Source organism: Lactuca virosa, chromosome 5 (assembly GCF_052849685.1).
Source record: "Lactuca virosa cultivar CGN04683 chromosome 5, Lactuca_virosa_CGN04683_v6, whole genome shotgun sequence".
NCBI classification, from domain to species: Eukaryota; Viridiplantae; Streptophyta; class Magnoliopsida; order Asterales; family Asteraceae; genus Lactuca; species Lactuca virosa.
In genome coordinates this window covers 439,816,210-439,888,298 of record NC_136430.1, presented here as the reverse complement: position 1 = coordinate 439,888,298, position 72,089 = coordinate 439,816,210, and the positions used below count along the sequence as shown (strand labels likewise).

The following is a 72,089-nucleotide window of genomic DNA, read 5'->3' as shown; positions in this document are numbered from 1 at the left end:
AAACTGCGCTCTGATACCAATCTGTCACACCCCCAAACCAAGGATGGCGGAAACGTCCGGGGGTGGAGGACTTCATGTATAGTATCATAACAGCAATTGTAATAGTAATTCAAGCAAACACAACCAACATATATATAATTGAGAAAAATTACATCATTGTATGAATTACATGTTTACGAATCAATTACAATATGTTGATAAAATATGAAATAGTAGACGCCTTAGCGTCCCATCCTCAAAAGCACTTGATTACCTGTTTAATGATTTCCTGAGAATACAAGTTGTTTGAAAAAGTGTCAACACAAAGGTTGGTGAGTTCATAAGCTTTTCGTTTGTAAAAGTAGTATTTGTGTTAGAAAAATCCAATATTTTCCTTAATGTGTAAATGTAGTCTTAAAACCCAAAGACCGAAATGTACAAGTAATTTATCATATTTATAGTAAAACAATGCAAGTTTAAATCGACATAAACTCGTTAAATTTTAATGAAGTCCCCGTAAATTCCAATGTTTGTTAATACTTTATGTGAGTTTATTATAACCATACTATGACCAAGGTTGCCTAAAACGACGTTCTTCAGGCGTCGGAAATGTTATGACATTTGTCACCCCAGACCTATCGGTCTAACTGTTGCATGCAGTTTAGGTGTGGGTTTGTCAAACCCAATATAGATCTATACACAAGTATCACGCTCTCCCTCAAGGAGACTCTGGTTACAATACAGGACTTAATGGTAATTTGAAGTAAATGTCTCACAAAGTCATTAACGGAATTACGTGTTATGAAAACTTGGTACCGTATGGCCGTACCTTGCTTAATGAAAATATCCTTTGTATAAATGTACCCTTTTTAAATGTATGTGTTATGTAATGTATCATAAACTATACCTATTATAGTTTATCAACCAAGGGTAGTACGTGGTAATGTATGCAAACTATATTCAAAATAGTTTATTTAATGTTTGAATGTATCGATTGTACTTTGATTATAATCACTTGTTATTCTTTATATTTTATATGACCAAATCCATTTGTAAACTGATGTGTGTCTAAATATTAAGATAAAATGTCATATATTGCAGTAACATATAATCACATAAAGATATACACCTTGCTCAACATGTTACAAGGTGAAATGAAATTAACAGCAACTTTTCGTTAAAAACAGTTTCTGTTACCGTTCTTAGAAAATTTATAGAAAAATCATCAAAGCTCTAAATCCAAATCCGAAAATTTTGAGAGTTTGGAATATGAGTCTAGTTTGTTCGTAAATTTTATCATGATTTTTAGTGATCTCTAACAGAGGTGAAAAGGTTCATAATCACAGACTGGTCCGGGTTTGCCTCTGAAATGACAGGCAGTTTTGTAAAAATCACCATAAATTGTAGAAACATCATATGGAGATGTGCAAGTAGTCATTTTAAAGCTAAGAGTTTGAACTACTTGCACCTGAAACAGTTTTGAAAACTAAAATATTTAAGTTGACCAAAACAGTCCGTGATTAACGTCCATCTTTTCTGATGTAATCTGTTAGAAAAAGTTTAATTGTGTTCTTGATGATTTTACTTGTATTCCCCCCTTAAAACTTAAGAAAAACATGTAAATGTATGGGTATGAACTCACCTTATGTGGTTTCAGTAGATGAAAGTGAGAGAGAGGAAGTGTTCAACTCAAGAACACTAAGAAGATGTCTTGATGATTCGAGAATCTAACACCGAATAAGATGGAACTTGTGTAAGATATCAATGATTTGAGTAGAATGGAGTTTAATAATTATGTGAATGATGAAGATACTTACTAATTGAAGAAAGAAATCCCTGGAGAAAGCCTTGAAGTTCTTGAAGTTAAGAGAAAAGATGAGAGAATTTTGGAGAGTGTTCTAGGTTGCTAAGTGTAGAATGAAAGAGTTTTATGGAGAATGAGGAGATAGGATCAATCCTCCAGCTCTTAGAACGTGGGAAGAGCTGGAGATTGGCTGTAAAGGTCCACTAAGGAGACAAGGGGTAGTGGGAAAGAGTGGCTAATCATAGAGTGAGGTGGTAGTGGTTTGCTTTTGCCATAAATTAAGGAAAAGCAAATATTCCCTCAATAATTAGTTCAATCACCAATTCTTTTAATATATTTTATAAAAACCCTGGAGATTTATATATTTTGGGGCCTTAGTTTATAAAATAAAGTTTTGGGTGAAAATCCCACGTTAAAATAATGAAAAACGGAGTTAAAACGAAGTCGTAGTCGAAAAACCGGTAAAAATGAGCTGTCTGCGGACCTTCGGACCTTCGGACCCTCGGACCCTCGCTTCGGATCTTCGGACCTTCGGACCCTCGGACCCTCGCTTCGGATCTTCGGACCCTCGCTTCGGATCAGAGGCCTCGGATGCGAGGCTTCGGATGCGAGGCTTCGGTCCAGAAGCTTCGGTTTCGGATCCTTAAAGTTATTTTACTCGTTTTTACCCCGTTTCAAGCGATTTTTGACCCGATCAAGGGTCGAGATGACCCAAATGATTACAAAAAGTTAAAGTAACTTTTGAGAGAGATTTGGGAGAGATTTCAAATAGAAAGAGATAGAGTGAAAACGATTTAGAGAGGTTTCGTTTGTGATTAATTTGAGTGTCCAGCTTCACAACGCAAGGTTCGTAAACCCCATTAAACCGTGTTTTAGTGTCTTACACAATCCCGATGATTGTGTAATAGTGTTTTATCGCTTTGGTTCGTTGTTTAGCACTTGTTAAGGCTAAGGAAAATCAAACACATGAACTTTCCAAATGATGATTTCTCATTAAAATAGCGAATTGTATAGTGATTTCATAACGTAAACCCTAGCATACAAGGGTTATTGGAGTTGACCGGTTTGACTTGTTGACTTTGAATTGACCGAAATTTGACGGTTGTCACAGTTGAAGACGAAGATTATTTTGGCAATGTGACGTGGCACTTATTTTTGGTCCTTGGATCAAATTTTCGACATTGCTGGACCATGTTTTTGGACTCACATTATTTTTATCCGGACTTCATTTTATGGATGCTTCACATTTTTAGCAGGTTATTCTTTGAAGAATTTCGGTGTACTATGATTCGAGAACTCGAGATGTTTTTCAGACTTTTGAAGTCGAAGTGTTTCTCTTATTGGATTTTCTACTTGCTCATGGTGACCTCCTTCTTCGGGTGATTATGACTGGTTTGAAGATTTGGATCTTATTTTTTCTGCTTCATTGGTTGTGTTTTGAAGCCGAAGACCTTCATTGTTAGAGATTCATGGCCAGTTTCAGACTTCACGGACACTTCAGAGTTTCAGAGACATTTCAGCACTTGATTTCATTTTATTACCATACTTGCTAGTCGGATTACTGTATTATAGCCTTGTATCACTTATTGGATCTCTCATCATCTGTAAGCATTTAGGGAGAGAATGTTGGTGCATGGAAATGCTCCACAAATAATGAGTGTTTATTAGGTTGTATTTTCCCTTTATTGTATTTATGGTGTAAATACTCTCCCTCCTATATAAAGGGAGAATTGGTCATGTATTACTTTAGCTAGCTTATCTTTTCTTAGTTAGAGTTACTTTTCTCACAATGTAATTCGAGAGAGAGAGAAAGTTGGTGGGTTCTCCCACCCAGGGAGAGTTTCTCTCCCACCATGTTCTTCATGTAATATGAATATTCTCTCTTTGTTCTTAGTCTCTTTTCTTATGAACTCATAATATCTTCTTGGTGTTCATACTTACAAAAACACGATTAATCTCGAGATATCCTTCTTCCGCACTCACCGTTCGTTATAAAAATGGGTCTCTCAACAATTGGTATCAGAGCCGTACCTTGAAGATCTCACGATTATTTCAAGGGAACGACTCCCGTTCGGTGATTATCTTGTGATTTTTTCGTGTTTCTGCAAGAAAAAAATTTTCGGGTTGCAAACCGGAATTTTTTTTTTTATGATGTTCTTTCTTATTTCTATCTTCCGGGTGATTCTATCTCATCAAAAATAAAAGTTGCTGCTGCTGATCGTTCTATTATTGCTGGAAAAAGATGTTCTTACAAGTTTATTATTTTGTTGTTGAAGAAATGAAGAAAAATGGGAAGAGAAATTAATTTTGTGGTCTCTTAAAAGTTGAAGATTTGCTCCAGGAGTTTCTTTTATTCTTGGATGAGAAGACATAATTAATGAGCTTATTTTCTTTGAAGTGGTGCTCTTTTTTTTTTACCCAGCAGCTTGGAAATCTTCTTGAGGTATGAAGTTCTTTATTCCTCATTTTCTTGTTGTGAATCTTAAATTGAAGAAAAAATGGACGTAATATGTGTTTGCATAAAACACTTTGTCCTTTTTGCTCTTTTGGGTAAAGAGTAATTCACTCTTATTTGCCTTCCCAAGCAAAAACCATGTGACATTGTCCTTTCCCATCACCTTTTGTCCCCTAAAAACCCCCTGTACACTCATCTTTTTGCCTTCCCAAGACCACATGTTGACTTAAAATGCTTTATAAAAAGATTCCCTTATTAAAATATGAATAAATGGCCTTTGCGGTACCATTTTTCATGAAAAAATAGCATTTTTCGTCACCTGTTCAGCCCTTTCCGGACCCCAGAACCGCAGTCAAAAACTGCCTACCGGAGTCTCCTTAGAAGCCTACCCGCAGCCACTTCTTAGCCATGATCCGCGGTCCTCTCAGGTCTCATCCGCAGCCTCGGTCAGCAGCCCAAGAGACCGCAGCCTTCCCTCTTATACTGAACCGCAACTTCGGATCTCTGATAGCTTGGACCGCAGCCTCGGACCGAGGTTCTTGCACCGCAGTCTTCTATCTTGGTTCGGACCGCAGGCGCTTCACTGCAGTCTCGAACTGCGGCTAGCTTACCTCCCTTGCACCACATCGCCTACTGCAGCCAGCCCCATCCACACCTAGCTCACCATCCGCGCCCAACCCTTCTTCGACCGCAACCACCTCCCACCCTTGCCACCCTCTTCCATCCGCACCCAAGAACCCCACCTTCCCCTCTGATCCGCATTCACCTACACCCGCAAGCCTCCTCCCTCCAGCGCCCCCCCCCCCCCCTCCTCCATCAGCAGCCTTCGACCTTCCTTCTTCCTCCTTCCCCCCCACCTTTTTTCCTCCCCTCCCCTCCTTTTTCCTTCCTTTTTTTTAAAAAACCTTTTTTTTAAACTTCATTTTTTTTATTCAGCCTTTTTTTTATTTTGATTATTTTTTTTAAATTATTTTTTTTAACGACAATTTTTTTTATTTAGCAATTTATTTTTTTTAAACACCAATTTTTTTTATTTAGCCATTTTTTTTATTATAACCATTTTTTTTAAAACCAATTATTTTTTTTTAACACCAATTTTTGCCACAACCGAACATTGGATTGTCACATTGGTTCATTTCATGCCGGTTATTATTGGAAGAATACTCCTACCGCAGTCGGACTTCATATTATTTTTGTGATGCTTGCACCGCAACGGCGATTGATCAACAAAGTTGTTTCGCATTCTTCACATTATGGGATTTTATGACTTGTCGCTCTTGATTTTTGGTTGACGAATCATGTATCTTGAGCATGTGAACTTTATTCTCTAGTGAAGACCACTTCAAGTGTTCCGGCACCGCAGTTTGGATATTTGGATATATTTTTGGCACAACAGATTATTCTCAGCACAGCTTCAGCAACTATGTCACCCGCCTCCTCATGACCGCAAGAGTATCTCTTTTACTCTGTCTCGTTTCTTATCGAGACCCCTCATACATCTAGGGAGAGCTTCTCTATTAGCTCTTGGTATCCGACACTCTCCATCCGATGATTTGTTGATTTTTGATATCCGGTCATTGGTTATCAAAAATAGGGAGAGAATATCATCCGGATTTAGTTATTATGATTATTTGAGTTTGAATTTTGAAGACTTATTATTTATTTAGTGATGCGATGTGACACTTCTTTTTGGTCCTTACGGATCAAATTTTTGGCATTACTCGATGTTTTCCGATTCAGATTATTTATTATTCGGACTCTACCACAGGATGATTTTGTGTTCGCATCCGGTTCAGATTTTATGGTTTCACAAGTTTGGATTTGTGATATGTTGATGTCACACCCCCAAACCAAGGATGGCGGAAACGTCCGGGGGTGGAGGACTTCATGTATAGTATCATAACAGCAATTGTAATAGTAATTCAAGCAAACACAACCAAGATATATATAATTGAGAAAAATTACATCATTGTATGAATTACATGTTTACGAATCAATTACAATATGTTGATAAAATATGAAATAGTAGACGCCTTAGCGTCCCATCCTCAAAAGCACTTGATTACCTGTTTAATGATTTCCTGAGAATACAAGTTGTTTGAAAAAGTGTCAACACAAAGGTTGGTGAGTTCATAAGCTTTTCGTTTGTAAAAGTAGTATTTGTGTTAGAAAAATCCAATATTTTCCTTAATGTGTAAATGTAGTCTTAAAACCCAAAGACCGAAATGTACAAGTAATTTATCATATTTATAGTAAAACAATGCAAGTTTAAATCGACATAAACTCGTTAAATTTTAATGAAGTCCCCGTAAATTCCAATGTTTGTTAATACTTTATGTGAGTTTATTATAACCATACTATGACCAATGTTGCCTAAAACGACGTTCTTCAGGCGTCGGAAATGTTATGACATTTGTCACCCCAGACCTATCGGTCTAACTGTTGCATGCAGTTTAGGTGTGGGTTTGTCAAACCCAATATAGATCTATACACAAGTATCACGCTCTCCCTCAAGGAGACTCTGGTTACAATACAGGACTTAATGGTAATTTGAAGTAAATGTCTCACAAAGTCATTAACGGAATTACGTGTTATGAAAACTTGGTACCGTATGGCCGTACCTTGCTTAATGAAAATATCCTTTGTATAAATGTACCCTTTTTAAATGTATGTGTTATGTAATGTATCATAAACTATACCTATTATAGTTTATCAACCAAGGGTAGTACGTGGTAATGTATGCAAACTATATTCAAAATAGTTTATTTAATGTTTGAATGTATCGATTGTACTTTGATTATAATCACTTGTTATTCTTTATATTTTATATGACCAAATCCATTTGTAAACTGATGTGTGTCTAAATATTAAGATAAAATGTCATATATTGCAGTAACATATAATCACATAAAGATATACACCTTGCTCAACATGTTACAAGGTGAAATGAAATTAACAGCAACTTTTCGTTAAAAACAGTTTCTGTTACCGTTCTTAGAAAATTTATAGAAAAATCATCAAAGCTCTAAATCCAAATCCGAAAATTTTGAGAGTTTGGAATATGAGTCTAGTTTGTTCGTAAATTTTATCATGATTTTTAGTGATCTCTAACAGAGGTGAAAAGGTTCATAATCACAGACTGGTCCGGGTTTGCCTCTGAAATGACAGGCAGTTTTGTAAAAATCACCATAAATTGTAGAAACATCATATGGAGATGTGCAAGTAGTCATTTTAAAGCTAAGAGTTTGAACTACTTGCACCTGAAACAGTTTTGAAAACTAAAATATTTAAGTTGACCAAAACAGTCCGTGATTAACGTCCATCTTTTCTGATGTAATCTGTTAGAAAAAGTTTAATTGTGTTCTTGATGATTTTACTTGTATTCCCCCCTTAAAACTTAAGAAAAACATGTAAATGTATGGGTATGAACTCACCTTATGTGGTTTCAGTAGATGAAAGTGAGAGAGAGGAAGTGTTCAACTCAAGAACACTAAGAAGATGTCTTGATGATTCGAGAATCTAACACCGAATAAGATGGAACTTGTGTAAGATATCAATGATTTGAGTAGAATGGAGTTTAATAATTATGTGAATGATGAAGATACTTACTAATTGAAGAAAGAAATCCCTGGAGAAAGCCTTGAAGTTCTTGAAGTTAAGAGAAAAGATGAGAGAATTTTGGAGAGTGTTCTAGGTTGCTAAGTGTAGAATGAAAGAGTTTTATGGAGAATGAGGAGATAGGATCAATCCTCCAGCTCTTAGAACGTGGGAAGAGCTGGAGATTGGCTGTAAAGGTCCACTAAGGAGACAAGGGGTAGTGGGAAAGAGTGGCTAATCATAGAGTGAGGTGGTAGTGGTTTGCTTTTGCCATAAATTAAGGAAAAGCAAATATTCCCTCAATAATTAGTTCAATCACCAATTCTTTTAATATATTTTATAAAAACCCTGGAGATTTATATATTTTGGGGCCTTAGTTTATAAAATAAAGTTTTTGGTGAAAATCCCACGTTAAAATAATGAAAAACGGAGTTAAAACGAAGTCGTAGTCGAAAAACCGGTAAAAAGGAGCTGTCTGCGGACCTTCGGACCTTCGGACCCTCGGACCCTCGCTTCGGATCTTCGGACCTTCGGACCCTCGGACCCTCGCTTCGGATCTTCGGACCCTCGCTTCGGATCAGAGGCCTCGGATGCGAGGCTTCGGATGCGAGGCTTCGGTCCAGAAGCTTCGGTTTCGGATCCTTAAAGTTATTTTACTCGTTTTTACCCCGTTTCAAGCGATTTTTGACCCGGTCAAGGGTCGAGATGACCCAAATGATTACAAAAAGTTAAAGTAAATTTTGAGAGAGATTTGGGAGAGATTTCAAATAGAAAGAGATAGAGTGAAAACGATTTAGAGAGGTTTCGTTTGTGATTAATTTGAGTGTCCGGCTTCACAACGCAAGGTTCGTAAACCCCATTAAACCGTGTTTTAGTGTCTTACACAATCCCGATGATTGTGTAATAGTGTTTTATCGCTTTGGTTCGTTGTTTAGCACTTGTTAAGGCTAAGGAAAATCAAACACATGAACTTTCCAAATGATGATTTCTCATTAAAATAGCGAATTGTATAGTGATTTCATAACGTAAACCCTAGCATACAAGGGTTATTGGAGTTGACCGGTTTGACTTGTTGACTTTGAATTGACCGAAATTTGACGGTTGTCACATCATCCCCCCGTTAGAAGGAATTTCGTCCCGAAATTTTCATTTTGACTGGGATTTCAAGAGTTTGGGAAGAGATGTGGATACTTTTGTTTCATCTGATCCTCGCGTTCCCAGGTGAATTCAGGTCCTCGTTTAGCGTTCCAACATACCTTCACGATGGGAATACGACTTTGTTTCGTTCGTTTGATTTCCCGATCCATGATTTCGACTGGTTCCTCCACGAAGTGGAGATTTTCGTTAACTTTGATTTCGTCGAGTGGTATTACGAGTGTCTCATCAGACAAACACTTCTTTAGGTTCAACACGTGAAATGTGGGATGTACTTTGTCGAGTTCCTGAGGTAATCGAAGTTTGTATGCTACTGGCCCAATCCTAGCAAGGATTTCGAATGGCCCGATGTACCTTGGATTTAGTTTCCCGCGTTTGCCGAATCGTATCATTCCTTTCCAAGGGGAAACTTTTAGTAGTACTCGATCACCCACCTGGAATTCCAAGGGTTTGCGTCGTTTGTCTGCGTAACTCTTTTGCCGATCGCGAGACGCTTTCAGTCTCTCTCGAATTTGAACGATCTTTTCTGTGGTTTCCCTTATGATTTCAGGGCCAGTGAGGGTGCTATTAGAGACTTGCCCTCTAGCTAGCTGTGTATCCCCCACCTCAGCCCAACACAGGGGTGATCTGCATTTGCGACCGTAAAGAGCTTCGAATGGAGCGACTTTGATGCTAGTATGATAGCTGTTATTGTAGGAGAATTCGATAAGCGGTAGATGGGTATCCCATGCTTTACCGAAGTCTATCACACAAGCTCTTAACATGTCTTCCAACGTTTGAATGGTTCGTTCGCTCTGTCCGTCGGTTTGTGGGTGGTAGGCCGTACTCATGTCAAGCCTAGTTCCCAATGATTTTTGTAGAGACTGCCAAAACTGTGAGGTAAATCTACTATCTCTATCGGAGATAATGGATATCGGCACACCATGGAGTCGTACAATCTCTCTGATGTACGTTCTAGTCAGCTTCTCCATCTTGTCGGTTTCTTTCATTGGTAGGAAGTGTGCTGATTTGGTCAATCTGTCTACAATTACCCATATTGTGTCAAGCCCGCCCGATGTCTTAGGCAGCTTGGTTATGAAGTCCATGGTTATTCGTTCCCACTTCCACTCAGGTATATCCGGCTGTTATAATAGCCCGGATGGTTTCTGGTATTCGATTTTGACCTTAGCGCAAGTCAGGCACTTGCTCACATAGGTAGCAATCTCAGCTTTCATGTTCGGCCACCAATATAATCTCTTGAGGTCCAGATACATCTTATCCGACCCGGGATGGATGGAGTATCGAGTCTTGTGTGCTTCATTCATGACGACATCTCGGAGTCCACCGAACTTCGGTGTCCAAATCCGGTTCATGATATAACGTGCTCCATCATCCTTGACTTCTAAGTTTTTATCCATTCCCCTTAATGTCTCTCCTGCCACCTTTTCTGGTTTCAAAGCTTCCAGTTGAGCTTCCTTGATTTGTATGGTCAGGTGGGAATGGATTGTCATTGTTAAGGATTTTACTCGGCGGCCCGAGTACTCCTTCCTGCTTAGAGCATCGGCCACTACATTGGCCTTGCCCGGATGATAACGAATTTCGCACTCGTAGTCATTCAGCAACTCTACCCATCTCCTCTGTCGCATGTTGAGCTCTTTCTGATTGAGGATATGCTGAAGACTTTTGTGATCAGTGAAGATAGTGCATTTCGTGCCGTAGAGGTAGTGTCTCCAGATCTTCAAAGCGAATACCACTGCTCCTAATTCCAGGTCGTGCGTAGTATAATTAACCTCGTGCGTCTTAAGCTGTCTTGATGCATACGCGATAACCTTCCCTCTCTGCATGAGCACACATCCGAGGCCTTGATTCGAAGCATCACAGTACACTACGAAGTCCTCGGTTCCCTCTGGGAGAGACAAGATCGGTGCGCTGCATAGGGCTTGTTTTAACGTTTGGAAAGCAGTTTCTTGTTTATTTTCCCACTTGAATATCACACCTTTCTGCGTCAAGGTGGTGAGTGGTTTCGCAATCTTGGAGAAGTTTTGTATAAATCTTCGGTAGTAGCCAGCAAGCCCAAGGAATTGTCGAATTTCGGTTGGCGTCTTGGGTGCTGACCAATTCTCGATTGCCTTGATCTTGGAGGGATCCACATGTATGCCTTTCTCACTTACCACATGTCCAAGAAAATCCACTTCTCTAATCCAGAATTCACATTTAGAGAACTTAGCATAAAGCTTCTCCGCTCTTAGTGTCTCTAGCACTTGGCGTAGATGTAGGCGATGCTCTTCTTCGCTTCGCGAGTAGATCAAGATATCGTCGATGAATACGATTACAAACTTGTCTAGGTAGGGTCGACACACTCTATTCATTAGGTCCATGAATACCGCAGGTGCGTTTGTTAAACCGAAGGACATCACCACAAACTCGTAGTGCCCATAGCGAGTTCTGAATGCAGTTTTGGGAATATCTTCTTCTTGAACTCGTAGCTGATGGTAGCCTGACCTTAGGTCGATTTTTGAGAAGAAATTTGCTCCTTGGAGTTGGTCGAAAAGGTCGTCGATTCGGGGTAGAGGATATCGGTTTTTGATGGTGAGTTTGTTTAGTTCCCGATAGTCGATGCACATGCGAAAGGATCCGTCCTTCTTCTTTACAAAAAGGACTGGTGCTCCCCAAGGTGAGAAGCTTGGTCTGATGAACCCTTTGCTCAAAAGCTCGGTCAACTGACTGGACAACTCCTACATTTCTGATGGTTCGAGGCGGTATGGAGCTCTGGCTACGGGGGTAGCTCCGGGTATTAAGTCAATTCTGAAATCGACTTGTCGTGCGAGTGGTACACCAGGAAGATCCTCTGGGAACACATCCGGGAAGTTACACACTTCGGGGATGTCTTTGATGTCTTTCACGTCTTGTTTCTTGTCTACTACATGGGCTAAGAAGGCGTGGTACTCCTTCCGGAGATACTTTTGGGCTTTGATGCATGAGATGATTTGTAAATTTGCACTAGGTTTGTCACCATAGATGAGAAGGGTTTCGTCATTTGGTAGATTGAGGCGAACGACCCTTTCGTAACATAGAATGTCGGCACGGTGAGGAACTAACCAATCCATCCCGATGATTACGTCGAAGCTTTTTATGGTGACTGGCATCAGGTCAATTTTAAATGTATGGTTGTCTAGAGTGAGAGTACATTCTGAGTATATATCGCTAGTGCGTTCTACTTTCCCATTTGCCATTTCTACTACATAAGTATCCTTTAGTGATTGGGGATTTTGTTCAAGTAAATGTTTATATTGGTGGCTCACGAAACTCCTCTCCGCTCCACTATCGAATAGTACGCATGCATAAGAGTTATTGAGGAGAAACGTACCGGTAACCACCATGGGATCCTCGACTGCTTCCCCATGTCCTATTGCCAGGACTCTTCCTACTCCACCAGCATTAGGGGCTTGTGCTTTGGGGCAGTCTCTTTTGAAGTGACCTGCGTCTCCACAGTTGTAGCAGGTCCGGGTTGCCCCCGTACTGGCGACTTGGTTGATTGGTTGAGCCGGCGCTTTACAGAAACGAGCAGTGTGCCCCTTCCTGTCGCAGTTGTTACAGTGCATCTCCCTACAAGCACCATTGTGGTGAAAGTTGCACTTGTTGCACTTAGGTAGTTTTCCCGCATATGGCTTCGGTGGTGCTGGAGTGGTAGCAGTGGTGACAGTATTAGTGGCAGCATGGACAGCAACAATTTGTTGCTTCTTAGCGGGGTCCTGTGCTGGTTGGCTCTTCTTTTCGTTCCAGAACTTCCTTTTGTTGTTTCCTCCTTTTGATTTATCAGTGGTGGTGGTTGTAGTATTATGACCGGCTCGGTGGTCAACAAGTTGTTGTGCCAGCTCCCTGGCACTGTCAAAAGTAGTTGGCCTTGAAGCCAGGACACTACTTTGCACGTGGAGAGACAGTCCCCAAAGGTATCGCTCCACCTTTTTCTCCTTCGGAGTAACCATTGTTGGGCAGAGGAGAGCCAATTCATTTGAATCGGGTGGTGTAGGTTTCAAGGTCAGAGCCCGTCATCCTGAGGTTCCAAAGTTCTTGTTCCAGCTTTTGAATTTCACCTCTCGGGCAGTACTCCTTCATCATCAACGCTTTTAGTTCTGCCCAGGTTATGGAGCTAGCCACTTCGAGAGTAAGTGACTTAATCCGGCAGTTCCACCAAGTAAGGGCCCGGCCGGTGAAGGTGAAGGCTGCGAACTTAACTTTGCTCGCTTCGGGGCAAGAGCACGCCTGAAAGACTACTTCGGTCTTTTCAAACCATTGCATCAAAGCGATGACTCCCCCGTTTCCATTGAAGTTGTCGGGTTTGCCATTTGTGAAGTCTTTGTATGAACACTCTTTTGCACGCCACGTACTGTCTCCGTGGTTAGAGTGTGTAGCTCCCGATCCCGAACCACCAGCTCCGTTGGTCCCTATCTGCGACATTGCGGCCGCTACGGCTGCTGTTACTGCAGCCTGGAACATCGCGGGATCAAACTGTGGAGGCGGCGGCGGAGGAGGTGTTGCTGTGTTGCTGGAAGGTCTTGGTCTTCTCCTTGGCGGCATGGTTCTGGCATAAGTCGTAAACCAATGTACTTTTAGTAAAAGTGTATTTATAGGGAGAGAAATCTTTTATACATAAAGTATATTATTACGTTGTTTTCCGGTATGTTTACGATACATACGATTTTATACTTTTTATTGACCCAATACATTGGGTTATGAGGTAAAATGAAAGTATAACATATTTTTATTATAGTAACACAAAATACTCCTATAGTATTTGTAAATGTTTAGTTTTGAGTTCTTAAAGTATCCTTTGTAGTATGTTATTAGGTTTGTTAGATTTGTTGTCCATCCTGACCATCCCCCGGTATATGCAAGTCAATTCCCGGACAGATATAGTTGATCAGGCTATATCCTTCCCAGACTTGATTTACATATACCAAGGCATACCCATAATGTACAACTCCTCTTCTTTTATTTTATGTTTTTTCTAGTTATGACACTATGTGAGCATGTATGCATGTATTTATACTTTTAATAAAAAAAAATCATTTATTTTCTAAAAGTATATTTATTTGAAAAATGCACAAATCAGAGACTATTAGTCCCAATTGTGTTTATAGTTTGTATATCTTATGTGGTTTGATATACTTAATTCACTATAAACTGCGCTCTGATACCAATCTGTCACACCCCCAAACCAAGGATGGCGGAAACGTCCGGGGGTGGAGGACTTCATGTATAGTATCATAACAGCAATTGTAATAGTAATTCAAGCAAACACAACCAACATATATATAATTGAGAAAAATTACATCATTGTATGAATTACATGTTTACGAATCAATTACAATATGTTGATAAAATATGAAATAGTAGACGCCTTAGCGTCCCATCCTCAAAAGCACTTGATTACCTGTTTAATGATTTCCTGAGAATACAAGTTGTTTGAAAAAGTGTCAACACAAAGGTTGGTGAGTTCATAAGCTTTTCGTTTGTAAAAGTAGTATTTGTGTTAGAAAAATCCAATATTTTCCTTAATGTGTAAATGTAGTCTTAAAACCCAAAGACCGAAATGTACAAGTAATTTATCATATTTATAGTAAAACAATGCAAGTTTAAATCGACATAAACTCGTTAAATTTTAATGAAGTCCCCGTAAATTCCAATGTTTGTTAATACTTTATGTGAGTTTATTATAACCATACTATGACCAAGGTTGCCTAAAACGACGTTCTTCAGGCGTCGGAAATGTTATGACATTTGTCACCCCAGACCTATCGGTCTAACTGTTGCATGCAGTTTAGGTGTGGGTTTGTCAAACCCAATATAGATCTATACACAAGTATCACGCTCTCCCTCAAGGAGACTCTGGTTACAATACAGGACTTAATGGTAATTTGAAGTAAATGTCTCACAAAGTCATTAACGGAATTACGTGTTATGAAAACTTGGTACCGTATGGCCGTACCTTGCTTAATGAAAATATCCTTTGTATAAATGTACCCTTTTTAAATGTATGTGTTATGTAATGTATCATAAACTATACCTATTATAGTTTATCAACCAAGGGTAGTACGTGGTAATGTATGCAAACTATATTCAAAATAGTTTATTTAATGTTTGAATGTATCGATTGTACTTTGATTATAATCACTTGTTATTCTTTATATTTTATATGACCAAATCCATTTGTAAACTGATGTGTGTCTAAATATTAAGATAAAATGTCATATATTGCAGTAACATATAATCACATAAAGATATACACCTTGCTCAACATGTTACAAGGTGAAATGAAATTAACAGCAACTTTTCGTTAAAAACAGTTTCTGTTACCGTTCTTAGAAAATTTATAGAAAAATCATCAAAGCTCTAAATCCAAATCCGAAAATTTTGAGAGTTTGGAATATGAGTCTAGTTTGTTCGTAAATTTTATCATGATTTTTAGTGATCTCTAACAGAGGTGAAAAGGTTCATAATCACAGACTGGTCCGGGTTTGCCTCTGAAATGACAGGCAGTTTTGTAAAAATCACCATAAATTGTAGAAACATCATATGGAGATGTGCAAGTAGTCATAAAGCTAAGAGTTTGAACTACTTGCACCTGAAACAGTTTTGAAAACTAAAATATTTAAGTTGACCAAAACAGTCCGTGATTAACGTCCATCTTTTCTGATGTAATCTGTTAGAAAAAGTTTAATTGTGTTCTTGATGATTTTACTTGTATTCCCCCCTTAAAACTTAAGAAAAACATGTAAATGTATGGGTATGAACTCACCTTATGTGGTTTCAGTAGATGAAAGTGAGAGAGAGGAAGTGTTCAACTCAAGAACACTAAGAAGATGTCTTGATGATTCGAGAATCTAACACCGAATAAGATGGAACTTGTGTAAGATATCAATGATTTGAGTAGAATGGAGTTTAATAATTATGTGAATGATGAAGATACTTACTAATTGAAGAAAGAAATCCCTGGAGAAAGCCTTGAAGTTCTTGAAGTTAAGAGAAAAGATGAGAGAATTTTGGAGAGTGTTCTAGGTTGCTAAGTGTAGAATGAAAGAGTTTTATGGAGAATGAGGAGATAGGATCAATCCTCCAGCTCTTAGAACGTGGGAAGAGCTGGAGATTGGCTGTAAAGGTCCACTAAGGAGACAAGGGGTAGTGGGAAAGAGTGGCTAATCATAGAGTGAGGTGGTAGTGGTTTGCTTTTGCCATAAATTAAGGAAAAGCAAATATTCCCTCAATAATTAGTTCAATCACCAATTCTTTTAATATATTTTATAAAAACCCTGGAGATTTATATATTTTGGGGCCTTAGTTTATAAAATAAAGTTTTGGGTGAAAATCCCACGTTAAAATAATGAAAAACGGAGTTAAAACGAAGTCGTAGTCGAAAAACCGGTAAAAAGGAGCTGTCTGCGGACCTTCGGACCTTCGGACCCTCGGACCCTCGCTTCGGATCTTCGGACCTTCGGACCCTCGGACCCTCGCTTCGGATCTTCGGACCCTCGCTTCGGATCAGAGGCCTCGGATGCGAGGCTTCGGATGCGAGGCTTCGGTCCAGAAGCTTCGGTTTCGGATCCTTAAAGTTATTTTACTCGTTTTTACCCCGTTTCAAGCGATTTTTGACCCGATCAAGGGTCGAGATGACCCAAATGATTACAAAAAGTTAAAGTAACTTTTGAGAGAGATTTGGGAGAGATTTCAAATAGAAAGAGATAGAGTGAAAACGATTTAGAGAGGTTTCGTTTGTGATTAATTTGAGTGTCCGGCTTCACAACGCAAGGTTCGTAAACCCCATTAAACCGTGTTTTAGTGTCTTACACAATCCCGATGATTGTGTAATAGTGTTTTATCGCTTTGGTTCGTTGTTTAGCACTTGTTAAGGCTAAGGAAAATCAAACACATGAACTTTCCAAATGATGATTTCTCATTAAAATAGCGAATTGTATAGTGATTTCATAACGTAAACCCTAGCATACAAGGGTTATTGGAGTTGACCGGTTTGACTTGTTGACTTTGAATTGACCGAAATTTGACGGTTGTCACAGTTGAAGACGAAGATTATTTTGGCAATGTGACGTGGCACTTATTTTTGGTCCTTGGATCAAATTTTCGACATTGCTGGACCATGTTTTTGGACTCACATTATTTTTATCCGGACTTCATTTTATGGATGCTTCACATTTTTAGCAGGTTATTCTTTGAAGAATTTCGGTGTACTATGATTCGAGAACTCGAGATGTTTTTCAGACTTTTGAAGTCGAAGTGTTTCTCTTATTGGATTTTCTACTTGCTCATGGTGACCTCCTTCTTCGGGTGATTATGACTGGTTTGAAGATTTGGATCTTATTTTTTCTGCTTCATTGGTTGTGTTTTGAAGCCGAAGACCTTCATTGTTAGAGATTCATGGCCAGTTTCAGACTTCACGGACACTTCAGAGTTTCAGAGACATTTCAGCACTTGATTTCATTTTATTACCATACTTGCTAGTCGGATTACTGTATTATAGCCTTGTATCACTTATTGGATCTCTCATCATCTGTAAGCATTTAGGGAGAGAATGTTGGTGCATGGAAATGCTCCACAAATAATGAGTGTTTATTAGGTTGTATTTTCCCTTTATTGTATTTATGGTGTAAATACTCTCCCTCCTATATAAAGGGAGAATTGGTCATGTATTACTTTAGCTAGCTTATCTTTTCTTAGTTAGAGTTACTTTTCTCACAATGTAATTCGAGAGAGAGAGAAAGTTGGTGGGTTCTCCCACCCAGGGAGAGTTTCTCTCCCACCATGTTCTTCATGTAATATGAATATTCTCTCTTTGTTCTTAGTCTCTTTTCTTATGAACTCATAATATGTTCTTGGTGTTCATACTTACAAAAACACGATTAATCTCGAGATATCCTTCTTCCGCACTCACCGTTCGTTATAAAAATAGGTCTCTACAGTTATCTCATATCATAAAAACCCACAAGTCATATATCTCAAAAACATGTCATCGGATAATAATGTCAGAGTACAAATCCCAAGAATCTCATGTGCGGAAAATCGTATATGTGATGCGCTGCCATCATGCCGACTCTTTTCCTTTAGAAGAGGAAGTACCTAAAACCAAAACTGAAAACTGTAAGCACAAAGATTAGTGAGTTCCCCCTTCATACCACATACCATATAATAACATACTGCCTAGCATATTCGGGTGCTGGCTACCCCTTCGGTCTCTTTCAACAAGTAACTGCCTAGCATATCAGGGTCCTGACCTACCCCTTCGGTCCTTTCGACCGGTATCGGGGACTATTTCACCCCTACTACTACCATATATCATTCTATTACCTAGACACATAAATCATATACTACCTAGCATATTTCGGTGTTGGTCTACCCTTTCGGTCCTTTCGACCGGTAACGGGGTCTATCCCTCCCCTCCTACCTCTATCACATAATATCATAGCATACTAGCACATAAAGCATAACATATAATGGCATACCAGACAAATATCACAAAGACAATCATCTCTACTATAATCACCTACTAGTGGGTCGGCATTGGTGCCTTAGACCCACGTCTACTGGAAGGTAACTCGCCTCGATAAGTGGAAATAGTTGCAAAAACTTTGGCTTTGGATTTCACCCGACTCAAGCCCCTATACATAGAATATTTCCTTTAATTCCCTTTTCCATACTCGTCACCCCTTAAGGGTCAACTTTAGTCAATGTCCAAGTCAAAGTCAACATGCTGGTCAAAGTCAACATTCTGGGTTGACTTAACTCGCCGAGTTGGTCCATCAACTCGCCGAGTCCCATAAATCATAAAACCCTGAAATCGTCGAGTTCTTTCACAACCCGTCGAGTTCCTCCCATCAACAGAATCGGGACTTTTCACTACAACTCGTCGAGTTCTTCAGTCTTCAAAACTCGAAAAATCTTAGCCAACTCGCTGAGTCATCTCCTAGACTCACCGAGTTTGCTCAGTAATCAGAAAGGTTGGGGACCACGATCCAACTCGCCGATTTGGATAAACAACTCGTCGAGTTCCCTTATTCTAAACCCATTCAGTTGCTTCCAATCGATTTCAATGCTTCCAAACCATATATATGGTCCCCTAGGACTGAGTTACCACGTAAAGTTTGTAACTTTACATCCATGCATGGTGTCATGAAGCTAAAAACACAAAAACTAAGCTTTATAAGAGATCTAGGGCATGGAGAAGGGCCAAAATTTTGATAAAGTTGGCAACTTTAAGTCTCATAAGTCCATGAGTGTCTAGATCTGAAGTCATAACTTCATGATATGCTCAAATCCCGAAAATGACTTCAATATGGCCAAGAATGACAAAATACTACCCTAGATGAAGATCTAAGTAATAGAAATCCAAGGTATCAACTTTATACCTCAAATGAATCAGAAATGAAGCCCAACTTCTGGATCTACTCTCCTCCTACATGTCCTTGCTCCTTCTTCAAGTATCTGTTTCTTCAAAATCACAAAGAATGCACAACAATAACTCAAAAACTCTCAAAAGTGAACTAGGGTTTCGTGGCTAGGGTTTGGGACGATGGAGGTTGTAAATGAGGCCAAGTTATGGGGTTAAGGTGTTTAAATAGGATGCAAACCCTTAAAATTAGGGTTTCATTCTGCCAGGCCTACTCGTCGAGTTGAGGCTCTCAACTCGCCGAGTAGACTTCATAACCCGCGTCCAAATCCATCTCTACTCGACGATTTTGGGGCCTCCAACTCGTCGGGTTCCTGTACAAAAATGAATAAACTATAACTTTAAATATATACCATGAACCGGGCGTTACATAATCAATAGTTGATTAATCAGGAATACTCAAGAACCCTAGGAAGAAGGGTGGTGGAAGAAAATTCCCTTTGGATAAGGGGAATTTCGTTCATAGGATTATCCATACCACATGGGCTTGAGGATAAAACATTGGAAGGTATCCAAGGCTATAAATAGGCCTTAGGGATTAATTCTTCCTTGCTCATTCTTTGGCTTGATTTTTCGCCACTTCTTTCTCCCTCCTTGTGGAAGAACTCTCCTTATAGTTCATCCCCTCCTAGTTATTTTTGATTTACTCTTTTGAGTTCATTGGGTGTGAACCAAGAGAGGGATTCTGGTTTGGGTCCTCATCATCCAAAAAAAGTGGCATGCACGAGGAGTCAAGCGTGAAGATCTTTGGTTGCAAAAGAGGTATGTGATTCTTCCTTTGTATTTCGGTTTTCTAGGGTAGATGTAATTAGCATAAAACCATAGATCCATAGGTTGCATGTACACTTAGATATATCATAGTTTCGATTTTTACGCTACCTAGTTTAGAGTGTATTTGATGCGTAGAAGACCTAACAGTGGTATCAGATCCATTTGTTCATGATTACATTCATCCTAGATCCATATTTTTTGTAAAAATACTTGTTTGAAATTAAATGAAAGAAGAATGTTTGCAAAAATCGTAATTGGTAAAACCTTTAATCGCAGCTCACGACATGAGAGCTTGCTGCTCACGACGTGAGCTTGCCGGATTAGGGTTTCCCTAATTTTTCATTTTTCAAATTTGAAGGTTTGTTAAATATGGATAAATTCCAAATTTAAAATGTTTTAAATCTGGAAAATTGATAAATATTATTTAAATATGATTATTTGAATTTGAATATTTATTTGTTAATTAAATAGTGAATTTAAATATTTAATATTATTTATAATAGAGATTTATAAATTTGAATATTAACCCTCGTGTTTTATTAATTATTACATTGCATCATCGCAATTAATTGGAATTAATATTAGACAACTAGATTTAAAGAGTTTTAAATTTACCCCTTATATATATTAGAATTGTATCTACTATATGTAAAAGAAAGTTACAACTTGCGTCCCCGCATGTTTAAAATATTGACATTGTCAGTCTTACCATGACTAGGCTCATGCATTCTGATGTAGGGGTTTAAGATCTCTTTGATTCCTAATGAGGTTGTGAAACATCCCAAAAATACAGACCAAAAATTTTGTTTTTAATTATTAATAAAACCATAGTTATCCAAAACACATGTCATAATATCTCATACATCATATCAATATATATCAAGATATCAGAGTATAAACATCCCATGCTGAACAAATAGTGTGTGCGCTGCAATCATCTCGAGCCCTTCCCCTTGCTACCGGAAGTACCTGAAACAAAAACTGAAAACTGTAAGCACGAAGCTTAGTGAGTCTCCCCAAACTACCACATACCATACACATAACATGCAACTAAGAGATACGGGCCCCGCCCACTCTCATGGAGATTCGGGCCCCGCCCACACTCCGTTGTCTAGGAGATTCGGGTCCCGACCACACTCCTTTGTCTAGGAGATTCGGGCCCCACCCACACTCCGATGTCTAGGAGATTCGGGCCCCGCCCACACTCCGCTGTCTAGGAGATTCGGGCCCCGCCTACACTCTGTTATCTAGGAGATTCTGTCCCCGCCCACACTCCGCTGTCTAACATGCATACAAGTATCACACAGACACCAAGTATATCTACTCCTATCAAACAGTTACATAACTATACTCAAATAATATTACGAGATTCGGGTCCCTCCCACACTCGCCTGCTATGAGATTCGGGCCCTGCCCACACTCAGCTACTATCATATCACATATACGGGCCGGCCTTGGTGTCGTAGACCCGTTCCTAATGAATGAAAATCACCTCATAAGGTTGACTGCTGAAAACTCGAGTGAAGAATCTCTTACTGCTGCTCCGGTGACTCCCCGGCTTTCAATTTCATAGTAACACTTAATCAAAATCTGATAATCCTTCCAAGGGTAAAATGACCATTTTACCCCTGGTCAAAGTCAACGCTTGGGTCAAAGTCAAATTCAAGGTCGACTCCCAGTCAACCCAACTCGTCGAGTTATCTCCCAACTCGGCGAGTTCCTGTACTAATCAGGCTCGTGGTCAACCGAGTCAACTCGGCGAGTCCCTTTACAAACTCGTCGAGTTCTGTCTGTCATAAAATCGGGACAACCCGACTCAACTCGTCGAGTCCCTCCTTGGACTCGTCGAGTCCCTCCACCCCCAAGTCCAAAACTATGTCCAGCTCACTGAGTCATCTGCTAGACTTAACGAGTTCACTCATTAACAGAAGAGTTGGGGAACCACGACCCGACTCGTCGAGTTGCATGAACAACTCGTCGAGTCCCCCATGATCTTAATATATTCAGTCGATTTTAGTTGGGTTTATTTCCTCCAAAACACAGATTTGGACCCCTAAGGCCCTTATGTCACGTAAAGTTTCCAAATTTATTTGCATACATGGGGTTTTTAGTTCACAAGGTCCAAAAAGGTGGCTCGTAAGGTGCATGGGACTCCCATGGCCATAAAGTTGGCACCTTTATGCCATGGAGTCCCTCAAAGACTCTAGATATGCAGTTGATACACCAAATCAAGCTTGCATCCATGAATGGTTCCAAAATGCACTCCAAAAAGCCCTAAACTACCCCATAAGAAGATCTCGAAAACAAATGGCCAAGGTATAGACTTAATTACCAGAAAGTGAAGGAAAAGTGATGTTGCTCATGGATCTACAACCTTCTCTTAGAGTCCTTTGGCTTCTTCTTCTTCTTCTTCTTCTTCTTCTTCTTCTTCTCACAAGCTTCAAATCACACTAAAACACTCAAAAATGGTTCACACACTCACACAAAGCTCAAGCTCACTGATTAGCGTTTTCTGGACAATGGAGGACGATGAGGGAGGCCACAAGGGGTGTTATGTTCTTTTAATAGGGGGCCAAACCCTTAAAATTAGGGTTTCATTCTGGCAGTCCTACTCGTCGAGTCGGGGCTTCCCAACTCGGCGAGTAGACATCAAAACCCGCGTCCCTCTCGATCTCTACTCGACGAGTTTGGGGCTACCAACTCGTCGAGTTGACCTGTAAAAATGAGTAAATAAATATTTAATGCATCCCAGGGATCTGGGCATTACAGGTTGTTTTTTAATATGTTTCGCACTTACCACCCTCACCGCCCTATTGCATTTTGATAATGGAGTTACCGAAAGGGTTTGATAGTGATAATGGCCAATTTAAAAGTATTCTAAATATAACTATAAAACAAAAATCCCGTTTTATTTAATTAAAAGTGAATCTTATGGTATTCATAAAAATTGCACATTTTCTTTATAACTTGTTGATGGAGCCCGTGTGGTTAATCGGCACGTCAATTTGAGAGTATAAGTATAGAATGATGTGAGACTCGCGAATCTCAAGCGTAACTTGAGCCGGGGACCATGCAATTTTGTATGGGTGATTCACCATCTGTTCAATCATCCGCGTCATCCCCATCATTGAATTTGAGATGAACATAATTCGAGATTAACATGCCATTGATAATCAATGAATCTCAAAGATCTAGGAATTTCATAGTTATCAAAATTGACAAAGAGCTTTGTTTACCTGAATAACTTTATGGTGTGTTTACAGCATCCCTTTACATATCATGAAGCTAAATATGGATCCTAGCCTTAACTTGATAATTTGATTTAGGATGATTATTTATTAAGGATTTTATATATCGAACTATTTGGAATCGTATCTTTTGTAGATGTCGATCCCAATAAAAAACAACAACAATCATCCTCTTCCTCTTCCACCTCCTCCTCCTCCATCAACTCAATACTCAAGCTTCTCTATGTTGTTAGTTCTTAACAGGGAAAGAATCAACGAGGATGGATCCAACTGTCTTGATTGGATCAGAACCTTAAGGTTCACGTTGAGGTATGAGAACAAAGAGTATGTTCTCAACGATGATGTTCCCGAACTTGGAGAGAATGCTACCCCAGATGAAGTTACTACCTACAACAAGCATTACAATGAATCGACCAAAGTGGTTTGCCTTATGTTAGCGACCATGGCATCCGGTCTCTAGAAGAACTTTGAAAATTAGGGCGCCTTTGACATAATTCAATAGCTCGAAGAAATGTTCCAAGAGCAAGCTAGGCAAGAACGATTTGAGATTGCCAAGTCCCTCATGGCATGTAAAAAAACAAGAGGGAGCATTTGTATGTGCGTACATCCAAAAGATGAAGTCGTATATAGACAGAATCTAGGTGTCAAGCTGCCTAACGAGTTAACCATTGACATGGTCTTGAACTCGCTTAGTAGTTCATATCCGCAGTTTATCTTAAACTTCAATATCAACAACCTTAATAAGACCTTGATGGAGTTGCATGGCATGCTCAAGACAGCTGAGACAAGCATGAAAAAATCCAACAACTCCAACCCTACTGCTCCAGTCTTGGCCATTGATCGTGGTTCTGCTAAAAGGAAAATGGTTTCTCATCCCAAAGGAAAGGGAAAGGACAAGGTCGGATAGTCTAACCAAGGTCCTAAGAGAAAGGTCCAAGCTGAGATAGCTTCTTCTGCTGATCCAGGTGAGGCCGTTTGCTTTTACTGCCAGTCAAAGGGACACTGGAAGCATAGTTACCCTAAATACCTGGAGGATCTTAAGAAGGGCAAAGTCAAGGTGGCTGGCACCTCAAGTATGTTTATGAATTCCTCCTTAAACCCTAGCTTTGGGACTAAGCTACCTCAACTATATAAAGGGCCATAACCCCTCATAATTTCGAGACTTTTTCCTCTAAGAAGATCTGGACGAAATTCTCACCTTTCTCCTCTCTCTCTTCAAGCTCCTTGGTTGCTAGGGTTTGAGTGTGAACCAATAGAGGCGCGACACTTGTGGCGCTTGCTTCCAAGAGTTTTTCAAGAAGGAATTCAAGATTTTTTTCTATAACAATCTCCAAGGTATGTTTTCTTTCTTTGTTTCTAGATTTCAAATATATACTAGGGATCATTAGGGTTCTTATTTGATGTTCAAAGTTGTATGTTCAATTAGAGAAAACATAGATCTTTATTAGGGTTGCATGCACACTTAAGGGTTTAAGTTTATTGTTTTGCATAAAACCCATCACTTAGAACCCATCTAGATTTCAGATCTGACCTTATGGTAGAGTTTAGAGAGAATGCATAAGCTCTCTTCACTCCATGCATAATGAAAGTTGCAATTTTGGACCTTTAGGAAAGTAGGGTTTTAGATCTATTGGATTTGACGTGTTTGGATGGATAAAGCTGAAAACTTTATCCATTAAGATGTTGATTCATATCTGAAAGTTGGAAGGATTAACTTAATGGGTTAAGTGGTCTCTGAAGTGGGATGAATCAGGAATAGTACAACACTCATTGAGTACGACGTATCTTTTTGACTTTTCTCGGGCACGTCTGTTTTCGTGAGAAACGACTAACTATTTTGTCATGCAGTGTGTGCGGCGCATTTTATAGGGCACGACACACCTGGTTGACCAATTGTTGACTTTTTGAATTTTCGGTTAAGTTTGACCTTGGATCAAACTTTCGGGTTTTAGGTAATAAACTGAGAATTGACCTTTTATTAATGTATAGGTGGTTTGTGAGACCAGCCTTCACATTTTGTTTTGTGAGCTGTAGTGTTGGCAGTTATCCACGAGATGAGTCTTCTGACTATTCTATGTAGAATACTCAGTATGACTAGACTGTCTTTGTGACTTTTGCATGAAAAACTATGGGGGGCCATAGCAGGAAAGACTGCAGGGGGACTGCAGCAACGAAAGTGATTATAAGACTATGGATGGACCATAACATTCACACGTTTGAAATATACCCTTAGGGTGGGGCCCACTATTATGTGTTATTTGTGGTATGTGGTATTCCAGGGAACTCACTAAGCTTTGTGTTTACGATTTAAAGTTTAAACGTTTCAGGTGCTTCTGGTAGCAAAGGAAAAAGTCCGACCTGATTGCATCGCATCCGCCAAAGATTCCGCATTTTTTGTTTATTTATTTCTCTAATGATGATTGAAACTTCAAGCTTATACTCTGATTATCTTTTAAGAATAATGTTTGAATGATTTTGATATATTTAAAAATGAAAAATTCTTTATATTTTGGATTGTTACAGTAATAAATAATGTATTGAAATGATCAATAATGTTTCGATTGAAATTATTCAATAGTATATTGAATCATGAATAATGATTCAATCCAATAAGGAGAAATGTTCTACAAACAATCAAAACAAAACTGTCAATATTAAGCCATCGGGTATAGGGGACACGCCATGCAGCGTGGTTTTCCTCCACCTCACCATCATCTCCTTCCACACCATTTTTGATGTACCTATAACAATCGTTGCGAATCGAAAAAAGAGAGAGGAAGAAAGAATAAGAGAAAGCTGATTGGTTGTAGTTTTTCGTGGTATACACCATGTATGCCAAGAATCACGGCACCACGACACCCCTCGGGCGGTGTGCACGATCGAGGTGAGCTTGTCAGGTGGCCACGAGAGCCTCTCGTCCTAAGTATACTGAAATATCCTTATAATTTAAGTATTCTAGTAGTTCTTTGCACCAATCAAATACTTTGATAAATACATACAATAAAGTACAAGTGTCTACTTTAAATTTCCTAGGGTTGAAACTACAAGAAATAATGAAAGATGAAGCAATATAAAAAGTCGGATTAATATATTATATACACATTCAATGCAAAACCAAAAATAATAATGATTCATATTCGTACGATGTACTACATGTCTACATTAGAATGTCAAAATAAAGAATCATAAAATATTCGGCGATCGGATTTTTTAGGTATTCCCAGGAAAATGTGCCCTGGCCCATCTTTCTGGATTGATGTTTTGTAGGTATTCCTATACACGATTATTTACATTTTTAATTTTTTTCATCCCATTATCGAATTTTTTAATAGTATACGTTTTGCATGTCTCCCAAAATAATGAATGTATTGTATCGCTGCTTCCAAATTTTGCTGAAATGTTGAAATACAAATGGATACCACATATTCCATGATGGGCGTGAGGAAATATATTCGCAATTGACGTCGCTATGGATGGAGCCCTATCAGATATGACTGTAAGGTCTTCCAGGTTGCCTTTACATTCACGTAGTTTTCGAAGGAACCAGGACCACGTCTCCGTACATTCACTTTTGCATATGGAATAAGCAACATGCATGATTTGGTTTTGATCGTCCATTGTCACTGCGAGCAACATCATACCTTTGAATTCACCCTTTAGGTGACCACCATCAATTATTAGGGTCGGCCTACAATATTTTATGAACGCTCGTACCTAAAATTATTTTTTATTGCATTAACAAATACCAATTAGGATTCATATGTTATATTTGTTATAAAAATTATCACTGCTTACCGAGCAACCCAACGCGATAAACACGAACTCAAACCGATCATCATCGTATGTCCTTATCTGAGTAACAGTTCCTGGATTGTGCTTCACCAAGTTGTGCAGATACGCTGGTAGTTTGGTGAATGAATCCTCTTTGGTACCTCTTAACATCAACAACACATACTGTTTTGCCCGCCATGCCTGTTGGTATGAGATATTGATTGGAAATTTCGAATTGATGTCCCTCACAATTTCAATACCCCGATAAACTCTATTATAATCTCCGGCCAATACTTCAGCGATAAAGTGCCCGAGTACCTTTTTCTTTGATTGTCGATGATTAGACTCCAAGTTTGTTGCACAACAAGTGTGTTGGTCAACAACTTTTGTGACTTGGAAAGCAGTAGTCGATTTGATTCCCCTTGCCCTAACCATCTAAGAACAATTTTCTACCAAACAAACCACCTCGAACCTCTCTTTGCTCGATCTGGTAGTCTTATACTGCTTACCTTGTTCCATGCATTGTCTTCCAATTGCAAGCTTGAGCAACTCTTTGTCATCAAAAATGTCTAGAACCTTAATCTCTTCACTTATATTCACCCTCTGACATGGAATGTTCACATCATCGTTTACAGGACACGAAGGCAATGGGGGCATACCATGAAATATGGTATCTGAATAAATAACTTTAGGTTCATCATCAAATTCTTCTCCGTTGGAATCACTCTCTAGGCCGGATATATCCAACTTGTCACAATCCGCAAACTCGCCATATCCTTTTAGTTCACCATCATGTAAAAATGGAACTTCTTGTTTTGCATATTCATTACCAACCTTATCCACCACATCTAGTGCTTTTTTTGTCAAAGTAATGATTTACACCAACATCATTAACATATGTACCAACATCATTATCACCGATATACTTATAATTCTCCGGTGTAACATACATAATCGGTTCTGGCACTACAGGCACTACATTTACATTTTCAGCGACACTATGATATTGACTTTTACTTGAACTTTTAAAATTACCTATTGGGTTGTTGCTCCCTTTTCCACTTGATAAATTAGCTGCAGATGCCTTTCCTCTATCATCCACTTCGTTACGCGATACGCCTTCTTCAACCACCACATAGACAGACACAAATTTATCTCCAACGATATTTATCACCTTGATCAGCTTTCTAATATCACGATCATCAACAATACCACAATAATAGAGTTGTTCTGGATGTTGATAAGCCAGACTGACTTTCGATTCTTCGGGAAGACCCATCTTGCACTTGACCAAATGAACAAATTCGGTGTACGTGGTGGTTTCGTAAAATTCAACACCGAAATAAAACATTCTCGGATTGTATTTGGGTGTCCAAACATATGATAATTGGGAATTAACAAACTCCCATCTTCCATCCGTAATGAGCAATACGAAATATTCATTACAATTCATTATGTTAGTTTTGAGAATAAAGAAACTAGAGAGAAGTGCAGTTTTCAAAATACAAAATAATTTCAAAAATATGAAATACTTTATATATATAGTGTAGGTTCAAAATAGTAATCCACTCTGACAAAAAAGTAGTCAAGTTTAACAAAACAGTAGTCAACTCTGACAAAAAAGTAGTCAAGTTTTACAAAACAGTAGTCCACCCTGACAAAAAAGTAGTCAAGTTTAGCAAAACTAGTTTTTATATTTTACAAAAAATATTTTTTAACAAAATAATTGTCAAAAAACAACTCTACATTTTATAAACAATATAATTATATAATTGTTAAAATAATTCTACATCTTATAAACAATCTTTTTAATACTCTATATCATAAAAAGAATACGTTTTTTTTTTCTTTTTTTTTTAAGTCTAATGTTTTGAATTCTTAAAAAAATTTAACAGAATAATTGTTAAAATAATTCTACATCTTATAAAAAAATTTTAAAAAAAATTAAAACCGTAGGTTTTTTCACAAAACAGTGGACGAAACCCCAAAAACAGTAGACTAAAAAAAAAAAACGTATTTTCCCCCAAAACCGTAGGCTACGGTTTGGGATACCGTAGCTTAACCGAGAGGAAACCGTAGGTTTCCCAAAACCTACGGTTTTGTAGCTTACAAATGAAAAAATAAAAAAATTTATACAAAACACGAAACAGTAGACGATTTTAGAAACCTACGGTTTCGTGGGCTATATTTGGACATTTACTAATTTTTGGCTAAAATTTGATAATCACTTCCTTAATTTGGTTAGATTAGTAATTACCCTTTAAAAAAATATTCAGTCTCTAAAATGTTGATTAAAAAATATATATATACAACAACATGGTTCATTTTTTATAATGTAAAAAATAGCTTCATATGAACATAAATTCAAACAGATCCTTCAACGATACATAATTTAATTTAACTATAATTCCATTAATACTAAAGTCTAAAACACGTTGACACGAATGAACATAATACATTTTGTAACTTTCTTCTCATTCCTCCAAATAATCTCTCCTTCATATAGTAACAACTTAAACGTCTGAAAATATTCACATAAAGTCATAAACTATATCAAAATGATTAGAAAAATAATTTAAATGCTAAAAATACAAAAACATCTCAACGATAGATAAGTTGATGCAAATAAATAGTCAACCGTTAGCTCGTTCTTCTAGTAGAGAGTACCTCTCCAATACTGCAATAGTCTCTTCTTTAGCACTGCCCACATAACAAATAAAATCCAACTAAGAATTTATGCCAAACAAGGCGTAACTATTCAACATATAAATATAAATGGGTAATTCTAACCGCACGAATTAAATTCCAAATGCACGAATTTTTGATTGACTTGATGTACATCACCGGAAGTTTTGACAGTTTTTAATATATTAAACTAAATCAATGTTTACTTTACAATTTTCATTAAATGCCCTTATATTTATAGTTGATTTTCATATCATACCTTATACTTTTTGAAACTTTAGCTTTTATATATATATATATATATATATATATATATATATATATATATATATATATATATATATAGGTAAGAGTTATATGGAAAATGAATACAAGAAAGATAGTAGAGAGATTTGATTGTATTTTATTAAAACTATATTGTTTTTAATGGATCTATACCTAATATCTACATAACAGCCACATATTCCTTAAGCCTTATAATTAATGAAATTAAAGGCATTTAATAATTAATGAAAGTTACTAATTTATGTTTATTTTTTATTTATTTTATTATTTAATGGTTTTAGTCTTGAACATCTCTCTCTCTCTCTCTCTCTCTCTATATATATATATATATATATATATATATATATATATATATATATATATATATATATTAGAAACATCAGAATCGCACATATATAACAATTTTGTTTTAATTTATACAGATCTTAATAATTATAAACAACAAAACATAAATTTGATTTTACTAATTATCAGATATTATAACTGTAGAATTGTTACAATTATTGTGTGTTGCAAATGGAGAAATGTAGGAATTCAGGCGAGCAGCATAAACAGTTTCCCATCCAGCAGACCGTGATGATCTGTTGTGACGCCAAAGTGGTAAAATAGTAGGCATTGGATATCCTCCATGTAAATCAACCTTCACATAATGATCACCTCTAACAAGAGCAATAACAACAACTCTATGAGTTGAGATGTCTTGGGGACCAAGCCATAGTGGAAAACATGTTGACGGACTATCTTTGCTTAGAAAAATAACTATTACATTATACTTGTTAGCAATGAGAAAGCTAGTGACCGGCATAATCAACCAATGATCTGTTGGTGCGAAATGTGATCCATTGAAATTCAATGAGTGGTGTATGGTGTTTAAATCGTAATCAAAAATCTGTGCGTACTCAGCTGGGTGTGCTAACAACTCATTCTGTAAATCTAAGCGGATTTGACGCCAATTATCTTCACTATAACCGAGACACGCAGCTATTGCACGAAATCCACAATTTCCATCTCCCCTCACGTTTTGTATGTTTGTGACATATGGATGAAATTCATACGGAATTTCATTCATAAGTGGATCTGAATTATACATTACTTGTTCTTGGTTGAAGTACGAGCTATGCATCGATTGTTCCTGATTAAAAGTTGAGTTGAACATTGGAGGTTCTCGGAACGAGTACGTACTGTGCCTATCCGGCTCCTGGTTTAGATCAAACAAATTAGACCGCATATAATCAGGCGTATAAGTAGAAATGCTACGTCGAGACGGATATTGAGTTGGTGGCGCTTGAGTCGGTTGATCTTGAGGTGGTGGATGTTGAGTTGGTGGGTCGTGGTTTAAATCGATATGGGTTTTCTTGAAAAGTTTCTTCTTTAAGGAGGGGCGCCCACGAGTATTTTTGTGAGTAGCAGGTTCAGAAACTGAAGTTGTTGACGGCGTGATTAAGTTTAGTAACTTCCTTGCTAAACTTAACTTAACAGGTCTTGATTGTTTTTCGTAATGAGCATTAAACATATTTACCTCAACTGCACAACCCAATTTATCATCTTCTAACGATTTGCATTCTAATAAATCAAGTTTCTTCCAAAACTTATCTACTGAATGAAGCGGTACACAATGACCTTTTTTAACAAATATAGCTTGTTCATGCGCACATGGCAGCCCATAACTTGTACGTACTTGACATCCACAATTTTCATAAACAAATCCAAATTCTTTGGACCGCTCATATTCTTTGAAAATGATATCAAGTGCATAAATTGAAACGAAACGACACAATGGTTTTAGATGTGGTATTTCGTAGTACCGATGTACAATGAAAATTTTGTTATGCGCAAGACTCGCTTTTATACCTGTGTATTGTGACTCAACAACATCAGCAATACGCTTCAATGATTTGGCGATATCTGATCTTGATGTTTCGACATATCTTTTTAACTTGGCATGTTGACTTTCAGCTCTATTAGTTGTGTGATTGCCAAAGTTAAGAAACTTATCGGTCCATGCAGACACAAACTTTTCTTTGTGTGGTGTCAACCATGTTTTGTTTAGATAAGAAAATGCATCTGAAATACATAAAAAATTTCAGTTGATGTAATGATTTATAACATATTATAGTGTATATTTAAAAATACCTGGATAATTGTTCGTAGTTTTTTCAACTTGTGCCAAATTCTTGTTGTATGCTTCCTTTGTTTCAGAGTTAACCAACCTCGTCCATGACGTATAAAGAACATCCCAACATGATTTGCATTTCTTCATGATATTGTTATTTATATGCCATCTGCAAAGTAATCCTTTAGCATCTGGAAATATAATAGTGTATGCGTTCATGAGAGCCATTTCTCTATCAGTCACAATAACACGCGGCAACATACATCCTTCCATTACCGATTTTAGACAGTCTAAAGCCCAAACATAGTTGGATTGTTTTTCTTCATGCATGTACACAAATGCAATGGAAAATGTCATATTTGTTGGAGTTACACCAACAATCTCCAATAGAGGCATCCCGTACTTGTTTGTTTTATATGTTGCATCCATTAACAAGACATGTGGAAATGCACGCCATATTTCTAATGATCTTGGATGAGCAAAGAATAAATCTTCTAACTTATTTGTCAAAACATTTGCACGACTATAATAAACATATCCATTTTGATCTAGAAATTCCATAACACCTTGCATTTGAGTTTTACCTTCTCTCTCCCTACGTCGAAGTTTTTCGTCTGCATTGTAGATAGTTTTGAGAGTAGATACATTTTTCGGATTTAGGTTTTTTAGTGCAGATAATATATCTTTTGGTTTGACATTTTTTTTCAACAAATCTTCCACTATTCGACATTCATATTCAGTTAGTCGTCGTGGATAAGGATGACCTTCTAAATATAATGACGGCTCATGGTTATGAAATTCACATATCATTTTTATCTTCCAAGAATTATCTACTGACGAATATTTACCCTGTAGGCTAAATGGACAATTAATTTTTTTTGTCCCTGTTTTTTTTTGGAGATTTGTGTACTTTTGTATGTACCTCCACGGTCACATTGAAATACAACATTAAAGTTACGTTTAGAATTTTTTATGACGATGACATAACCTAAAATATTTGCCATATTTTGCACCCAATCCATCAATTCTTGACGAGAATTGAACACCTGACAATTATATTATTATCAGTAGCAGACAAATCCACTTGATGCTTACATTACAGTAACAACATACTAATGAATTTATACCTTATTTGTTTTGAAGGGTGACGTGTCATCAAAGAAATAACGACTTTCGTTCAAACTTTCATTTTCATATGTTTCATTTGTGTCCATTGGATGAATATCCGTTTCGAATGGTGATGTGTCGTCGAAAAAATAGTTACTTTCATTGAAGCTATTATTTTCATCTATTTCATTTGTCTCCATTGGATGAATATCATCTCTCTAAACATAACAAAGAGAAAAAAATATATAATAATAATAATAATAATAATAACAATAATAAGAATAATAATAATAATAATAATAAGAAAAGTTAAGTACAAATACCTCATAATATGTGTCACCCATCCATTCTTTCCAACTTGTCATTTAATAAAATCTATATTTTTAACAAATATCATATATTTGCTTTTAAGGAAAGTTACTTTCAGCAAGTCGCTTTCAATGTACCATATAAGAAATACGAATCCTCTATATATAGAAAGAAATTGTAACCAAATTTTTATTTTTATCCCTTCTATTTTTGTTAATGTTTCATAGTTTATATTTCTTATTTAACAAATTAATTTTTTTCTATTAATATTTAATAATATTCATTATTACTTTTTTTATAAATGTATTCATGAGATCATTTTAATTAAACAACTTTTATGAATAATTAATATGTTTCTACTTGTTAGTTTTCAAAATTAATAAAGTTTTAAGGGTTTAAGATTTAAATTGATAAAATCTAGGGTCTTTTCTAAAACTACAATGTAAACCGAAGGTATAAAATTGTAATATTATATTTTATCGATAAAATAATTCGGCACACATATTAATCGGCACACATATTTATCGATAAAATAATTCGGCACGCAATTCAATGCAACAAATACACGAAAAATTCGTGTATATAGGAGGACCTTGAGTTTTTAATATATTTTATCATTTTTCATTTAATGCCTCTTATTTTCTATTAAAGTAACAAAATCTACCTTCCACTTTCCACTTTCCACTTTATAGTTTTTATTTTACTGTTTTGTTTATTGATTTGTTTTATTAACTAAACTTATTATATATATATATATATATATATATATATATATATATATATATATATATATATATATACTAAAACACATGGTTATTATTATTATTATTTTCAACATTATCTCTTTTTAATGATTGAGAATTTTAAAGTGTTCAACACCAACTAAAAAATGTTTTATATATATATATATATATATATATATATATATATATATATATATATATATATATATATATATATTAAAATAAAAAATGATGATAAAGTATGATCATCCCCATCGAGGGTTTTATGATTAATAGGTTAAAAAGTGGTATTATAACATTGAATGGAATAAAAATGCATTATAGCTAGAATGTAATGAATGAGAAGTTCAATCCCCATTGAATCATGTATAACCAATAGTAAAAAATAATATATTTAAAATTAAAATTAATAATATAATAAAATATAATATAATTAATTAGGAAAACGTTAGAGTTATAAAACATAAAAAAAAAAAAAAAATTATTGACTAATATATATTAAATGGTTTATAAAAACAAAAGAAAAAAAGTTTTCTAATATGATATATTTATACGGTGATGGTTGATAGAAAACAAATAGGAAAGAGTTATAAATTAAAATAAAACTTTTTTTTAACCATATAACAAAAAATAATAAAGTTTAAAGTAAATACTATAAAACATTAAGGGTGTATTTTGAAAAATCTTTGCAAGTTGAGGGACAAATTAATTTTATCTTGTCAAATGTCATATCTGACCTTTATATACGAATCCTTCGTGCATATAGGAGTACCCAAATTTCCATCGTCAAAATCATTTATTCAAAATTGATGTGACGATGACATAACCTAAAGTATTTGCCACATTTTACACCCAATCCATCAATTCTTGAGGAGAATTGAACACCTGCCAATTATATTATTATCAGTAGCTAACAAATCCACTCGATGCTAACATTATTGTAACAATATACTAATGAATTTATACAATATCCGATTTGAATTGTGATGTGTCATCGAAAAAATAATTACTTTCATCTGCTTCATTTATGTCCATTGGATGGATATCCGTTTCGAACGGTGATGTGTCCAACCCTAAAGACTTAAGGTGCTTATATATGGTGCAACACCCTAAATTAGGGTTTCATTAGGTCACACGTAAGCTTCGTATGAGATTTCCTATTTTGATTTAACGGTTCTTTTGTCATTTTTAGGTTTTTCTAATACATATTAAATTATGATTAATTTTACTTAAATAATGGTTTTAGCAATGGGTTAAAAAAGTTATAAATTGATTGATGTTAATAATATGAATTTTAAAAATAATAAAATATATTATTAACGTTTTGATGAAAAATAAATTTATTGAAAATGGTTAGAATACATACCTTAACATTTTAATTGATATTATTTTGAATATATATTTTTAAGATTTTTAGTATTTATTTTTATATGTGTATTTCATATAAAGTTGTTGAAATTAAAAAGAATAAAAATTAGAAGAGTTTGTTTTGTAACTTACATCTAATTGAAAGGGAATAAAATGTAAAATATAAAAACAATTGAAAATAAAGAATCGAAAACAAATATGATGATGGGATTGATTGTCTACTGATTGCTTATACACGAATAAATTCGTGCTAATAGGAGCACCCAATATAAATATATAATTGGATTTGAAAGATTTACCTCCCGGATCTCAAGATCTTGTATTTCCCGATCATAGTAAGGTCAACAATCGTTGACCCTTCACGCCCTGCTGAAAGTACACCACCATTATAAACAAAACTACAATGTTCCCAAAGATTCTTAAACTCTTTAATATCTAAACTACTCGGTTGTCCACTAAGATTTGCACTTGTTAACGCCAATGCACTTCCACACCCACGAGCAATCATCCTGATAAATTCAAAATCAGGTACTCTAACTCCTACAGTATCCAATCCAGGGTTTAAAGATTTCTCAAGAACACTTGATTCCCCTAAAAATAACAAAAGTTTTAGCCTTGGGCCCACACAGGACAAAATAGAACATATAAGATAGATTTAAGAAGTATAAACCTCTTGTTAGAACTAGGGTTACAGGTCCTGGAAGGAGATTGTGAAGAAGGCCAAGAGGCAGATGGTTTGTGACAGCAAATCGGCCTATGTCATTTACATCACCAACACAGATGGCTAAAGGGCTAGTGTGTTTACGTCCTTTGATTTCATATATTCTATTGACTGCATCTACAGAGCTGTTGCATCAAGGGTTCACATTAAAGTATATATTCTAAGATGAAGTTCATTGAAGCAAAACGTCGAACACTTAGAATGCGTCGAGAAATTTGGAGATGTGAAGAAACTTACCAAGCGTCACAAGCGAAACCGTAGAGTGTATCAGTGGGGACGGCTATAACCTTTCCAGTTCTTAAAGCTTGGATTGCTTCATCAGCGTAAGCCTCCGTCGCGGGCCGTACGATCCCAGACGTACTACTTTCAATACCCTCATTACATTTTTCCAAACTCCATGCCATTTTCCTTACTGATACTCCACGAAATCCCTTGTTTTGATGAAGAATTGTTGAAAATCCAAACTTGGGTACACCTGAAATTATACCAAGATATCCCAAGTTGGGGATTGAAAAAGAGCTCATTTTGAAACAAAACCCACAGTGTATGAAAGAAATTAACGGTTAGTGTGAAGAAGAACACCTCGAGAGGTTATCTTTGTAGGGTTTATTGTATTTGTATACATAAATAATCTTTCTCTATTGCTGTAGTGTAGTTGCAGCAGATTGTTCGCCGACCACGATGCCTTTGTCTGTCATAAAGACCGGGTAGTGTTGAGTGGAATGATATGATAGACACAGAAACTGGATGCCGATTCCTCAATTTTTGGAACCAAAAATATATTCTATTCTACTTGTACGTGAATATTTGGAAAAATGGAAGGGCATGATACCAAAGTGGCAAAGTCCAAACTTATTATTCGTCGTCTATTTATATATTTTATTAGTGCCAAATATATATATATATATATATATATATATATATATATATATATATATATATATATATATATATATATATATATATATATATATATATATATATATATATATATATATAAAAGGCAAAAAGGTGACCTATATTAAGACAAAACTAGCAAGAAGGTAGCCAAAATAAAAGAGTACAAACAGAAAATAAAAGAGACAACATCATAACCAACCGATAGGCTCGTTACACCATTTCTCCTAGCATAGAGAGTTCATTTTTCCCATATGTTTTATCCACGTAAAAGCCAGCACTATAGTTTGGTCTACCACTTTCACGGGGCAAAGTTTCGCCTTCTTGAAAATTGCTTCGTTCCTTGATCTCCAAAGATTCCATAAAGTCGTCATTAGAATCATGTGAATGAGATTTGTCGCCCTTTTGGTTTTTGACAACAGCACTAAATAGAGATCTAATATCTCGTGGGTTTAAACAAGTGAACCCACACACCAAGTGCGAGTTCTGTTCCAAACCACAATTACAAATTTGCATTCCAAGAACAAGTGAAGAGTGGAATCTTCTCTTGTATGACAAAAAGTACACGTGGCTTCTGTTAATGTCAAACCCCTTTTGATAAGGTTTGTTGTTGTGGGCATTCTATATTGCCAAAACTTCCAACAAAAAGTGTTGATTCTAAGTGCAACCACTTTCAACCAAGGAAAATGCATGGCTTCCAGAATTGAGAACACGCTAGATGCTAGATAGTGAAGGGAATCCACTGTGAACTTGTTTGATTTTTTACCTTTTAGTGCCAAACATATATAATTTTTTTTAAAAAAACTTTCATATAAGGCTTGCAACGTTATCGTTCAAGGTTGTTTGATAGTTGTTGATTAAAACAGATCATATTAAATCAAAGTTTAACCGAATCAGCCACAACCTTGAATCTAACCAAGTAAGAGACATATTGGAACCAAGTTATAGGCTTCTAAATGTGATATGAATTTGACCAAATTAGACACAACATTTTATAAGACCAGACCAGTAAGATAAAAGATATATCACGTAGCCTAAAATTTACATATGTAAACTTGAACAGGATTTTGAAAACGATAGATGAGTTGGAGTCTGATTTTAAAAAACCAAATATACATAAAATACCTCATTACAGTATTTAGATTCAATGAATCAATAGAAAGAAAACAATGTAAACAATGTAAAAAAAAAAATGATTCCAATATGCTATCAGCTCTACATAAAAAATAAGTAATTTAGATTCAATGAATCAGCAGAAAGAAAACATGTAAACAATGTAAAATATATACAAAAAATTGATTCCAATATGTTCTTAGTTCTATATAAAAAATAAAAAGAAAGTAGAGATACAGTATATCGTTTATAATTAAATATGATTGGCAGTGAATTTTATGAAAGTAAATCAGAGTCGGGTCCAGATATACGACCAGTCGACCAGATACGAGCATGTGAGTTGTGACCTGTGCTATCTACTTCACTACTTGTATGTGGATAATCGGCCCTGACACTCAAAATCAGCCCATTTGCATCTTTTAAAAAAAAAAGTTTACATTTTACAAAATCAATTTTGATTTTTATACCAATTTATGTAATTAAATAAAATTTTGTGTGAACTACAACTTTGTTTCAAGTGGTTATAAAAATCATGGATATGATAAAGAAAACATTGTTCTTTCATTTTTATGGTATGAACTTATTTTGCGAAAATTTTAAATTTGGCCTTTATGGTTGATTTCTTTGGATACCGTCTATCGACTTTTATAATTATGGATTTAATTCTTTTGGCTTGGTTTCATTGTGGATATGATTAATGGTTCTCTACCTAACCCTTTCAATTCCGTGAGGGTAAAAATTATGTATGAATAAAAATTGTTGTGTACAAATCACTTCCCATAATTTAATATTGTAGCAGCTCCTTTGCACCTTAGCCGTTACCGACCTAACAGAAATAGATTCCGTTAAAAGCTATTTCAAGGAGCGCATGGTCTATTGGAATTAACTCTAAATGCAAGTATTTTCCGTTGTTTTTTGGTCTATTGGAATTAACCCAAGGCAATATTCAATTCTCTCAAACAATCAAAAAAAATGTCCGAGTCAAAAGACATAGTTATTGAGTCGGTCGATCCGATTTTGAACCAAACACACCACTTGAGGAATGTAATAAAGGAAATCATATTGCACCAATTTGGAATAAATTCACACAATTAAAACAAAACATCAAATACTTATGTCGGTGCATGCAAGTTATCCGACTCTAATAGCATTTTCAATAATCATTATGATGTAAATTTTCATAATTCTAAGTTAATATATAATATGGTTGGTTTAATTTGTTTAGTTTGATTAGTTTAGTTTAAATATTAATCTTTTAGTTAAATATTTTGTTTAAGTTATAATTGGTTTAATTTACCTATCATAAGTCTTTTGCATAACATAATTTAATTAATAGTTCCAGTTGTAATACTAATAGATAACCCGAAAACATGTGTCTAAAATAGTTATGATTGGCTTTTTGGTTGTTGCAAACACTTAGTTGCAGGATTTAAAATGCACAAATGTGCATTTCGACAAATGAATCATTGCAAATGTCGGAGACGATTAAAGATATAAGGATTCCATAAAAAGACCACAAATAAACTTAAATTTTGAAGAAGGTTAAGCCCATATGGAGAACGAGGTTTTAAAAGATAAACCGTAAAAAAAATCAGTAAAAGTATATTCATACACTAACACTAATTTTGAAGAAACCTTCAAAACTTCATTGTCAACACTCAACAATGAAAAGCAAACTACGCAACAAACATAACGTCTAACACCAACCACGACAAGGAATACCCATATAGTGATAAAGTTCACAATTACTACAAGATTTCGAAGTCTATTAAACCACTATAGTCTGAAATTTGTTCAAATTTTCACTTGCAATGATTTTTTTAGAGAAAAAGAACTAAGCTATTGGTGTTTAAACAAAGACAAAACTTCAAAAATGGTCCCTGTGGTTTCCAAAAATATCAAGTTTAGTCCCTAAGTTCAAAAAACCTCACAGATGGTCCCTGTGGTTTCAAAACTTTTAACAAATGGTCCTTTTCGCTAACTCCGTTAGCTTTTGGCCGTTAAGTGAAGGGCATTTCTGTCATTTCATTAGCACTGGGACCATTTATGAAGTTTTGTCTTATATATATATATATATAATTATTTAATATTAAATGCTCTCTCTCTCTCTCTCTCTCTCTCTCTCTCTCTCTCTCTCTCTCTCTCTCTCTCTCTCTCTCTCTCTCTCTCTCTCTCTCTCTCTCTCTCTCTCTCTCTCGTTTATGCTAGATAACCAAAAGCATCAACTTCATCTTCATTTTATATCTGGTAACCAAAATCAAAACTTGGAAACTAAAAACCCAAGATTTGGAGGTGCTTAGATGGCTTGTACCTTGATTGGTATTCCCATGGAAAACCACTGCCACTCCATCACCCAACTATATGTAATTTCTAGCCATGGACCATCGTATGACCTTCCTCCACATTTAAAGCAATTTGCTCGAATCTAATTAGAAAAAAGCGAACCCAGGATCAAATATTTCATATGGGTTTAAAATCCCCCCACTACATACTTGCATCTGGATCTAAATTTGTTATAAGAGATTGCATTTGTGTCTAAATCGTCGTACACGGAGGTTCTGAAGGGGAAGAGAAGGGGGAGGATGGTGTTCGGTGGTGGGTTCGATGATGATGATGATGCTCATGGAGGTTCAACAAGAAAAATAGATAGATACGTACCAAAAGCAAGCTCTTGATGTGTGTTTCGTTCATCTCATAGGGGGTTAGATTAGAGGCGGCAGTCCCCATTCTTCTGCTTCGTTTTTCCGGTGAGCCAATGAAGAAAATAGGATTGGGGTTTTTAGCGGCTGTGAGGGGGTGTTTGGGTGGAGCCTCTTCGACAGGAAGAGTGGTGGAGAACGAGGGAGGCTGTTGCCTCTTCTTGACCAGAAATACAACCTCATGTGGAGGTTTCTTCAACCATGAGAGAGAGAGAGTGTGTGGGGCCCTTTAATTAAATAATTATAGTTTTTTTTCTTTTTTTAAATAGAGAAAACCTCATAAATGGTCCCTATGTATTGAAATGACAAAAATGCCCCTCACTTAACGGTAAAAAGCTGACGGAGTTAGGCGGAAAGACCATTTATTAAAAGTTTTGAAACCACAGGGACCATCTGTGAGGTTTTTTGAACTTAGGGACTAAACTTGATATTTTCGAAAACCACAGGGACCATTTTTGAAGTTTTGTCTTAAACAAATAAACAATCTTTCAAAAGAACTTCTCTAATGCTTATCGATTTTTGTCATCGAGATTGACAGACATATGGAAGTGTATATTTTCCACATGTAAAAATACAAAAGGTTTGCACAAATCAACATTTGAAATTTTATTTAATTATATTTTTTAGCACGCAAAATAATATATTCCTTAAAGATAGATAATTTTCAGAGTTAATTTAATTTAATTTTAAACAAAAAACTATTGATAAATTTACAAGTCTGCAAGTGATTATATAAAGCTGAATAACCAATTTTCAATATTTAACATACTGTTAAAATACTAATTAGATGCATTCTCATCATGGATAAAAACACATTTTCGACATTATATCAATGTAGGCAACATACTAATTTTTTATCATTACAGCAGTGTACTTCTTTTACCAATATTAGCAAAATATATCTCATAATAGCAATTACTTGCATTTTCTCACATATAATAGCAACATACTTAAGAGTTTTTTATTTACAATAGCAACATACATTCATTTATTTTGCTACGATGTAAAGTAGATTTTGCTATCATCCGTAAAGAAAAGTAAGCACATTGCAATTAAAAGTAAAAGATAAACTACAATTACGATATTGGTACCAAAGGATCCATTCTCACAAACAACAATCAATGATCATTCACTAGAACAAAAAATAACTCTTTGACAAAATTCATTTCAATAGCCTTAAAAAAAGGTATATCAAAAACAAAAATGCATAAATGAGAAACAAAACACATGAAAGCTTACTCATCTTCCTGACTACGCAGCCTGGCTAACTTGTTGGTGACAACAACATCAAGCTGTGCTGCACGCTCTACAATGTCCTTCCTTTTTCGGGTTGATACATTGTGTGCAATCTCAGCACAATAAGTTCTGAAAATCATCATATTATTAATCATGTAACAATGTTTTTATTTTATATAATGTAAACTTAAAGTGAAGAATTGTACAACTTATGTTTACCTGTTGTGCATCATAAGAACTTCAAGCTCCTTGGCGTTGTGAACAACAAATTTCTTGAAACCATTTGGCAAGTAATGACGGGTTTTCTTGTCTGATCCGTATCCAATATTTGGCATAAGAGTAACACCTTTGAACTTTCTCCTCACACGTGAATCAATACCCTTTGGTCTACGCCAGTTTTCCTGTTAAATTTATGAACACAATTTGAGCAATAAATTAGTTGATTCAATGATATAATGAGAAGATTATAGAGATTGATTGTGTACCTTGACACAGATCTTCCAATCACTGTGTGGCCTCTTGAACTTCTTGACCCTCTTCTTGACGATCTTCTTATCAAGCTTTGGAACCGCCATTGCTTACTATGAACAAGTGATGAACAAACCAGGGTCAATTTTTTCTTGTAGCGTTAAAGAAGCATCAACCAGCTACGAGATCACAAAGACATTAATCAAATCTACAACGGTATTAAGATCTAAAAGAAAATGATGTCATGTACTTCAACAAATTATAAAGCTCGAATTGCTATAGAAATCAATACGAACCAAATATACATACATAAACATATCTTATTACAGTAACATATCTACAAAATCGATTAGAAGACTAAAACATCGATAACTGATATAAAATAAACTGAGTACACCGGTTTAAAACAATTAAAACTTGTTTAAACTGCAACGACAAGTATTAGATTCAATGAATCAACAGAGAACAAGTAACGAAAGTATATATTTTTGAGAAATGCTTCCAATCTGTTACTAGATCTACAAACAGCAAGTAGAGATACAGTATTTCGTTTACAATTAGATGCGATAGGCAATGAAAGCTTGAAACCTGCTAATCGGGACTACACGGCGCAAAAGTTCCCCCTGCAAACAAAGAGCCGTGAAAAGAAGCCAGACCCTAGGGTTTAGATATACGCCCAGAGATGTACCTGTGCCCTTTAGGCTGTGGAATGTATAAACGGGCCGATACTCCAAAGCAGCCCAATCGTATCTATTAGTACAAACGAAAAATTGTCATTTAGAGAGTGTTTGGGATTATTTTTAAGTCCTTTTTGTAAAATAATTTCTTGTAAAAATATTTTTTTTCACTAAAGAGCCCTAACCCTAGCCCTAGGGTTTAAATATTTTGTTTGTTACTAAAGAGCTATGGACTTACTAAATGTGAATGTGTAGTTTATGTGTATTATTTAAAGGTTGAATGTTGATTGTTCTAAAAAAATCATGAAATGCACCAATATTTTCATACAAAATTTTATTCTTCCAAAAATCATAACAAATGTATAAAAATCAACATTGTCACTTGAAATTTTCATTTTTAACATACAAATATTTTCATTACCATCCGATGGAAATTGCACCTTTTATGATATTTCATTTAAAATTTTCAATTAACATTTAAGGGTGTTATTTTGGAGATCGTATAGTTATACTTTCAAGTGAGAAAAAAGTATTTGGTAAGTTTAATTATCCAATCAAAATATGTATGTTAGGATTAGGAAACTTAGAGAGCGTCAGCATGGTCAAACTTCTTAACAGCATTTGATAAGTTTAATTTTTTGGGAAACGGCAAATTTTATTAAAAAACAGATAAAAAAGCACCCACGACTTGCAAGTACCTATCGAGGGGACAAGATAAGCGACAAGGAAAAAGGTTACATAATTATCAAATACAGAAAGGAGAAGATGACCATTCTCATGAACAAGTATCACTTTTACCCCTACATTTAACTCACAAATACATAACTGGTTTAATTTGCTCTACACCATACGAGGGAGTGATGAACACTTGTTTGAATAACCGATCATTACGATATTTCCATAAGTTCCAAAAGAGACCGTAACAGATAGTATGGAGGCGGTATTTCATTTTAGAATTTATCCCCCAATTTGCAGCAAATCCAAGCAAGTCACCAATGTTATTGAACGAATGATTTTGTAAGCCACACCAATTGAAGATTTTATCCCTTATTGCTTTAGCAAATGGACACTTCACCAAAATGTGACCAACATTTTCTTCCTCGTTGATGCAAGCACCACAAATAGTAGTTTGGGTGTCAATTCCTCTTGTTCTAAGACCCACCATCGAAGCTATCTTCTATTGAATTGCTCGCCACAATAAACAATTGACCTTGATTGGTACTTCTTTGCTCCATTTGATTGTGGGAATATTTTGAGTATTTTCTGACGGTCGATCGACTTTCCTTCTTAGATCACATACCTTGAATAACTTGTCCTTATCTAAGGAAGATACCCAAGTATCAATTCCGTTGACCAACTGCACCGTAGACAAATCACTATGAAGGTTGTTAAAATATGATGTTAGGCCAACTTCATGAGGACATGAGCTCCAATGACCTGCAAAAAAACCTTCAAAAAATCTATCAGCCACCATGCATTTTTTCCTAGTTTCAAGAGTATAAAGAGAGGATATTTGATTTTTAGCTTAGTCAATCCAATCCATTTATCTAGCCAGAAATGAGTATTGACACCAGATTTGATTTGCAGTTTGAATATGTCATCAGGTTCCATACCATGTTTATGTAAATCCTTTTTTACCTCCACAATGTTATTCCAAACCCCGTTAATCTTTCAATTAGCCAGATAACTATGAGGTTTGTCATTTAAATTGTGGATGCTTTTTGTGATTCTACCCCCACAATGTGTATCCTTCCATCTTCAAACGCCACCACCACTTAACAATTAGATCAATGTTTAATGACCTGATTGAACCCACACCTAGCCCCCAACTGATTTTGGAGCAATGACTGTATCCCATGATACCCAATGGATATTCTTTTTATCTTTGAATTCTTCCCATAAGAACCTTCTTCGTATCCGTTCAATTGTTTCTGTAACTGCTATTGGTGCCATGAATAGAGAAAAGAAATAAGTGGGTAAGTTTCCTAGCATCGAAGTGATTAGTGTCAATCGGCCACCGAACGATAGTGTTTTAGACTTCCAAGATGATAGTTCAACATGAAATTTGTCGATGATCGGTTTCCAGTTTTTTATAAGCTTCATATTCGCACCTTTTGGGACTCCGAGATACTTAAAGGGAAAGGGTCCCGCTTCACATCCAAGTATATTAGCCCAATTCAAGGTCTCGTTTACTGATGTTCCAATTCCAAACACTCTTGATTTGTAAAAGTTTACCTTTAATTCGGATGCAGCATGAAAGCACCTCAAGATACTAGCCAAGTTTTTTAGGTTAGATCTGTTGGATTATGTGTCTCAGCACATAATTATAATTAGTATAAACTTGAATTGATAGTAGCACAGTCCTTTTGGGTTGCCCTTAAACCTAGCAATGGACATGATAATTTTGGAGAGAGAGAATGATTTCTTATTTGATTAATAAATTGAAATAAATAATTTGTTAAAATATTATGGAAATAATCTATTAATTGGAAATAGTAATATTTAATTAACATTTAATCAAAAATTAATTGGAATTAATTTGGTGATTAGAATAATTAATTGAAAGTGCAAGGACTGAAGTGCAATTGTTCAATAGTTGAATAAGAGGCATTCTAGAAACATCCCAAAAATACCGACCAAAAATTTCCTTTTTAAAAACATTATTAAACCATAAATATCATCGTCATCATATAAAATCATAAACCGAGTATCTCAAAATACCGTAGTATCTGTCAACAAATCATAAAATCATAAAAAATATCAGAGTAAATCTCTCATGCTAGAAAAACTGTGGTGTGTGCCATGCGATATCCCGAGCCCTTCCCTTTGCTAGTTGAAGTACCTGAAACCAAACTAAAAACTGTAAGCACAAAGCTTAGTGAGTTCCCCCAATCTACCACATACCAAACACATAATCACATACTGGGTCTAGTCCACTGCTTCGGGCCCCGCCCGGCATCGGACCGAGGTACGGCATAACTTGGGCCCCGCCCCGCATCGGACCGAAGTCCGGTATACATATCATATCAATAAGCATAACATAAACATAAACATAAACATAACATGAAAGCTAACACCCCTTAGGCTTGCCCCGGCATCAGAACTAAATCTGGAACACATAATCAGACACATGCAAGAATCACAAAGACATCAAGCATTCTAACTGCATCGGGCCCCGCCCGACATCAGACCGGAGTCTGGAACATAAACCTACATCGGGCTAACCCCGATACATACAATCACATATAAACGGGCCGGCCTTGGTGACTTAGACTCGTTCCTACTGGAAGAGAACTCACCTCGCAAGATTGACTGCTGAAAACTTGAGCGAGGAATCCCTGTCTGCTGCTTCGACGACTCTCCGACTATTAATTCCATAATAACACTTAATCAGAATCTGCTAATCCCCTCTTAGGGTAAAATGACCATTTTACCCCTGGTCAAAGTCAAGGTCAACTCCTAGTCAACCCAACTTGTCGAGTTATCTCCTAACTCGGCGAGTTCCTGAATGCTTAAACCCGTGGTCAACTGAGTCAACTCGTCAAGTACCTTAACAGACTCGCCGAGTTCTTGCCGTCCTAACAATCGGGACAACCCGCTACGACTCGTCGAGTCCTTCCCTGGACTCGACGAGTTCCCCTGTCTGATTAAGCCATCTCAATGGATTAAGCTCCTACCATTCAGATATATGTTCCTTAGTTCGTTTGCTCACTGGAAAGGCCACTCTAAGGGTAAAGTTTCCAACTTTACCCGTTCATAACTCTTCTTAAAGGGTTTAGACAAAACCCTAATTCCTTTAGGACATGAATCTTGTCCAAAAAGCCTTAAAATCTCAAATCCACTCATGCAAACCTAGATCTAGGGTCTAGCCATCATATGATCACTTAAAGTCTCAAGCTTGCTTCCAGGCATGGCCCTTTTGGGCTAAAAAGGCCATAAATATTTCATTAGCACTTGCATGAGAACTCTAAGGGCATAAAGTTTGCACCTTTATGTCCTCATAGCCTCTCAAGGCACTAGATCTGGAAGGACAACTCATGGGTCAAACCTTACCCACAAGTTAGCAAATCTTGGACCAAAAACCTTCAAAAGAGGTCATAAATAGATTTAAGAAGAGAATGATCAAGTTTGAGGCTTTATTACCAGAAAATGTAGTGAATGAAGCGTAGCTCCTATATCTACTTCTTCCCCTTTGAACCTTCTATCTTCTTCTCCTTCCACAAGCTTCAAAATACACAACAACGCTAAAAAATGGCAAGAATAAGCTCCAAATCACCCAAGGTGGATTAGGGTTTCGATAATAGGGTTTGGAAGTGATGGAGGCTGGGGTGGAGGCCAGATATGATGCTTAAATAGGGTGCAAAGCCTGGATATTAGGGTTTCCCCCTGTTGGACCTACGCGCCGAGTCCAGGTTCGGACTCGTCGAGTAGACCGTTTGAAACCTACGACCAAGCTGGCATCTACTCGACGAGTTAGGACTACCAACTCATCGAGTAGCTCTTACAAAATGAATACTTTAGTAAATTAAATACGTACCCGGAATGGTGCGTTACACTCCTTGAGGCCATGGACGTTTTAAGGATCCTTTAGGGTTTCTAGAATTCATTGGTGGATAATTAGAAAGTTGGATAATTACCCGGTTCAAGATAATATTATTATATTAGGTTTGGGCTTATCTAGGGTTTCCTGAATGCAATATATAAAGGCCCCTAGGGCTATTATTTTCGGTCTAACTCATACATTATAGAGATAGGTGTTAGGTGCATTTTGTGCACCTTTTTGCACACCTTTTAGTCCCATTTCATGCATCTATTTAGCATATTTGTTCTTCCTTTTTCTTGCATTTCATCATATTCATGTTAGTCTCTAGAACAACCTTATTTGCACACTTTCATGTCTTTTTCAGGTAAACCGGAGCTTGGAATGCGCTTTGGGAGGTGCCGGGAAGCATTGGTAAAGATTTCGGGATGATCGGGCGAAGAACGAAAAAGTTGAAAAAATCAAGTTGGGAGTCGGAGTCAGAAGGGTGCACGGGCCGTGTTGGATTTACACTGCAAAATCAACACGGGTCGTGTTGACCAAAAAGGAAAGTTGTTGACCAAGCTGAACACGGGCCGTGTTCCCTTTGCCTTATAATGAACACGGGCCGTGTTCGACCCAAGAAAACTAACTTTTGGCAGTTTTTCTATTTTTCATATTACGTGAAATTGGGTCATTTGGGGACAAACACAACATATCAGAGCATATTTTGAGAAGGGAATTCGAAGGTTATTGCAAGAGATTGATCTATAATCATTTGGAAACATTATTTCTAGCATTTTGTAAGTTGTAATCACACATTTTCCATCTTTTGTTCTTGTGATTTGTTCTTAGTCATGTGTGGCTAAGAAACCCTAGTTTCTAGTTCTCGTTCAAAACATGTTGATTGCTTGACTTGAAGCATATGATTTGATGTTTGATTTGTGATTCTATTCTAGTGATTATGTTTTTGTTTAAACTAGAACCCTTAAATTTGATTTGTGTTTGATTGGCCACTTTCATGAATTGAATTTTTGTGCAGTTAATTAACTTTTAGGGCACCTAATCGTTCTATTAAGTTAATAATTGGTAACAAGCAATAAGTTTTCTTATTGTAAAACATATATCACATGTTTTCACACTTCCAAGCGTATGAGAAGAAATGAACATTGATGGGAAGCTTGTATAAAACTTAATGCAGTTTTTCAATACAATCTAAGAGCGTGTTTAGGTTGAATTAGCAAAGCTAGGTCTAGTCAAAGAGCGTGTTTTGGTTAGATAATTTGGCAAGCGAGAGGTGTTAGAGCGTGTTAATATCTTTCAGTACCAACTTAGAATAGCAATCTTGAATTACATCAAGTCATAATCAAGTTGAACAACAACATTGAGAACTAGAACTGGAAGCACTTTCACAACTTGTTTACAAATCTATTTCATTTTCTGCATGTTTCAAAGTTGATTGTTATTTTCATTATTTGACCTTTGCAAACAAACCCCCCTTTGTGACCAAAGTACCTTACGCAAAGAGGTATAGACTTTTATCCCGTGTCTTTGTGGTTCGACCCTGCTTGCCTTGTACTACCTTTTTAGTGCATTAAAGCATTGTATTTGGAGTCTGTTGTACCCCTATTATTTGTTGGGTTTGACACGCCTAACAAATTGGCGCCGTTGCCGGGGACACGGTGTTACTAATTGTTTATGCCTAGATCTTTCCGTACAGGTACACCATTGCCAATTGACTCGGAGATAGAGAAGACTGCAAATAAGCTACGAAAGCAAGCAAAGCTTCGTAAGAGGCAACCGGTTTCCGGAACTTCTTCATCATCTACCCCTCCGGTCATCAACATTTGGGAGGATATACCCCTCTCAAGTGTGTCCGCATCCGAAACAGAAAACCCCTCATCATCATCTCAACCATCCTCACCCATAAATACCACCCCACTCTCTTCACCTACTCATAACATCTCAAACACTACACCAACAGAAACCTCAATTCCTACTCAATCCATGGGAGATAACCATGGAGGGAATCCACCTCCAAACCCACCACCCGAGCAAACTCTTCGTCAATGGTCGAGGCAAGAGGTTACTCAACAACCTCTTTGCATCACATATCCAGCAGCCACAAATCTTGAACTTAAATCCGGACTCATCCACCTACTCCCTACCTTTAGAAGTTTGGAAAATGAAGATCCTCACAAGTTCCTCACTGAGTTCCATGTTGTATGTGTGGGCATGAAACCACACAATGTCATGGAGGATCAAATCAAGCTTAGGGCATTCCCCTTCGCAGTGCAATATGCAGCCAAAGACTGGCTTTATGACCTCCCACTGGGGACGGTAACTACTTGGGTAGATCTTGCAACGTTGTTTTTGGATAAGTACTTTCCCGAGATGAAAGCTTCAGCCCTACGGAGGGAAATCATTGGAATCAAGCAACACAAGAGAGAAGCTTTTCACATATATTGGGAAAGGTTCAAGAAACTTTGTGCCCGATGCCCAAAGCATGGAATCACCGAATACCAGCTCCTCCAGTATTTCATTGAAGGCATGACTCCAATGGAAAGAAGGCTTCTTAATGCCTCCAGTGGCGGATCTTTACCCGACAAGACTCCCACTGAAATACGTAACTTGATCAAAAACATGGCTGAAGATTCTAAACATTCAAGTCATGATGAAGAATGGTACACGGATGCACCCCGAGGTGTAAAGGAAGTCCAAACTCCTCAAATTGAAGCTTAATTGTCTGAGCTTACTAAAGTGGTTATGATGCTAGCCAAAGACATAGGTGTGCAGCCCACACCCCGCCCGTGCGGTATTTGCACTCAAGTGGGGCACCCAACCGATATGTTCCCACAACTTCAAGACGAGGATTATGCGGAAGCAAATGCATTAGGAGGATATTCCGGGTCAAACTAAAGGGGATTTGAGCACTCACGAAATGACCAAAGATGGAACAAGAATCAAGCTTGGGGAGGAAATCAACAGGGAAATTATCAACCAAATCAACCACATCAATACCAACAAAGACAACCATTTCCTCAAAATCAACAAAGACCACATTTTCAACCTCAAAATTTCCAGCCAAGGCATCCACCACAACCACCTCCACAAGCGGGTTCATCAAGCATGTCACTAGAAGATATTGTCAAGAGCCTTGCCACTAGCACTCAAAGCTTCCAACAAGAAACAAAAGCAAGCATAAAAAGCTTGGAGCAACAAGTTTCACAACTTGCTCAATCCGTAAGTAAGATGGAATCACAAGGCAAGCTACCATCTCAAATCGAGAAGAACCCGAAACACAACGCATGTGCCATTACATTAAGAGGTGGGAAAAGCTATGAAGGTCCAAAGATGTCGGATGAAGAAGAGGAAGAGAAAGAGATTGAGGTGGAAGAAGCTGTCAAAGAAGAGGAAAGGAAAAATACTTCCGAGTCAAAGAAACCAAGAGATACCGAAGTGAAAGTCACACCAGCTCCATTTCTTCAAGGCTAACAAGTACAAAGAGAGAACGCGAAGATGACGAAATCATGGCAATGTTCCGAAAGGTTGAAATCAATATCTCCCTTTTAGATGCTATTACACAGATTCCTAGATATGCTAAGTTTCTTAAGGAACTTTGCACATCTAAGAAAAAGCTTAAAGGAAATCAAACTGTAAAAGTAGGGGAAAACATTTCAGCTGTGTTACAAAAACGGCTACCAAAAAAAATGCAAGGACCCGGGTGTTTTCACGGCTCCTTGTAAAATGGGTAACCTTTTTGTACCACGCGCCATGCTAGATCTTGGAGCATCAATTAATGTCTTACCCTATTCAAGCTATAAGACAATGGGAATTTGACCTTTATCAAAAACCGGAGTTATTATTCAACTTGCCGACCGGTCTTTGGTACACCCAAAAGGTGTATTGGAGGACGTGTTAGTGCAAGTCAATGAACTTGTATTTCCTGCTGACTTTTATGTTTTGGATATGGGTGATGACAACACCCCACAATCGAGCTCCATCCTTTTGGGGAGACCCTTCATGAGTACCGCAAAAACAAAAATAGACGTAGCAAATGGTACTTTGTCTATGGAGTTCGATGGTGAGGTGATCACCTTTAATATCTTTGAAGTTATGCGTTATCCTAGTAATATTCATTCTTTAAACTTCATAGATGTTATTTATTCATATACTAATGATTGTTTCGAGTTGTCAAGCCAAGATGTGCTAACCACCATCTTGAGCAAGCATTTTGATGAAAAGAGGGATCAAGAATCTGGCTGATAAGTATATGTTGGAGGATGAGTTGATTGAAGCAATCAACTCCTTGGAAAAAGCACAACCTTTGAGAGTTGAACCAACCTGCATGAAGCTCAAAAATCCTAATCCGAAACTCCTTCCATCCATAGTACACCCACCGAGTCTTGATTTGAAGACTCTTCCGGACCATCTCAAGTATGTCTATCTTGGAGAGGAAGAGATATTATCGGTGATAATTTCAACCAAGCTAACAAAGGAAGAAGAAAAAGAGTTGGTTGGAATTTTGAAAAAGTACAAGGAGGCTATTGGTTGGACCATTGCGGACATAAAGGGGTTGAGTCCATCATTATGCATGCATAAAATATTAATGGAAGAAGACTTTAAGCCAACCCGTGAAGCCCAAAGGAGATTGAATCCACCTACGATGGAGGTGGTTAAAAAAGAGATCATGAAGCTCTTGGATGCAGGTGTAATCTACCCTATTTCTGATAGTAAGTGGGTAAGTCCCGTGCAAGTTGTCCCGAAAAAAGCCGGGGTCACCGTTGTCAAAAACTCCGAGGGTGAATTGGTACCCACCCGTGTGCAAAACGGGTGGAGAGTTTATATCGATTATAGGAAGTTGAATGCTTCCACCCGCAAAGACCACTTCCCTTTGCCATTCATCGATCAGATGTTAGAACGATTAGACGGGAAATCCCACTATTGCAGCCTTGATGGTTTTTCTGGTTTTCACCAAATTTCGGTTGCCCCGGAAGACCAGGAGAAAACCACATTCACATGTCCCTTCGGCACCTTTGCGTATGGACGCGTGCCCTTCGGCTTGTGCAATGCACCCACGACCTTCCAAAGATGTATGGTGAGCATATTTTCAGAATATGTCGAAAATATCATGGAGGTTTTCATGGACGATTTTACTGTTTATGGAAATTCTTTTAATGAATGTTTGCAAAATCTCACCAAAATCTTACAAAGGTGCATTGACACGAACTTAGTCCTTAATTATGAAAAATGTCATTTTATGGTTGACAAGGGCTTGATACTTGGACATGTGGTGTCACAAAAAGGTTTAGAAGTTGACAAGGCCAAAACAGATGTTATTAAGAGCTTACCATACCCGACAAATGTTCGGGAAGTGCGTTCTTTTCTTGGCCATGCAGGTTTTTATCGGCGGTTTATAAAGGATTTTTCCAAGATCACGGTGCCGATGTGTCAACTTCTACAAAAGGAGGCCGAATTTGAGTTTGGTGATGCATGTAAAAGTGCATTTGATCGCTTAAAGTATTTGTTGACATCCTCCCCAATCATCCAACCGCCAAATTGGGATCTTCCATTCGAGATCATGTGCGATGCCATCAACACCGCGGCTGGGGCAGTTTTGGGACAAAAGGTGGACCGAGCCCACCATGTCATCTACTATGCATCCAAGACTTTGGATAGTGCACAAAACAACTACACCACAACAGAAAAAGAGTTGCTTGCTATTGTGTTTGCACTAGAGAAATTTCGGCAATACCTCCTTGGAACTAAAGTGATCATATATTCGGACCATGCAGCTATAAAGCACTTACTTACAAAGAAAGATTCGAAGCCGAGGTTAATACGGTGAATGCTGCTTTTGCAAGAGTTCGATATTGAGATCAAAGATAAAAGCGGGAAAGAGAACCTAGTCGCCGATCATTTGAGCCGAATAGTCAAACCCGAAGATGCGACTCCCATTCATGATGCATTCCCAGACGAGTACTTGTTTTCTATCCAAACACCACCTTGCTATGCGGATATATGCAACTTCATGGTCACGGGAAAATTCCCACCCGATCTCACGAGGTCACAGAGAGATAAGATCAAGAAAGATGCAAGAAGGTACATTTGGGATGAGCCGTACCTTTGGAAACATTGTGCAGATCAGGTAATAAGAAGATGTGTTGAAGAACATGAGGTACAATCTATCCTCAACTTTTGTCATAGTTATGCTTGCGGAGGGCATTTTGGTCCTCAAATAATTGCCAGGAAAATTTTAGACTGTGGATTTTATTGGCCTCGACTCTTTCATGACTCTTACACTTTTTGTAAAAGTTGTGAGAGATGTCAAATGACAGGTTCTTTGAGTTCCCAAAACCAAATGCCCTTGACCCCTATCTTGGTTTGTGAAATATTTGATATATGGGGTATTGATTTTATGGGTCCTTTTCCTTCATCTTTTGGGAATTTATACATCCTTTTGGCTGTTGACTATGTTTCCAAATGGGTAGAGGCAAAGGCAACAAGAACTGATGATGCTAAAGTTGTTGTAGATTTTGTCAAGGCTAACATTTTATGTAGGTTTGGAACTCCAAAAGCCTTGATCAGTGACAGAGGCACACACTTCTGCAACAAAACTCTTGGATCGGTTCTCAAGAAGTATGGAGTCCAACATTGGGTGTCCACGGCTTATCACCCGCAAACAAATGGACAAGCTGAAGTGTCAAACAGAGAAATCAAGTCCATACTTGAGAAAACAGTGAACACAAACCGCAAAGATTGGAGTTTGAGATTAGATGATGCTCTTTGGGCATACTACACTGCATATAAAACTCTAATTGGGATGTCACCTTACAGACTCGTGTTTGGCAAAGCTTGTCACCTCCCTGTTGAGCTGGAACACAAAGCTTTCTGGGCTATCAAAAAGCTAAACATGAAGATTGATGAAGCGGGTGTTCACCAAAAGATAGAGATTCAAGAGTTGGAGGAGATAAGAAATGAAGCCTTCGAGAGTTCACGCATCTACAAAGATAAGACCAAAGCATTCCATGATAAGTACCTCTCCCGTAAGACCTTTGAGATTGGTCAAAAGGTATTACTCTATGACTCTCGACTTAAATGGTTTTCCGGTAAGTTACGGTCCCGGTGGGTGGGTCCGTTCATTGTTACTAATGTATTTGATCATGGTGCAGTTGAGATTAAGAGTAACAAAACTGGAAAAGTGTTCAAAGTTAATGGTCACAGGTTAAAGGTTCTCTATGAAGATTTCCAAGAGAAAGACATGGAGGTTGATAGCTTGGAACGCCCGGACTACATTGAGTGAATCTAAAGGGCAAAGTCGAGCCAACGACTTAAAACAAGGGCAGCTTACCGGGAGGCAACCCGGGGGTATTTCTGTCTTTTCTTTAAAAACGATTTCCATTTCTTTGAGTTTTTGGTTTTCAATGTTCCAAATTCATTTAAACATGATTTAAAATCACCAAACGGACCTTGGGATGCAAAAACATTTCATTTGAATGAGAGGGAAAATTTTTGGTTCAACAAGTGGAAGTGGCAATCAGAGGCTAACACGGCCCGTGTTACTTTTGCCTTATAATGAACACGGGTCGTGTTCATCAAAGGGCAAACAACTCCGGAGTCAGAGGCTAACACGGCCCGTGTTCCCTTTGCCTTATAACGAACACGGGTCGTGTTCATCAAAGAGCAAACAATTCCGGAGTCAGAGGAGTACACGGCCCGTGTTCCTCTTGGCTTATAATGAACACGGGTCGAGTTCATGCATATCTCATGCATCCTGACCCCAACACGAGCCGTGTTAATTTGGCCTGTGGGAACATGGGTCGTGTTCACGCAGCAGAGCCTGTGGGTTTTAATGCTAAAAATCGGGATTTTTGCCTCATTCTTCCACACTTTCATTCTAAAACAACCTCTCTCTCCCAAGAAAACCCCAAGGTCCGATTTTTATCAAAAATCCCTTGATTATTCACGATTTGGGCTTAAAGCTTCCAAGAGGTTTGATTTCCATCTTCCCCACTTCATCTCCTACATCTAATACACCATCTTCTTACACTTTCATGGTGGATTTGGGGGGTTTTTTACAAACCCTAGGTCCGAAATTTTCTAAGAATTTTGGTGTTTTTGTGCTTAAATCTTCATGTAGGCAAGCTTGGGGAGGTTGAAGAAGGTCTTTCTCATTAACAACAATGCATTTCCACTAACGATTCGGTAAAATCTTTCCAACTCTTCACTTGTGGATTTTGTGTTTGTAAGGTGAAATTGCACTCATTTTGGTCGTATTGGACTTGACAATCACTTAGAAATCACCAAGAATCGAATTTCCTGCGAAATTTTGGTGGTCAAATTCGTGTTGACTGGACCCGTCAACAGTTGACTTTTTGACCCGTTGACCAGTTGACTTTTTGACTTTACCCCCAAATTTTGCATATGGAAGGTGAGAGTTCTAAAACGACCTCGGCACACCAAATCATCGGCCCGCCGTCGTAGGTCCCCATCACCGCCGCCCAGGTCCCCGTCACCCCCACCTTCATCTCCACCCAATCCGGCACATTGTGGTGTGGTTTGTCGTGGCCCAATTCAAGCCGCCAAACTTGAGGCCTTTCTCCAACGCGTGCACACTACCCAACAATTCGCGCATGTGCCATCTCTCCATGAGTTGCACATCTACAACCAAGTCCACACACTGTTCCGGAACATTAAATGGCAGGGGTTGTTAAAGGTCCACGAACTCAGCTATAAAGTTCCAACTGCTGAGTTCTTATCTTCATTTGATTTGGACCACGGTGTCCTAAGCTTCCGGCTTATGAACCAAGATCATGCCCTGTCCTTAGACCAAATCAATGCCATAGTTGGGGCCCCCACAGAACACACCTTTGGCCCCAATGACCCAATCCCAGGATACAGTGATCTTACGTGGTGGACCGACCTTACGCGTCAGCTCCCCTATGTCTCAAGTTCTGCTAAGGCCTCATCTCTCATCCACCCTGTGATGAAAGTGGCCCACAGGATCGTTGCTTCACTTGTCGTCCCTAGAGAAGAAAGAAGCACCATTAGCGCCCTTGAGCTCAAAATACTCTATGCGATGGCCCACCCGGACGATAATCTCATTCCTCACCATGGCTCATTCCTTTGTAACAAACTCACCCGCCTCAGCACATCACGGTCCGGCAAAATATCTTGTAGTGACATTGTCAGTTTACTGGCCAAAAGTGCTCCAGTCCGGGCCTCATACCCCGGAACTCACCAACCCCTGCCCGGTGAGACCTACCTGACCACGGGAGTTCTAGAGTCTATGAGAATGTTTCGGGCGGAGGACGGGAACCATAATTGGACCGTGGGTCAAAACCACGATCCAAGGCTCCTCATCACCCCGGAGAACAAGGACATCCTTGCCCTCAGGCGTCCTAACAATTTCACCGACTGACAAATCAAGCCATATCTCTTCCCCGGAAACTTCACCGAAGAGGAAGAGGAGGAAGATGAGGAGAGTGATGGGGCGGCACCACAAAAATCCCCTCCCATGGGTGGTGCTACCTCATCTCATCATGCTGGATATCCATCATATCACCAACAATATTTGGATCAATTCCAATCGATCCATACCCGCCTCGACACTTACCATCAAGATGTCACGAACCTAACCCAAAGTTTTTCCGCCTTCACCACTCAATACGCTCGAGATCAAGAGCGTCAGCGCAAACATGAGGAGGACTTTTGGGCTTGGACCCGAAATCCCAACTACTATCCTCCTCCTCCTCCACAATAGGTTGTTCCGCCCTCTCCAAGCATCGGGGACGATGCTTATATTTAAGCTTGGGGAGGGGTAGAGTTGTGTCACACCCCAAAACCGGAACGACGGAAACGTTCGGGGGTGGAGGACGTCATGTTTAGTATCACAAGACATGCATCATAGTAATCAAAGTAATGAACCATATCATTAGAAAGAAAGTGTTTACAAATAGTGTGTTCACAAAACATAGAATACATAAGCAAATAACAAACAAGACTTGAAGCTATTATGCTCCATCTTCTGAATTCCCAGCGCGAGTACCTATCTACTAGGCTCCTGAGAATACAAGTTATTTGAAAGAGTTGATCAGCAATTAAGCTGGTGAGTTCATAAGATTTTAGTGATGTAAGTAAGTTGTAGAAAGTTGTTGTAAAATGTTGTTGAAAATGTAGTTGAAAAATGTAGTAAGTTGTAAGTTCTGTTTAGAAAAGTTCGCCTGTTCCTCTTAGAAAATCCTATATTTCCTACGATGATGAAAGATACGTAAAAATGATTCTACAATCCTTTCTATGAGTACTAAATGGATACAAGTGATATAAAACTCAGAGTAAACAAACAATCGACTGTCCGCATCTGCCCTAAGCTCACAACCAAACAAGGAACAAGAAGTAAGGCGGATAGCACACATCCCATTGTTTGTTAGATCATTGTTGTATATAACTTTGGCGTATTCACTTGTTACTCATGGAGTTAATTGTAATGGTTCCTTTATATTTAATGAAAAGATTCTTTAAGAAAACCCTTATTCCTTATAATAAAATGGTGACCACAGTGATTACTTCTATAATCACTTAGTTTATACTGACTATATATGATATAATATCGAATAGATAGTTAATTGGGTGAATCTGCCCTAAGCCCACAACCAAACAAGGAACAGGAAGTAAGGCGAAAAGCACACATCCAACTACCTATTGGGTATTAATGATATATAACCATGATGTATAAACTAAAGTATCATAGAGTTAATCACCTAAGGTCCTTTAAGTTTATACTAGTTTAATAAAATGGATTAAACCTTTAACTGGTAAGTTTCTAGTTTTGTATACCAAAAGTTCTGATTTGGAAAGTATGTTTTGTACTAGAAAATTGTGCATTGACTATGTGTCCTATGACTTGACCCATACCTGGTACCCTTATGATGACTTAATGTATACCGAACCTATATATCTAGAATCGAATAGATAATAGACTGGGTGAATCTGTTCCAAGCCCACAACCAAACAAGGAACAGGAAATGAAGCAGAGAGCACACATCCTATTACCTGTCGGATCCTATTGATATATATATATATGTATATATATATATATATATATGTATATATATATATATATGTATATATATATATATATATATATATATATATATATATATGTATCCTTTGATGTATACATTAAGGAATCATAGGGTTAGCATTATAGTCCTTTCTACTAAACGTAGCCTTCTACCAAGGCATCTAATGTTATGTGTGATTGTTTCTTGTATAAGTGTGTATTTTCCCAAGTGAGACTATCTTTAACTAAATATAGTTTATACATTAATGAATATGTGAGAAGATCACAAAGTAAATGTAATAGGGAAAATAATGTTTTACCTCAGCAGTGACACTGCTGGCTATAAAGTAATAAAATACAGACTCCAGGTAGTATTAAATGTACAATACACCTCGGGGAGTCTTTTTGCCTTTAATCCTTATTCGGTTAATTAAAGGTTTCAATGTGAACTCGTATGTAACCATGCTGATCGACGGCTGAATAAATGATGACCCTCCTGTGTCATATGTAGTGAGGTGACATTTATCACCCCTTGGCCTTATTGGCTGGGACTGTAGCTAGTAGTCGGGGTGTGGGAGTGTCTGTCCCGTATAGATCTATACACAAGATGCCCACTCTCCCTCCAGGAGACTCTGGTTACAATATGATACAACACTGTATTGTTGTATCCTTAAATAGTATGTCACATTAATTTATCGTATATACATGTTTGTATAGTAAGTCATAGCGTAGTAATGTTCTTTCTGTACTAGTGTATAGTATATTCTCTTGTATAGTGTGTAGTGTGTATTGTTTATCATAATAGTGTGTTCTGACTCATGTATGAACAGACTCTTTGAATGCTTCATTGTACTAGAAGTAATGAGTAGTGTCTTCCTAAACTATACCTATTATAGTTTACTAATGTTTTACTTGAACTGTTATTGAAAAGACTCATTTATCTACTAAGTTATGCTTGTACTTTAAAAACGGAGTTTCGTAAAACTATAAAGTAACATAACTTTAAAAGAGTTTTTGAAATGTTTTGATCACTTATAAAAGACATAAGCAATCTTTTGAAAGATGTTTATAACAAACAATTACACAATTATCATTGTGTTCAACTTGTATTCCCCCCCTTAAAAGCATTTAAAACAGTTAAAAGATTCATTACGGGGTATGAACTCACCTGATGTGGGTGATTCAACGAATACGTGTGTAAGTATGAGAAGTTCCACGAATGAAGTCCCGAGATACAACAAGTCCTAAATGACATATATTGGCATATACTGACATAAATATAGTGTTTGGAAACAACCCAATGCAAGGAAACACCTCACGGGATTAGGAAACACTTTGACCAAGTGTTGGAATCACATGTGATTCATCAAAGGAAAGTGGGATGGCACTACCATGAGTTTACTGCCATGGGTTTACGGCCAAGGGAGTTTACGGCCGTAAACTCATGGTCAAACATGCATAAGAGGGTGTTTGAAGGTTAGGGAAACTTGAGGGACTTTTGCTCTACACAAGGATGAGAAGGACCAACTCAATGGAGAGTGTTGAGGTGTTTACGGCCAAGGGAGTTTACTCCTGGCCGTAAACTCTCTAAATGGTCACATTTAGGGTCTTAAAGGTAAGGAGTTTCAAAGGCTTAAATGTCCCAAAGGTTAGCAAAGGCCTAGATGTGTTTAAGGTCCAAGACTTGACCATAATTGGAGTTTACGGCCAAGGGTGTTTACTCTTGGGCTGTAAATCTCTAAATGATGAGTTTGGTGATGATTCAAGGTCTTACAAAGCACAAGGGAGTGTTCTAGCCTCAAATCCAAGCCTTAGGAAGAGTTTATGGCCAAAATGGCCTACTTATAGGGGTTTACGGCCATGGGAGATGGCTTGGCCGTAAACTCCTTTTGGTCTTGCATTCTTGATGTTTTCAAGGCTCTAAGCATGAGTCTTAACTAGATATCAAGTATAGGGAAGAGTACTTACGATATAGAGGCTTGAAATGGTTGATTTTGGCCAAGAACACTAGTGTGTGTTCTTGGTGTTTCTTGAAGATCTAAGAAAAGTTGATTTTCCATGGATGAAATCAAAGAGTGTAACTAGGAGATGAAGTGTAACAAGAAATCAAGGAAAGAACACTTACGTTTTTTATGATCTAAGATGATGAACTCGATGATACTTGAGAGAGAACTCGAGTTCTTGGGGTTGGAATGTAAGAAATGGCTAGAAATGATCAAGGGCCATATATATGGACTTGAGTTTACGGCCACATGAGTTTACGGCCGTAAACTCATTGACATTGTGGCCGTGAACTCCTTATGATGAGGTTTAAGGCCCTAATGTTGCACAATGTCTCTAGCAGGTACTTCCCAACACTTATTCCTTAAGTGTACTAGGCTAAAATTCCTTAGAATGACCTTTAACAAGGTTGGAACTCATTAGCAAGGATTCCGACACTCAGTTGAGTTGACTGACCGAGTTTTCAAAGCAAAAAAAAAATTCGGGTTGTCACAAGTTGTACATTAGGTGCATTTTCATGTTCACATCCATATTCATGCATGCATTGTTTAAAAAAAATTTTACCTTACATATTTTCATTTTCCTTGCATTCTGCATTTATAAAACCCATAAATATTTTTCTTTTTTTTCCTCAAGTTTTTGCATTCCATCATTTTCATGCACCATCAAAAAAAAAAACTTTATACGAGATGATGACACTCTTTACATACAATAGCTCCATGAAGTGGGAAATCGACAGCTCAAATGAGAAAAAAAATACCGAAGTGACCGGATAGTTGCCGGAAGTGTAGAATCAGCTATCATAAATAGGGGACCCAAACACCGTAATTCGAGACCCCAGCCTTAGATAATAATAAAAAATGGAATACTGAAACGTTTTTGTGGGCGGTAATAACAGCTTTAGGATGATTTGCTTCTGAATGTTTAAAATGAATCTTTATCGGCAACTCTGGACCCACAGAACACGGACCTATTTGTTGACACGCGTTACCCTCGCGGTGACAGAGAGCTTAAGTATCAGATCCACACAGTCAAGAAAGAAGAAAGGGTACAACTGTCACATCCAGTACCCCAATCAGAATTTCAAGTGCCAAAACGAAGAAACTTTCAGAAAGTCAAAAGTTGATTTAAGAATTCAAAGCTCAAAATGAAGATACAAATCCAAGTTCAATCAAAATTAAAAGCCGCCTCAAAGTCAAATCTGGCGAATGAAGAACTGTGTGATATGATACTTGTGGCTCTCGAAAAAGTGAAAGCATAGGAGCTAGGCCCCTTCGGGTGGGCTCACTGTTTCAGCGGAAGCTGATTCGCCGTGACGGTGTAACACCCGGATTTCCAGGTATATTATTTTTAATTATTTATTTTTGTGAATCATTGACCTACTCGACGAGTTGGTGCTATAACTCGTCGAGTAGAAGCGGGGTGGCTACGTGAGTTTAATGAACTACTCGACGAGTCCAAGAGTAGACTCGCCGAGTAGGCGCTGTGGGTGGAAACCCTAAATCCTCGGGCCTGTGCCCTATTTAAAGGCACTTATGGCCTTCATTTGCGGCTACCATTCCAGAGAGAGAACCCCCATCGAGCTTGAGTATGTAGAGCGAGAGAGAGAAGGCCATTTGAACTTTTGGTGTGATTTTGCAAGAAAGGAGAGGAGCTCCAGCAAGAAGGGTCAAAGGAGGTTGCTATTCTGAGTTAGCCAAGCAAGAAGTTCATCTTGAGGTACCAAATCGGACTCCTCTTTCTCTCTATTGTATGGATTTCATTATTTGGGGTTAGGGCTTGAATCATTCCTTTTGGGGTCTTGGATGCCTCAAAACCCCCCCTTTCGAGTTGTGTTAGAGATCTGAACCCTTTTGGGTCCAGGGAGTCCCAAGCATCCAGCTTTATGCATTTCCAATGGAGTTTTGAACCTAGGTTGCCATTTTAGGAGCTATTTCACCAAAAAGAGCCTTATGAGTGTTGCATGAGTATAAAGGTCAGACCTTTACGTGACTTTCGAGTGTTTAAAGGTCAGATCTATTAGTTAGAGAAGCAGATCTGACCTCATAAGGTCATTTGAGTACGTCTATGGAAGGAACTCGCCGAGTCCATAGGGAACTCGACGAGTCGAGTCGGGGTTGCCCCGCGATTCATGAACAGAGGTAACCCTTCGAGTGGAAGGTTCACTCAACGAGTCGAGTAAAGACTTAGAAGGATTCGGAGGACACGCTTGGACTCGCCGAGTCACCCGAGTGCACTCGACGAGTCGGGTCAAAGTTTGACTGTTGACTGGAGTTGACTTCAGTTGACCTTAGGGCTTTGGTCAAGCTGGTTCATGAGAGATCGGGGAGGGGTAGAATTGTCTTCTACCCATCCTTTAGAAGTAAGGACATGAGAAGGTATTGATTAGAAATGTTATTATGTTAATAGGAGGAGGCTAGGTCGGGTTATTAAGCAAGAGAGATTATCCGACATCGTACGAGGTGAGTCTTCTCACTATACTTTACCTAGAGTGGTAATATGTGTGACCGGAAGGTCTTATGTGCTATGAGGAGTATGTGATGTATGCTGTTATTTAATATGTATGTGCTATGTTATGTTATAAGTAGTATGTTATGGACCGGAAGGTCATTATGATATGGACCGGAAGGTCATTATAATATGGACCGGAAGGTCATGATGGGTAGGACCGGAAGGTCTACCGGGATTGTGGGACGGAAGTCCCCTGAGACACATGGACCGGAAGGTCTTGTCAAGCTATAGCCTTGAGTGGCGTATGTGCGTATGTGGTATTTTGGGGAACTCACTAAGCATTTATGCTTACAGTGTTTGTGTGATGTGTTTCAGGTACCAATGAGGATCGCGGGAAGGCGCCGGCATGATCTGTACACACTGATGGGATTTATGTATTAGAGATCTTGGGATTTGTTTTATTATGATGACACGTGATACAATGGATTCTTATAATATCTTATGAATGAAGTTATGTTTTAAAAATGAAAAATTGTTTTGAAAATTTACGTTGTTAGAGACGGGTTCTTAAGGATGCGTCGATTATGATTCTTGACCATCTAGTCTTAAGGACATGAGATCCAGACTGTGTTATTTTCGCCCATAAAGCTAATTAAGGTATGAAGTTTAAATAAAACTATGGTTGGATTATTGTGTTACACCGTTTAGGGTCTTCCTCACTTTGGGAGTCTGTGATATGTGGAAGGTAGCAGGATGGTCGCTTAGGTATTAATGATTGGAGCCCCACTGATGTAAGGTCTGATAGTATATGTCCATATTTATAAAAATAAATAAAAAAAGATTACTTGTGTTCTTAAATTTTTCTTTGGTTCATTTTTGTCCTTAAGTATCCTTTGTACATACGTTTCTTTTTCATGGTTTTCATTGCATGGATTCATTCCAAGCCTTTAGGATCTTTCTGTCCCTTTTTGTTCTATGTTCCTTTTTGTCATCTGGAAATCGTCCTGTTTCGTCTGATTCTTGTTCTTCCTTGAGGACAAGAAAGGTTTAAGCTTGGGGAGATTTGTTAGGTGCATTTTGTGCACCTTTTTGCACACCTTTTAGTCCCATTTCATGCATCTATTTAGCATAATTGTTCTTCTTTTTTCTTGCATTTCATCATATTCATGTTAGTCTCTAGAACAACCTTATTCGCACACTTTCATGTCTTTTTCAGGTAAACCGGAGCTTGGAATGCGCTTTGGGAGGTGCCGGGAAGCATTGGTAAAGATTTCGGGATGATCGGACGAAGAACGAAAAAGTTGAAAAAATCAAGTTGGGAGTCGGAGTCAGAAGGGTACACGGGCCGTGTTGGATTTACACTGCAAAATCAACACAGGCTGTGTTGACCAAAAAGGAAAGCTGTTGACCAAGCTGAACACGGGTCGTGTTCCCTTTGCCTTATAATGAACACGGGCCGTGTTCGACCCAAGAAAACTAACTTTTGGCAGTTTTTCTATTTTTCATATTACGGGAAATTGGGTCATTTGGGGACAAACACAACATATCAGAGCATATTTTGAGAAGGGAATTCGAAGGTTATTGCAAGGGATTGATCTATAATCATTTGGAAACATTATTTCTAGCATTTTGTAAGTTGTAATCACACATTTTCCATCTTTTGTTCTTGTGATTTGTTCTTAGTCATGTGTGGCTAAGAAACCCTAGTTTCTAGTTCTCGTTCAAAACATGTTGATTGCTTGACTTGAAGCATATGATTTGATGTTTGATTTGTGATTCTATTCTAGTGATTATGTTTTTGTTTAAACTAGAACCCTTAAATTTGATTTGTGTTTGATTGGCCACTTTCATGAATTGAATTTTTGTGCAGTTAATTAACTTTTAGGGCACCTAATCGTTCTATTAAGTTAATAATTGGTAACAAGCAATAAGTTTTCTTATTGTAAAACATATATCATATGTTTTCACACTTCCGAGCGTATGAGAAGAAATGAACATTGATGGGAAGCTTGTATAAAACTTAATGCAGTTTTTCAATACAATCTAAGAGCGTGTTTAGGTTGAATTAGCAAAGCTAGGTTTAGTCAAAGAGCGTGTTTTGGTTAGATAATTTGGCAAGCGAGAGGTGTTAGAGCGTGTTAATATCTTTCAGTACCAACTTAGAATAGCAATCTTGAATTACATCAAGTCATAATCAAGTTGAACAACAACATTGAGAACTAGAACTGGAAGCACTTTCACAACTTGTTTACAAATCTATTTCATTTTCTGCATGTTTCAAAGTTGATTGTTATTTTCATTATTTGACCTTTGCAAACAAACCCCCCTTTGTGACCAAAGTACCTTACGCAAAGAGGTATAGACTTTTATCCCGTGTCTCTGTGGTTCGACCCTACTTGCCTTGTACTACCTTTTTAGTGCATTAAGGCAGTGTATTTGGAGTCTGTTGTACCCCTATTATTTGTTGGGTTTGACACGCCTAACAATAGGCTGAAATTTTGATCTTCTTTCCCCTCTCTCCTCAATATCCTTCTTGCTTGTGTTGGGTGTGAACCACTAGAGGCACGACGCTTGTGGTGCTTGCTTCCAAAAGATCAACAAAAGGGTCTCTTGATTGTTTGCTTACACAATCAATAAGGTATGTATTTCATCTTATGAATTCAGATTTAGATAATAAGTTTTGTAGTTTTGATAGTTCATAGTATGTTGCCTTTACATGAAAGACATAAATCCTTCATAGTAATATCCAGACTTGCACAATATGAGTTTAAACTTTGAACATGCTTTTGTAACTTGTCCATTTTAATTTTTAACGCCTCTAGTTGAGCTTATAATAACTTAGGATGACTAACTATATTTCAAATCTTAGTTTCAACACTAGTTAACATCTTAAATTTCACACTCAATCAATGATGTATTGGATAAATGAAGATCTACTTGATTTCAATTTCAAAATCCATTACAACTAACTATAAGTGTTAGTTACATCAATTCAAGGAATTAATATTGTGTATTGAAACTGGCATCCACAATTATGATTTCAAATAAGGATTATAATCTATATTAATAACACGACTTTCTAATAAAATGGATTAACTTATAATTTCATAAGTTTATGGTTTATGAGTTCCAAAACAACATCATAAACTCACGTTCAAGGTAGATGGAGACATAATGCTTTTAGACTTGTGGATTAATCATGTATTAACTAAATTTCCAATTCACATCCCAAATTAGATACATGAATCAGGTTTGAGTTAGAGTTATCAACTTAAAAGGTTGAGTGATGAGAGTAAAGGGAAATGCTATTTTATAAGTGATAATTTTATGATTCAATAGTTAGATACACAAACTTGCACCAATTAAGCTTTCAATTTCAAACTCCTTCAAGATCACACTCACATGTTGTCTAGCTATATATATTTAAACAAGAAAAGTATGAGAGGTTTTGGTGGTTTAAGCTCTAAGTTTTAACTCTTCGCCAAAAATTTCCCATAATTTATAATTTCTCATATTAACCCCCAAATTGATATTTATTTCACATCTAGTCTCAATACTACCATTTTAACCCTAGATAGTTTATATTTTGACATTTTAATCCGATTTCGAGTTAAATAAATAAAACTAAAAGTCATACCTTGTGTTTTTTTCTCAATTAGGGTTGACAAGCTTGGACCAATTCCCAAACCTAAACATGTACAAAACTGAAACCATACCTAAACGGGTACAAAATTGAAACCATACCATATATGAATTGAATACATGCATCACACCTAAAAAAGACCTGTATAACCTTTTATTTTATTTTATATTTTCCTTAAATGATTTTAACATAAAAATAAAAAAGAAAGTAGAATGAATCTTTTATAACATAAACCCCTCATCTTGTCTTCCCCATCAGTCCTTGCCCTTTCTGCCTATCGGATGTTAACCCACCAACATACCTTTCTTTATGACGGTCCCATCCGGTAAAATGTCGTCAACGCCCGCCATCTTTTAGTCATACATAATCATCGCCTCCCTTCGATTAACACTTCTCGTCATTCTATCGACGATCATCATTGAACCACCGTTTCTTCTCACCGCTTTGTTGCCGATCAACACATCACCATCGCCAAAACCATGCCTCAGTCACCACTTTGTCGATGTCTCGCCGGTAACAATTACTATCAAACCTCAATCGAAACCCCCATCCCTCTCCTCCACTACTTCTCTTGTTCTCCTCTTTCCCTATCCGTTCGAAAACCCTAGATCTTCTAAAACGCATCCACCGATATCATCAATATTATATGAGTCGAGATCCATTAGTTATGTTGTGATTTACGGTTATCAGACTATGAGAAGTGCTGAGATTGTGAGGAATTGGTGACATGGCAACTAAAAGGAGAGCTCCATGCTTTCTTAGGCCACCAATGTTCAAGTTTTGATTTTCATTAGTTATTAATTTGGTTTCCAGGCGAGGAATTTGACTTTTTCCATATGTTTCTATGTTTTGGATATTTTGAGGAATTTGACTCTTTCCCTCTATTTCTATATTTTCGTTTTTTTTTGTAATTTGATGTTAGCATGATTACAAGGTAATATTTTAATGTTTTTGATATAAGCTTTGGTTTTTCAGTTGGTCTCAATTTTTGGCTAAAGCTTTTATGGGTTGGGAGGAGGTTATGGAAGAAACGACAACTTAACAGTCGATGGGGAAGGCAGGGGATATGGTGGTGGAGGAAACCGAAGAGGTCGCATCAGGTTTGAATTTGAAAAATTTGTGGTTTGATTTTTTTGAGGATGCCAGATAAGGACTGTGGGGAGGGCGTCTGGTCGGAGAAGACAGACGGTGGTACATATGCTTTAGTTGATTGTATATATGTGTTTTGGCTGGTTGTATATTGTTGAATACCTATTAATGTTTTTTAAATAGTTTTAATTAAAGAAAAATATAAAATAAAATAAAAAGGGTAAAAAGGTAATTTCATACGGGTGAGGGACCAAATGTTACATACCCTATTTTCCATAACTGAAAAAACTTTTCTTTACGCTTTCAAAATCATAATACCTTTTATTTGCGGAAATTCTCGATATATTACAATTATCTTGAGTATAAATGATTGTCTCAAATTTATAAAAACTCTAAGGATGTCATAATCGATACATAATATATGTTACAATGTAAAGACCTAACGGTTCTGAACATTATTGCATGTATTCTCTTTAATCACTCTACATCCAATTCAAGTCTCCATCAGTCTTAACACCTCTACATGCGATGCATACAAAATGAGTGGATCATGTTGGGAAACTTGGCGAGTTACATATGGTTTTCAATCCCACAATATTATTATGATAATAACCCATAATCAACATACCTGCAAAACCAAATGTTATCCACAATACAAATATATCATATCTATAACCAATCTACCCCATCCCATCGATTCTCACATATTGATCCTATATACTGATCTTACAAGATCTATTTATATGGATCACAATAAACAACAAATTGACTATACTACTTCGGGGATTCCATGACAGTAAGCGAGGATCAAATAAGACAACAAATGAGGGGAAACAGAGTACCCGAATGAACCTTTGTTTGTTAACACCACAAGACTATTAAGTCATGGGTGGTCATCTATAACCCGTTAGATGACTTAGACATACCTTGCAGTGGTCTGATAGACACACCCTATATAACAGTCGCATGAGGCTCATCCGGTCACTTCGTAAATGGAAACTCTGACACACGAAGCTCGTCCGATCACTCCATAGATATAAATGTTGACACACAAAGTTCATAAAAAAGAGAAGGATAGAGAATACTAATATAGCACTCATGTACGTAAAACGTACCCCACCGGTCATCAATAATGAAAGGGAGAGGGAATAATAATATAGCACCCCTGTACGTAAAACGTACCCCACCAGTCATCAATATCATCCAACAGAGTTCTACTATCCGTTCCCATATCACACATACCATTAATATGATGTTACCCATTATTTAAGCTTAATTAAACTAAGCATGCCCTTTGGTTCTTACAATACTCAACATCATTTTCCTGCCTTTGTAACAATACAAGGTATAACTAACACTTTCTCAACTCAACTCGAACTAAGTATCCTTTATAAGTCGTATATCATCATTAGGCAAGACTGCAATACTTATAATCAACTTCCAACATAAACTCTATTTGGGCAACACTATCCTAATTTAGTGTATATATTTAACACAAAATATTACGTATTTTATCTTCTCAATAATAATACATTTATTATTATTATCATGTAATAATATCATATATACATCTTAACATATATAGAACCATATATGTTTCGCACAAAGTATAACATTAAATATACCTCTAACACATATTCCAGTCAATGAACATATAATTCACGTATATAAACTTTCAACAAATATTTAACAATTTTATTAATACTTGTATTAAATCATGTTCATGAAAGTAACTATGCACTCACCTGATTTAGGTGGAAGCCCCTTGGTGCGGCCAGCTTCTCGCCTAACACTTCAGCTTATCTCTTTTAAACATCCTGAATAAGAATATTATTATGCTTCAGTATTCGTTCATATTTATAAGCTTATAAATTATTTATGGATTCTTCAATAATCCAAAGAAATAATTCAAGCTCTATCAAATAAAGAACAACCAGGTAAGATCATATCGAAGGTAACATTCGTTTGGTGTGTATATATATATATATATATATATATATATATATATATATATATATATATATATATATATATATATATATATATATATATATATATATATATAACGACCCAAAAATCAAGGGTAAAAATTTCATTTTTATTATAGTCTAACACAGATATCATTTAATCCAAACATTCCAAAATGTTGCTAATTAAAACGTTTATCAGAGTTCATCCCAAAATCACGTAATGCGAAAAACATGGGTGTGTGCGCTGCGATCAAGTCGGACCCTTCCTTTCTGAACCGATGATACCTGTAACCATAAACAAAACCGTAAGCATGGAGCTTAGTGAGTTCCCCAGAGCATATGTCATACAATCCGCATAATCACATAGACCATATTAGTTATATCAGCTACATAAACCACATAAGCCATATCAATCACATAAGTCATGCATATAAACATATAAAGATGTCGTGGACTCCCTCCACGGTCTTACTCCAAGATGTCGTGGGCTCCTCCCAGGGTCTTATACCTATGTGCCATGGGCTCCCCCCATGGTCTTTACCTGGAATGCCATGGGCTCCTTCCATGGTCTAATATCCAACTGCCACGGGCTCCCGTCGGGGTCTTCCATGCAAGTATCACAAAGACAACTAGCATATCACACATCACATAAACAACTAGTATACCACATACCACATGTAACGCCCGGTTCCTGGTACGTATCTTAAATAAAGAATAATTGCATTTTATACTGGGACTCGACGAGTTGGAGGCTCAACTCGTCGAGTAGGGACGAATTTTTGGAAGCGGATGGAAGAGCCTACTCGCCGAGTCGGAATCCCCGACTCGACGAGTAGACCTGTCTGGGTGAAACCCTAAATTTTAGGGTTTGCATCTTATTTAAACGCACTAACTCGCCTCCCATGCAGCCCCCATCGTCTCACTTAGTCTAGAACGCCCTAACTTGTGTCCCTTGAGCTTTGTTGAGTGTGTGATCCATTTGTGAGAGTGTTTTTGTGATTTCAAAGCTAGAGGAAGAAGAAGAAGGATCTAGAAGGTTCAAGGAAGCAGTAGATCCAAGGTTCAAGCTACATTTCCAGCCCCTTAAAGGTATAAAGTTGCTTTATTGACTTTCCTATTGCTATATCTCTCCATGTTTGAGTTTAGGGCCATCTCTTATCAATTTTGTCAACCTTTTTGAGTATGGAGTATGATCTGAAGTTGTACCTTCAGATCTAGATCCCTTTCAGCCCCTTTAGCCATAAAGCTCACAAATTTATTATGCTTTAACCCTTCCCTTTTGGCCTAGACTTCATTTTAGACTAGGAAATGGTGTTTTTGGCTCTTGATACCTTGCATGCACGTAAAGTTTGTAACTTTATGTGTAATATGGACCCTAGGAGGCCAGATCTACGTTTTAGATGTGTTAAGCCCGACTGAAAGTGGCTGTATGGATTTGGACATCGAGGGACTCGACGAGTCGCTCATATGACTCGGCGAGTTGGGTCGTAGTTTCCCCAATATCTTATGATATTGAGCAACTTGTTGAGTTTTGAAGAGAACTCAGCAAGTTGGACTCATTTATGGACTTGAAGATCGTGGAACTCGGCGAGTTCAATAACAAACCCGTCGAGTTCAAGGCAATGTCCCAACTTATATGAAGAAGAACTCGGCGAGTCAAGGACTAAATGCTTCAACTTGTATAAAGAAGGACTTGACGAGTTCATAGACGAGCTCGG

The 72,089-nt window shown here is 37.4% G+C and overlaps 3 protein-coding genes across 6 annotated transcripts; all 3 read right to left on the bottom strand.

The window, feature by feature from the left end:
- Nucleotides 1-29,763: 29,763 nt before the first annotated feature.
- Nucleotides 29,764-37,368, bottom strand: LOC145113961 (uncharacterized). Of its 3 annotated transcripts, XM_079049991.1 has the most exons (5): nt 37,129-37,368; nt 36,784-37,021; nt 36,496-36,671; nt 36,125-36,416; nt 29,764-29,915 (listed from the first exon to the last, which is right to left on the bottom strand). In XM_079049991.1, the coding sequence occupies exons 1-5, from the start codon at nt 37,169-37,171 to the stop codon at nt 29,849-29,851; spliced, it is 816 nt and encodes a 271-aa protein (XP_078906117.1). In that variant the 5' UTR covers nt 37,172-37,368; the 3' UTR covers nt 29,764-29,848. The 3 variants fall into 3 exon arrangements, with proteins under 3 accessions (XP_078906117.1, XP_078906116.1, XP_078906119.1); XM_079049990.1 differs by lacking the exon at nt 37,129-37,368 and having other exon boundaries at nt 36,784-37,119; XM_079049993.1 differs by lacking the exons at nt 29,764-29,915; nt 37,129-37,368 and adding an exon at nt 35,235-35,342 and having other exon boundaries at nt 36,784-37,119.
- Nucleotides 30,649-34,441, bottom strand: LOC145115351 (PKS-NRPS hybrid synthetase cheA-like). Its single transcript, XM_079051626.1, has 4 exons — nt 33,729-34,441; nt 33,426-33,623; nt 32,319-33,344; nt 30,649-32,249 (listed from the first exon to the last, which is right to left on the bottom strand). The coding sequence occupies exons 3-4, from the start codon at nt 33,106-33,108 to the stop codon at nt 30,649-30,651; spliced, it is 2,391 nt and encodes a 796-aa protein (XP_078907752.1). The 5' UTR covers nt 33,109-33,344; nt 33,426-33,623; nt 33,729-34,441.
- A 4,989-nt stretch (nt 37,369-42,357) lies between the features above and the next one.
- On the bottom strand, nt 42,358-43,671 carry LOC145113958 (large ribosomal subunit protein eL32z). 2 transcript variants are annotated; one of them, XM_079049988.1, is made up of 4 exons: nt 43,548-43,671; nt 42,977-43,072; nt 42,711-42,892; nt 42,358-42,620 (listed from the first exon to the last, which is right to left on the bottom strand). In XM_079049988.1, the coding sequence occupies exons 2-4, from the start codon at nt 43,064-43,066 to the stop codon at nt 42,491-42,493; spliced, it is 402 nt and encodes a 133-aa protein (XP_078906114.1). In that variant the 5' UTR covers nt 43,067-43,072; nt 43,548-43,671; the 3' UTR covers nt 42,358-42,490. The 2 variants fall into 2 exon arrangements, with proteins under 2 accessions (XP_078906114.1, XP_078906115.1); XM_079049989.1 differs by having other exon boundaries at nt 42,977-43,138; nt 43,548-43,660.
- Nucleotides 43,672-72,089: the final 28,418 nt, after the last annotated feature.

What these genes read in the sequence shown, in the direction of transcription:
- LOC145115351 (XM_079051626.1), bottom strand. Translation starts at nt 33,108, where the DNA reads ATGATATGTGAATTTCATAACCATGAGCCGTCATTATATTTAGAAGGT. An exon ending in AACTACGAACAATTATCCAG is followed by an intron (nt 32,250 to 32,318) that starts GTATTTTTAAAT and finishes TATGTATTTCAG; the next exon opens with ATGCATTTTCTTATCTAAAC.
- LOC145113961 (XM_079049990.1), bottom strand. Translation starts at nt 37,070, where the DNA reads ATGAGCTCTTTTTCAATCCCCAACTTGGGATATCTTGGTATAATTTCA. An exon ending in AACCCTAGTTCTAACAAGAG is followed by an intron (nt 36,417 to 36,495) that starts GTTTATACTTCT and finishes TGTTATTTTTAG; the next exon opens with GGGAATCAAGTGTTCTTGAG. An exon ending in AAGATCTTGAGATCCGGGAG is followed by an intron (nt 29,916 to 36,124) that starts GTAAATCTTTCA and finishes TTATGTGGGCAG; the next exon opens with TGCTAAAGAAGAGACTATTG.
- LOC145113958 (XM_079049988.1), bottom strand. Translation starts at nt 43,066, where the DNA reads ATGGCGGTTCCAAAGCTTGATAAGAAGATCGTCAAGAAGAGGGTCAAG. An exon ending in ATTGGAAGATCTGTGTCAAG is followed by an intron (nt 42,893 to 42,976) that starts GTACACAATCAA and finishes TAAATTTAACAG; the next exon opens with GAAAACTGGCGTAGACCAAA. An exon ending in GTTCTTATGATGCACAACAG is followed by an intron (nt 42,621 to 42,710) that starts GTAAACATAAGT and finishes GATGATTTTCAG; the next exon opens with AACTTATTGTGCTGAGATTG.